Source organism: Arachis hypogaea, chromosome 16 (genome assembly GCF_003086295.3).
Source record: "Arachis hypogaea cultivar Tifrunner chromosome 16, arahy.Tifrunner.gnm2.J5K5, whole genome shotgun sequence".
Lineage (NCBI taxonomy): Eukaryota > Viridiplantae > Streptophyta > Magnoliopsida > Fabales > Fabaceae > Arachis > Arachis hypogaea.
The window spans coordinates 94,909,528-94,981,616 of record NC_092051.1 but is presented as its reverse complement, the minus strand read 5'-3'; the positions used below and the strand labels follow the sequence as shown (position 1 = coordinate 94,981,616).

The following is a 72,089-nucleotide window of genomic DNA, read 5'->3' as shown; positions in this document are numbered from 1 at the left end:
ATCATTCATAATTCTTGGATATGATATTTCAACATAACAACACATAGACACTGTTTATGATGGTCTCACAAAAGAGTACTCAAACTACATCACATTGTTACATACCAATCCTGAATTATTCGCCATTAGAGAGGCTAAAACTTTACTTTTTTCTCATCAATTGGCCTTGTACAAGCTCAATTGGCTTAGACAGATTCAACAACTTTAAGGTTTCAAGGAAGAGATTTTGGGGGTTGATGAGCGGATATTTTATACGTTTTTTGATGTTATTTTCTTTGTGTTTTCAATATGTTTTGTTAAGTTTTATCATGTTTTAGTAGTTTTTAATGTAAAATTCACTTTTTGGATGCTACTTTTAGCTTTTGTGCTTTTCTTATGATTTGAGGTGAATTTTGGGTGCATTTGGCATGTTTTGGCAAAGTCCGATTCAGAGGCAAGGAAAGCGTAGCAGATGTTGTCAGATTTTGACCTCCATGCATTTAAAACAGCATTTTTGGAGTTATAGAGATCCAAATGACGCGTTCGTAATGGCAACTTCCAGGGCTTTCCAGAAATATATAATGGTTTATAATTTTCTTCAGATTGGACTGCCCAAAATGGGCATTGAACACCCAAACTACACCCTTGTGGGTGTTCGACGCCCCAAGAGGACCAGGGCTGGCGTTCAACGTCTAAACCTGGCGTCCAATGCCACAAGGAGAGTAAGGAAGCAGCATATTTACTCCCTAGAGGGCATCCAACATCCACTCCTTCAAGTTAGAAGCCAAGCTCAACCCAAACACTCACCAAGTAGGCACAAAAATGGATTTTCGCACCTTTAGCTTAAGTTTCTTTCATTATTGTAATTTCTAATTATTATTAATTTATTTTTAAGTCTAGTAATTAGTATAAATAAGGGGAGATCACCATTGTTTAGGATCTTCTCTACCACATTCGAACTACACACTTTATTCTCTGTACAGTATGAGCAACTAAACCTCCTAGGTTAATATAATTACTTTTCTACTTCAATCTGTGTTTGATTCTATTCTATGATGCATTGTCGTTCTTCATCCTTATGGATCTTGATTCTACATGAGTTCCTTATGAGTTTTGACCCGGATAGTATTAAGCTACAGCTTGAGGATGCATTACGGGTTCCAACAAGTTATCTGGGCTAATTGGGGTATGTGACATAAAACCTCGTTAGTCAAGGGTAATTGAGGTTCCTATGGCTCTAAGGGCTAGAACCATAAGAGCATCTGTCTCTGATCTGGAAGATCCGACCTTGTCTGTGGAGTTTTGAGTAGGATTAGTAAAGAGATTGAATTGCGTACGCTTCACCCTCTCCCAGATTGATCTAGTCCGTTCAGATGTTTAGTTTGGACCTAAGGAGATTAATGACCACGACCAATGGCTTAATCACTTACAGCCTTGCCAGTGAAGGAATCATCCATCATTGAAGTAGTGAGTATGACGTGTTAATCCAGAAGAAGAAGCATCTCCGAAGGCTAATTACTGTCTCTATCTTAATTATTTATCGCTTTTATTATTGCTTGTTTATGCACCTACAACAACCAAAAACTATCTTTCTATTCGCCTGACTAAGATCTGCAGGATAACCATAGCTTGCTCAATTTGGCAATCCTCATGGGTTCGACCCTCACTTACCTGAGATATTACTTGGACGACCCGGTGTACTTGCCGGTTCAGTTGTGCGAGTCACAAATTTGTGCACTCTGGGTCGCAAAGGACCTCGCGATGGAAGATTTCAAAGAGGAGGAAGGAACTCTTGGCAAGCAAGTAATGGACTTACTTGTCACGTTTGTGGTCGAAATGACCATTCAACACTTCGGTGTTTCTACAGATTTGATCAGTCTTATAATGAAAATTCAAATTTTTCATCAAATTAAGCAAATCAAAGGCAACCGCTTCTTCCCCTACCTTCTTCATTCCATCAATGACAGTCTTTCCTCACAGCATCTGTACCAGAGTCAACTTAGTATTCTGATTTTGGTGCAAGTCATCATCTTACTCATGATCCTACAAATTTAATATCTGTTGTAAATTATACTGGTCCTAACCAATTGTTTATTGCAATTGGTTCAAAAACAATAGCTAAACATGGACGGGTTGCATTATATAACACTGATAATAATAAGACTTTTATACTTAAAAATATTCTGCACATTCCTGAAATTGCTAAAAATCTCATTAGTGTATCCAAATTTTATCTTCATAGAAATGTATTTTTTTTAATTTCACACATTTTATTGTCTTGTTAAATCTCAAGTCAACATGAAAATCCTTCTCAAGGGCCTAGTCAGACATGGTTTATATGGTTTTGATAAATTGAGTATTTCCAGTTCCTTGTAAAATAATGTTCTTATCCAATTGATGAATCCATATTTGATGATATATTTTGCTTTGATTTGAGTGGATTTCATTACATAAATTCACACTTAAGCACCAAAATAGCATGCTTTTGTGTTTTCTCTCTAGATTGTGCCTAAAAGTGAAAACATGCATTTTTGTGCTAAAATTAGTTATTTTAATCCCACTTTTATGCCATTCGATGCCATGACATGTTTGATGAATGATTTTAGGTCCTAAAGGCAAGTTTGGCAAGGCAAAAGTGGAAGAAAGCATGTACAAAGGAAGAAAGTATGAAGAAAACAAAGGAGAAGAACACATTGGAGTGTGCGTGTGCACAACCCCCTATGCGTATCAGTACGCACAGGAGCCATAAAACCATGTGTGCGTACGCACGACATCCTGTGCGTAAGCACAAGAGGAAAATCAGCATGTGTGCGTATGCACAAACCTGTGCGTGCACACACGTCCCAGCACGTGACTCACTTAATGGAAATCACTGGGGGCGATTTATGGGCCTCCAGAGCCCAGTTTTTGGACTTTCTGATGCTGATTCTTCCTATATTAAGCAAGGCCTCACTCCATTTGAAGGGGGAGAAATTAGGGTTAGATTTTAGTCATGTAGTTCAATTTCTAGAGAGAGAAGCTCCCCTTTTCTCTAGAGCCTAGGATTTTTAGTTTAATTTCCTTATAATTTCTATGTTTAATTCTTGTTTTAATCTAGTTTCTTCTACCTTTCTTTGTTTTATTCTCTTAATTTCCTTATGTTAACTTGTTACTTTCTCATTTTCCTTGCTCTTTATGTTTATGCACACTTTTGTTATTTTAATTTACATTTAATGAAATGTATGTTTTCATGTCATTTTATTGCTTTATTGAATTGCTATCTTTACTTTTCTAGCTTGGTAGTTGTAGCATTTATTATTTCTTGTCATTTTACCATGCTCTCTTTACATGCCCACCAAGTGTTTGACAAAATGCTTGGTTGGATTTTTGCTTAGTTTTTCTCACTCTTGGCTGGAAAATTGTGTGGTTTGGGTGAACTTGAGTGGTGGATGTCCATTCCACATTGTGTGAGGGTTGTTAATTAATTTGGTTTCCCTTGACTCTATGTGACCCCTTAGTGTTGACTTAGGACTTAGGGATTGAGATTAATTACGCCTAGTTGACTTATCCTTGATGCAGGATTGACTAATTGGGATTAATTCACACACAATTACCATGTTTGTGGTCCACAACTAGGATAGCAAGCCCTAATTACCCAATCCTTGCCAAGAGCCCTTTTTAGTATTTAATTTCCATTTTCATTGCTTTTACTTGCTTTGACTTTTGATTTCTTGCATGCTAAGTCACCTTCTTGTACTTTGACTTGCTATTTAAATCTCTTGCCAATTGCAATCTTCCAACCCCCATTTCTCTCATAGCCAATGACACGACATTTAATTGCTACTCCTAGGGAAGACGACCTGGGAGTTAAATACTCTCGGTTTATATTTGGTTTGAATTGTGATAACATTTGATTGATGATCAATTGTTGGGTTTGGACTATACTTGCAACGTCAATCCTATTTTTAGTGTGAAAATCCAAACCTATGCTCTTGGTCTTTATCAAATTTGGCGCCGTTGCCGAGGAGTTGCAATTGTGTATGTTTTTGGCTATTGTACATATTGTGAATAGTGTGAATAGCTTCATTTTGGTTGATTGTACATATGTTGCTTGCTTTTGGTTGATATAAATATGTTAATATGTGAATATGTGAATAGCTCGATTTGATTGATTTCTTATTTTTGCTAGTTTTAGGAGTTCGTTTTATTTGTTCTTATTGCCTTTGATTTTAATTTTCTTTTTATCCTATGAATTCTCACCCATTGCATTGTGAGTTTTGTTGCTATTGTGTATAGGAATTGGAAATTTTAGTTGCTTGTTACCTAGAAGGAATGGATGGAATTCACAACAAGATTGGGTACATGAGCTTGGGGATCTCAATTGCCTTGGAGGATACAAGCTTGGGTGGATTTTCAAGGAGGTTTGATGAGAGCTCTCCAAAAGTCCAACTTAAGGACATTAAACCAAAGTGCTTGGTGGGAGACACCCCACCATGGTAACATCTTTCTTACCCTTTCTCTTTGTTTATAGTCCTAGTTTATTGTATGTTTGCTTGTCTTGGTTAGCCTAGAATTAGTTTAATTTTGAGTAAGTTATGTTAATTTTGCATATGGATCATGATTTTGTGATGTTTTGAATATTTTGGGGTTGAAATGTTGATTGAGCTATGGCATAACACCTTAGAAATGAAAGAAAAATTTTTGCAAAACAGGGCATCCGTGCGTACGCACCCTGATGTGCGTGCGCACAAGACTGTGATTTTCACCTCCTGTGCGAGCGCACGGGCGTGTGCGTCCGCACACCCCTTGCAGCGTCCTCTGGTCGCAGCACCAGCACAGCCTGTGCGTAGGCGCTGTCCTATTTTTCTTGATCTGTGCGTGCGCACTGCTTTGTGCGAATGCACGCGTCTTCTTTTTCGCGCCATCTGTGCGGCCGCACAGATGTATGCGTCTGCACACCAAGTTGCTACCCCTCTGGTGGGAGCGTTGGCATGGCTTATGCGCGTGAACACAACCCCCTATCTTTCTCTCTGTGCGAGCGCACGGACCTGTCTGCGCACGCACACATGATCCATCTTTTATGAAAAAAAAAAACCTACTGTGCGTGTGCACAACCCTGTGCGCATGCACACGTCTTAATTCCTCTTCTACCAGGAGCGCTTGCATAGAGTGTGCGCTCGCACACCTTCTCCATTCCGCCTTGTGTGCGTACGCACACATACCTGTGCGTACGCATGCCTCTTTTTTCTCTCACTTTACTTCTTTTCTTCTTTTCTTTACACTTCTTCTCTTCTTTTCCCCTCCATCCCTCCCCTACCTTGCTTTTCCATGTTTCTCTACCTGTTTTACATAGTTTTCTTTGCATTTCATTTTTCATCTTAGTAATTAAATAAGTTACAAGCGTTTGCTTGTTGATTGATTGGGTTGCTTATTAATTGGATTTCATCAATGCACTTATACTTTGCCCTCCATTACTATCACCTAATTAGAATTGCACATTTACATTTTGTTGGATCTTAGGTGAAACTTTTATGAGTGCACATGAAATTTAGTGAATTGAATTATATTGCTTGTTCATCATGATTTTTAAATCAATATAATCACATCACAAGGTCCTTGTTTCTTGTTAATGTTTTGCATTTGTTTGAGTTGACTTGACTTGATTCTTAGCAAGACTTGTCACTTTTTGTAGCAAGCACCTTCCCATGTGATTATTTGATTATTCTTAAGGATGAATAGGTAGTTCTCTTCATCATTGCATTGGTTATTGTTGGTTGTTCTATTTTATATTAATCTTGCGCTTTCACATGCACAACTTCAATATCCAATAATTTCCACATTCAATTCACTCTTGTTGCAATTTCCTAAGCTTGCTTGTGTTTTAATTGATGCTCATCTCTTAGTTACATCTTAGGCCATTTAATTGAGGAACTCATTCTTACTTTTTGATTATGTGGATGCCACTTTAACCGGCCGTTGTGTGTATCCCACACCACTATGCAACTTCCTCAATTAGATGCTTAAATTGCTCTCTTCTTTACCTTCTTATGCTACTTGCCTATGAGTTCTAATTATACTTTATTCATTCTTTTCGAGGATGAGACATAAAGGCAAGAAGCCGGGAGAGGAGAAGGAAACTGAGGATGGAGATGCCAAGAATGCTTTGGACTTGGCGGTTTCCACACAACCCAAGCCCCCGCATCCATCAGATGAAGATGGAGCACCTTAGAGACATTCCCCCCGGATTGTATTTGTGCACGGAGGACCGTGCAACGCTTAAGTGTGGGGGAGGATTCGTCATTTCGGGGCGTAAACTTTCTTTTCCCAAACATTGTGCACTTTCTTTTGTTTCTTTTTACTATATTCTTGTAGATATTTGGAGTGTTTTTAACTATTGTATTGCAATTTCTTTTAGTATACATATCATAGTTTATTTCTAGTTATTGCATGTTACATTTTTGCATCCCTTTCTTAGTATATATTTTATAGATAGAAGTTATGATTGGATGATGTGAATAGTATAGCACCTAGTTCAATTTTTTTCTAATTGTTCATGTTAATTTTCTGCAATGTTGAAAATTAGGAATAGAACTAGGAAAATTTTTGAAAAATTACATTCATCACAACATACATACATACATATAGGAAATAACTTTGGTGAAAAACAACAAGAATTCTCAAGAATTTTGTTTTAAGGGCACTCTATTGAATTGAACGGAAAATTATTTTCAAGCTTGCTTGAATGATTTTTGTGGAACATAGAAGAGTAAAGAACAAATACCTTGTGAGTTTTTGGGCTTGAATGAGTGGTTACTCATTATAACCACAATTTTTGTTCATTGTGTGCTATATCTCTTCTATGATTTCTTGGTTTTGCTTGATTCTTTATTTCCAATGTTTGATGTCTTGAATGCATTTAGCATGATTGAGGCAATCTTTGAATTAAACTCACTCACCCATATAGCCTTACCCTTGCATCTACCCTTTGTTAACCCCTTTTGAGCCTTTTAATCCCCTCTGTTCTACTTATTAGCACATTACAACCTTAAGCGGAAAACCATGAATTTACCTTGGATTGTATCCTTGATTGGCTTAGGTTGAGGAGTGTGTTACATTTAAGTGTGGGGAAAATTTTAGGAAGCATTGGGTAGAGAAAATTTTTATTTTGGGTACTTAGTGAAAAATTTGGAAAAATGGGCACACATTCATGTATCAATTTGCTTTAACCATATGCATTTGTCATAAAAAAAAGTTAGAAAAAAGACAAAAAAAAAATGAATGAAATGAGAAAAAAATAAAATGGGACAAAAAGTTATCCCAAAGAAAAAGGAAAAAAATAAATAAGGAATGCATATGTGAATTTGAATGAAAGAGCATACATGAATATGTGGAAAAAGTGAGAATGGGAAGTTAGGTTGCATATATTAGTGATTTGATTGATAAAGGTTGAGTGTGATACTTAAACTAATCAAGGATTCAATTCAATTTAGTCCACTTGGCCATATCTATCCCAACTTGATCCTAACCCCACTACAACCTTAATAAGTTCTCATGATAATTGCATTCATGTATCAAATACTTGTGGATTGTTAGATGAAAAGCAATCCCTTGAAAGCATGATTAGAAGAGACTTGAGTGAATTGATCCTTAAACACCGAGTGATTAGAGTGTATACACACCTAGTGAGGGTTCAATTACTCAATTCTATGTTTTCGCATCTCTTATCATGCATTCTTGCAAGTTGCTTCATTTTGATGAGTGAATCAATTCTTTAGATTTTGTTTGCATTGAGCTACTTCTTTGATTAGCCCTAAATGTCTATACTTTTACTTAGAAATTTGATTGTTTATTTTCACCAAATCAATAGGACATTATATATAGATAGATATAGATAGTATATAGCATACTTGCATGCATATAGGTAGTTGAATTCAATAAGTTGTTTCCTTTTGATCATTCTCCTTGTTTGGTTTAGCATGAGGACATGCTATTGTTTAAGTGTGGGGGAATTGATGAATCTATATTTGACGATATATTTTGCTTTGATTTGAGTAGATTTCATTACATAAACTCACACTTAAGCACCAAAATAGCATGCTTTTGTGTTTTCTCTCTAAATTGTGCCTAAAAGTGAAAACATGCGTTTCTTGTGCTTAAATTAGTTATTTTAATTCCACTTTTATGTCATTCGATGCCATGATATGTTTGATGAGTAATTTTAGGTCCTAAAGGTAAGTTTGGCAAGGCAAAAGTGGAAGAAAGCATGTACAAAGAGAGAAAGTAAGAAGAAAACAAAGGAGAAGCACACATTGGAGTGTGCGTGTGCACAACTCCCTGTGCATACGTGTAACAGCCCAGACCACCCGCTAGCACGATATTGTCCGCTTTGGCACACAAGACCTCACGGTTTTGCCTTTGACGATAATGATGATAGCCAAAGCCCCCCACACTCACTCGTCAAAACGCGTCATGCTAGGGAGAGGTATCCACACTCTTATAAGGCATGCTTCGTTCCCCTCCCCAACCGATGTGGGCCTTACAATCCACCCCCTAAGGGAGTCTAGCGCCCTTGCTGGCACATCAATCTGGGCTCCGGCTCTGATACCATCTGTAACAGCCCAGACCATCCGCTAGCACGATATTGTCCGCTTTGGCACACAAGACCTCACGGTTTTGCCTTTGACGATAGGATGATAGCCAAAGCCCCTCACACTCACTCGTCAAATGCGTCATGCTAGGGAGAGGTATCCACACCCTTATAAGGCATGCTTCGTTTCCCTCCCCAACCGATGTGCGCCTTACAGTACGCACAGGAGCCATAAAACCATGTGTGCGTACGCACGACATCCTGTGCGTACGCACAAGAGAAAAATCAGCATGTGTGCGTACTCACACACCTGTGCATCCGCACATGTCCCAGCACGTGACTTACATAATGGAAATCGCTGGGGGCGATTTCTGGGCATCCAGAGCCCAGTTTTTGGACTTTCTGATGCTGATTCTTCCTATATTAAGCAAGGCCTCACTCCATTTAAAGGGGGGAGCAATTAAGGTTAGATTTTAGTCATGTAGTTCAATTTCTAGAGAGAGAAGCTCCCCCTTCTCTCTAAAGCCTAGGGTTTTTAGTTTAATTTCCTTGTAATTTCTATGTTTAATTCTTGTTAGGGGGGAGCAATTAAGGTTAGATTTTAGTCATGTAATTCAATTTCTAGAGAGAGAAGCTCCCCCTTATCTCTAAAGCCTAGGGTTTTTAGTTTAATTTCCTTGTAATTTTTATGTTTAATTCTTGTTTTAATCTAGTTTCTTCTACTTTTCTTTGTTTTATTCTCTTAATTTCCTTATGTTAACTTGTTAATTTCTCATTTTTCTTTCTCTTTATGTTTATGCACACTCTTGTTATTTTAATTTACATTTAATGAAATTTATATTTTCATGTCATTTTATTGCTTAATTGAATTGCTATCTTTACTTTTCTTGCTTGGTAGTTGTAGCATTTATTATTTCTTATCATTTTACCATGCGTTCTTTACATGCCCACCAAGTGTTTGACAAAATGCTTGGTTGGATTTTTGCTTAGTTTTTCTCACTTTTGGTTGGGAAATTGTGTGGTTTGGGTGAACTTGAGTGGTGGATGTCCATTCCACATTGTGTGAGGGTTGTTAATTAATTTGGTTTCTTTTGACTCTTTGTGACCCCTTAGGACTTAGGGATTGAGATTAATTATGCCTAGTTGACTTATCCTCGATGTAGGATTGACTAATTGGGATTAATTCACACACAATTACCATGTTTGTGGTCTACAAGTAGGATAACAAGCCCTAATTACCCAATCCTTGCCAGGAGCCCTTTTTAGTATTTAATTTCCATTTTCATTACTTTTACTTGCTTTGACTTTTAATTTCTTGCATGCTCAGTCACCTTCTTGCACTTTGATTTCTTACTATTTACATCTCTTGCCAATTGCAATCTTGCAACCCCCATTTCTCTCATAGTCAATGACATGACATTTAATTGCAACTCCTAGGGAAGACGACCCGGGAGTTAAATACTCTCAGTTTATATTTGGTTTGAATTATGATAACATTTAATTGATGATCAATTGTTGGATTCGGACTATACTTGCAACGTCAATCCTATTTTTAGTGTGAAAATCCAAACCTATGCACTTGGTCTTTATCACCAATCGACCTAGCATATTGTATACTGAATCTTGTCAAAGACTTAGCTATCCATCTACAAAAATTATACACACTGTCTCAAAAGATTTTAATATTGATATTGATATTAATAATACCAATGATACTTTTTTTTGTGTGTGAACACTGTTGTATCGCAAAAATGCATACTCTTTCCTTTTCTCTATCTCAAACTGAATATCAGTTCCCCTTACTATTAGTCTTTGTTGACATTTGGGGCCTTGCTCCAACTACTTTCATGTCTCGATTTAGGTATTATATCAGCTTTGTAGATTTGTATACAAGATATACTTGTTTGTATTTACTATACTTTAAAGCAGAAGTTTTCACTATTTTTCAAAAATATAAATTGCTCATGGAGAAATAGACTGGATATTCTCTTAAAGTTTTCCAAACAGATAATGGAAATAGTTCCTTTCAACTAATTTTAAAACCTTCTTGCAAGATAATAGGATTGTACATAGGCTTTCATATCCATATATGCATAAACAATAAGGTGGTGTTGAACGTAAATATATACATATTGCTTAAATGATACTTTCATTGCTTGCAACTGCTAAATTACCCCTTTCATACTGGGAGGATGCTTTTCTTACATTAGCCTGTCTCACTAATAGATTTCCTACAAAGATTAATTTTAAATCACCATATGAATGGTTAAATAAATCAAAACCAAATTATACTATGCTCAAGGTGTTTGGTTGTGCTTGTTATCGTAATACTAGACCTCTTAATGCTCATAAAATGGATTATACATATCAACAATGTAAAACCCAAGATATTAGTAAATAATTAGCAAATAAATTAGTTATTAATCAGAAAAATTAGAAAATAGAACTTTATAGTTTAATGTGGTAGAATTAATTAAAATATGAATTTAGACTCTAATTTTAAAGAATTTGGCCCAAGATTAAGCCGAACGGGCCGAACCGGGCAAATCGGACCTGTATTGGGCCCAAGACCCAACCCAAACACTTAATATAAATGAGCTTCAGCTCATCTTCTTCTTTCTTCATTGGAAGAACGCTAAAGACACTCAAGGAAGGGGAGAGAAATAGAAACAAACCCTAACCTCCATTCAAATCCTTGTAACTTTCAATCCGGAGCTCCGATTGACGAGCCGTTTACGGCTACGCGTTCGTATCGGAGTCTTCTTCAATTCTATCTAAATAAAGTGATATGTACCTTGACGATTAGATTCTTGCTAATTTAGAATTTTATAAAAAATATAATCACGTTGTAAGTATAGTTTCTAAACTAACAAGAATCCTTTCGTACAAAAGTTTTTGTTGCCACAAGTAACAAAACCCAAAAAAAAAATAACCGAAGTATTTAAATCTCGGGTCGTCTTCTCAAGAAATTGCAGGGAGGTATGATTTATTATTAGTTATGTAAAACAGTATATTTTTTGGTTTTTGAAATAGGGAACAAGTAATTTAAATGACAAGAAAATTAAATTAATAATTAATAAAATCTCTTGGCAAGGTATGAGAAATTGAAGTCCTATCCTAGTTATCCTTATCAATTGTGATGAGAATTGGGCCCACTTTGTTAACCTCTAACTATGAAGGTAAGTTAAGTGGATGAATCAATTTAATTCCTCAGGTCCTAGTCAATTCCTACGAAAAGACTAGAGTTATTGAAATTCAAATCAATCAGCAAAGAATTCCAATTTTCAATCAACAAGGAGTTTGATAACTCAAGTGTCTCCAATTTATCAATTCATCAACTAAAACCAAGAACATAAAAAGCTAAATAAAAATCATAAATCTGAAATACCTCAAATTGCATTAATAAAAGAAATCAAATCTAACATGAAAATTCATAAATTAAATTGGGAAAATAAATAAAAGAAACATTGAACCTGAAATTGAGAAATAACCATAAACTGAGAGGAATCCTAATTCTAAAAATCTAAATTGTAAGACCCGGAGCTTTTGAAAAAGTCTTATTATGATCAAGTCTCAAAATCATATGGTTATTTATAGCCTTAATTTCAAAAATTATTTTATTAAAGATAATTAAGGCAAGTTTTGATTTATTGGATTTGAGATAAGCTATGATTATTATCCAATTTTATAATTATTGGATTATTTTCTATATTTGAATTATAAAGTTGATAGTTATAAAATAATAAGTATTTTATATGATTTGGGTTGGATAAGTAATATTTTAAATATTAATACTGTTATTTTGGAAAATGAAGAAATTAAGTATATTATTTCTTATTATTTGATTTGGGCATTTTATTGAAAATAATTGTAGAGTTGATGAACAAATAGTATTGTATATATTATTATTATTGGATTAGAATTTATTTCTAATCACTATATTATCCCTATTTTTAAGTGAAATTACTAAAATGCCCCTAACCCTAATTTTTGAAAATGAAACCCTAACCCTGAAACCCTAACCCAAAGACCCGGTTCTCTCTTCGCCACACCCAGCAGCAGCCACACACCTTTTTCCCTTTTCTCCAATTCGGTGCACAACAGCAGCAATGTTTCCCCTCCCTGAACCAGCAGCAGAAGCTGCTGCCCCTCAAACCTAAACGTACACAGCTTCCCTTCTTGAACAAAGGAAAAGAACGAAGCAGAGAGGGAAAGGGGCTTGGCGTCGCCGGCTGGGTACTGCCGCCGTGGCCGACGGACTGCCGCACACGAGGAGCGTCGTTCGTCCCTGCCCAGTCGCAGTTCTTCCATCTGGCACTCAGTCTCGTCGCCTGAGGAGAATCGCGAAGGTGAGAGAGGACTCGCGCCGCCTCCGCCACTGTTGATCCATCGAAGCTGGCGCGAGAGAAGAGGAGAAAAGGCGCTGTCTTACGCTGTCGCCGCCTCATCTGGGCGCCGTTGCTGCAAGCTCACGTTGCCGCGTCGCCATGTCATCATCACACCATGGATCTTCTCTGTTCGCGACCTGAGCTAAGGGAGAAGAGATGAACGCGACAGGGATGGGTGAGTGAGCCACGCCGTCGACAGTCCTGCTTGTTCTGTCGCCGGGAAACTCGTCGCAATTGGGGTCTCACCGCCGCCGTTCCTGCTGTGGCTGGTGTCGCGCCGGAGAACCATCATCGCGGGTTGGGGCTAACCCTTTTTGCTGCCGTTTCATCATTGCTGCGGCTGAGTTGCGGCCGTTGGATCTAATCGGAGAGGTAGGCGGTAACGGTGGTGGATGTTGGTGCTGGTTAGCGCCGTCACTGCAGCTGGCTGTCCGAGCTGCTCCGCCGTCTCTGCCGCCGGAGAATGTAGCTCAGTCGCCGGAGGACTCTGTCGGTAAGGGTTTTAATTTGTTGTTTCGGTCATTTTGGATCTTGATAAGGTTTTGATGTTGCGTGGTTTCTATAGTTGGTCCACCAAAGCTTCTGGCCGCCGCCGGAGCTGTTGCCGGGGCCGGTTCAAAATCGCAGCTGCTTCGTGTTGAAGTTCCGGTAAGAAATTATGTTTCAAAAGCCCTACGTTAGTGTCCCGTACGTGTATTAAAGCCTTTACGGTATTAATGTTCCTAGAGTTAGCAACTGAGGTTGCTTGTTGTAATTTAGAGCTGTTTATGCTGCTGCGAAAATGTGTGGGGCTGTGCTTTGAAGCTGCCTTTGATTTTGAGTTGAGGTGAAAAGAACTTATGAGGCGCTTGGATTATGGAATTGCGTTTCGAGGTAGGGGCGCTTTCCGAAAACTACAATTTATTATTGGAATTATTACATACGGATACTGATGTGAGATATGGTGTAATTAGTGATTGTATCTGCCTTATGTATTATTTGATTGACTCGAACGACTATGGATGTTGGCTTGGCTGAATTGTTGTGTGGCTTGTGAAATGTAATGTTTGAAGTTGATTCTTTAAATATTTGAAATGAGTTTAATCCGTTGAGGATTGGTTTGAATTGAGTCAATTATTTTGATGATGTGAAAGATAGAATGCTCTTGAAATCCAGCCTGGGTTGCTTTAATTGCTCTGATTTTGATAAATGATTTATTGCTGAACCGATTCTTTAAAGCTTTATAAATGAGTTAAATCGGTTGATATTGAGTTGATTTTGAAATGGTTTCCTTGAGGTATGCCATTGAGGCGACTGTTGGATTTAGTTTGATTTGAATTGATTCCTGATTTTGTGTTGTTGAAAAGGAATGAGGAACGGTTTAGTTGGGACCCGAACCGGGTGGCAAAAGTCCAAGTTTTAGGGGAGGTGCTGCCGAAATTTCTATAGAATCCGAGTCCTTATTTGAAATGTTAATTGGGGAATTTTGAGTTTAATGCATTTCCTATCTATTTTGAGGATTGTGAAATTATGGCTTCCTTATTACCTTTACTTAGAGCAATTAAAAAAGCAATGAAGTTATGCTTTGAAAGAATTATTGAAAAGAGAATCATGATTTATCCTTATTTTCCAAGAAGAACAGTATGTCTTTGGGTACAAGTCATTTGAAAGAGAATTTTGCTTTGAGGCTGTTTTAAAAGGTAAAACGGGTTTATGTTTTTCTCTATTAAACACAAAGATTGTCCCTTGGGAGAGTTTTCGTGATTTTAAAAGGAATTGGATTTCGATTGATGAGCCTCATTATTTTGACGTTTTAAATAAGATTCAAAGTATCTTTTGAACTCTGGTTTAACACAACAAAAATGATTCTCTTATCAGTTTGAAACGCTTCAGATTTAATTATGGAATTGAAGCCGGTTTTGTTTAAGTAAAGGAAATGATTTTGAAAGAAGTAAAGGTTACGTGACTCGGTTTGGCTTAGATCCTATTTTATTACTCAAGTCGGAAAGCCAATGTTTTAATGATTTTAAATGAATTTGGCGAAATAAGTTATGTTATTCTCCCCTAAAGACTTGGGACTCTGCCGAGAAACTTTTGTTATAAAATCCCATTGTTGGATGGGTGATTTTGAATATCTCAAAGAGGCTTTTAACTTGCCATGATTATGGAAGTTTTGGAAAGAGGATGCCGAGAGTGGCATTGTTTTGAAAGGAGAATTTACCTTGAGTAAAAGTGGCTTATGAGCCTGAGATGATTTGAGAAATGAGATCTTTAAAGCCAAGGCTGAAAAGAGTTGAAACTTGATTTCAAAGTGAAATGAGTTGAGAAAATGATTTATGGCTTAAATGCCGATTTCATGAATTTGATGATTTTGAATGTGGAAGTGCTGTTTTATTGAGAGCCGGAATGGCTGTGTATGTTTATACATATTGATTGGTTCTGGATTGAACCGTGAGCCGGAATGGCTGTGTATGATATGAATATTGGCTGGTTCTAGAATGAACCGTGAGCCGGATGGCTGAGATGGATGTTGATCCATGGATGAGATTGATTGCATGTTTATGCTGAATCATTGATAAATGTGAATGTTGCACTTCCACTATCTGAGATACGAGTTCCCTGGGTAGTAGCAGTGGCTAGCCACCACGTGCTCCAGGTTGAGACTTGATACTCTGTTGACCCTATGTTGTAAGTGTGGCCGGGCACTGTGAAAGCCCCGGATGAGCTCGCCCCCGTAAATATTCACCAGTGAGGGTGATGGATATGGATCATGATTATGATCAAGTTTATGATGAGTATAACTCGAGTTGGGGATGCGCGACAGAGGGACAGTCCAATGGTTAGCTACCAGGACTTGTCGGGTTGGCTCTATAACCGACAGATGATATCATCAGCCACTAGGGACAGGCATGCATCATATGCATTTATGTGACATTGTTTGGGTGTGCATATTATACTTGGTTTGCCTATGTGATTAATTGCTAATTGTTCTACTTGTAATAACTGTTTGTTTGTGTTTGCATCTTCCTATTTGTGTTTGCTACTGGGACTCTGTTGGACTGTGGTGATTGGTTGATGGTTGGATTGTTTGGGCCTAGGGCCGTGGTTGGAATGAGATGAACCGATGGTTGATTTTGGTTTTGTGTTTCTGGTTTGGAATAAAATATGAAAGGCTATTTTGGTTCAGCATAGATAAACCGTTTTGAAAGGCTTTTGACTTTTTGAGAATTGAATGGTTCCTCTTTCAGAAAAGATTTCCGACTTTACTCCTATTGTAAACCGTTGTTTTTGAAAAGAGGTATAAGACGGTTATGAATCACTGGTGCGGTTATCTTCATGTATCCTATTACAGTAATTCCCAAAAACCCTCTACTGAGAACCCTTTCGAGGATGATGTTCTCACCCCCTACATTTTTCCCCTTTCAGGATATGGGCGCAGAAGTTACGAAGAGCTTATTTAATTGTTGTTGAAATGCTCTGTATTGCTTTAGATTATTATTCTTTGTACCCTCGCCTTTATCTTGATATAATCTGTAAGAGGGATAGGGATTGTATTGGATTATGCTTATAATATTATCTATGTATATAAGTGTATATATGTATGTACCCTTTATGAGTTTTTGTAAGTTGTATGGTATTTATGGATATACGTTATTGAACGAAAGAATTTTTTTGGGAGCGGTATTGCGGTTAAAGTTTTAAACAGGCTCATATTTTAGTATTAAATAATGTAAAAGTCGTCGTAATGTCCGAGCTATCAAAGGCGCGCAGCCGGAAGCGTGAGCTTTGGTAGTTAGGGTGTTACATTATGGTATCAGAGCAGTCCTTCCTGTAGAGCCTGAGGAATGGACCGACTATGCTTCAGTTGCATACTCTGAGTGTTTGTCATGCATTAGGTCTTGTCGAAAGACGAGAATTAGAGCTTTATGCACATGACAGTCTATTGATTAACGCCGTTAGTCTTGCGTTGCATAATTCCTGATATTAAGTTTGGCCGGCTTAATATTAGAGAATTATGTATATGAGAGCACTAATGGGTTATCATAGATGATATACGAGTTTTGAGTAAAGCGAATCGCGGGTTTTGGGAACGCTAGAAACTATTTCTCGAGGCTATTCAGTGGTGTGTCTTGAATTCTGTTCGAGTCGACCTGTTCTTTCGTATCCTAGCTTGAAGTTCTTGGTTGTTAATCCTTTTGAAAAGTAGTTTGATTTTTCAACTTTATTCCTCTATTCATATGCATTCTTGTTTAATCTTAATTGCATATGCTTGTTTGGAATCCTTGTTGCATCTATCTTCCTCTGTTTGAGTTCTTCTTGATTCAAGTATTCTTTGATATAGCTTTGAACTTGTCCTAATGCGCTGTGCATTTTAACTCCGGGATTCTGAGTCCCTTATTAGAGAGATTGTTGATTCAGTTTTTCTCTTATTTGACAGTGAGCACAGCCAATTTTGAGATTTTTATGAAAATTGCTGTTAAAAAGATATATACTTTTCTATAGGTGCAACTTCGAAGATTTCTTATACAGTTTAACAACTATCTATTTCTAATACCTCGTCTGTACTTTTACTTGTTTACGGAACTGCATTTACTTTAAAATTACAATTTGACTTTCTAGTAATTTTACTATAGTTCCAATGCACATTTTCATTTGATTATGTATTTGGATATTTTTCAAAATTTTGGGAAGAAAGAATTTTTCATTTTTATCCCGATTGAGTTTCGTTTGATAAGCTTTACTTAACTTATTTTGAATTGAGTTTGGTTTAGCATACTACATAGTTTATGCCATTGTTGTTCTTTTGAAAATGTTGGACTCATAGCTTTCTTCTTATGAACGGACTGGTTCCTTCTTAAGCTTTTCACCTCTATGAATGTCATATGTGAATCTGTTTCTAACTGATCTTTTACATCTTGTGAACATTACTGTTGACCTTGGTTTGTCCCCTCTTGTGAATCTCATCCTTATGTGGGTCAGTTGATTCGTTTCAAGTTAGTGCATTGTTTATTCTCCCATTATCTCTACAAGAGTTCTTAGTCAAAGATTTATCATTGAAAAATTACAAATGATTGAGTTGTCTTTTTCTATGACTTCTGTATTCTTTTGGATCAATTGAAAGCTTATTTGATGCCCCATGCCTAGTGTATCTTGTTTGAACTATTTAAGATCCTTTCTTGCAAGGCTTGACTCCTTTTTAGTACATCTTAAACTTCTTGAATGTTCTCCTGAGATGGTGATTTTAAGAACACTTTTGGAGTCTTGTTTTGAACCTTTTAAAGAAGTTTCGAATTCTCTTTGACGAAATATTAAACGGAATTTATTTTCTGTTGTTTGATTGAGATTAAAACCATTGTCCAATTTTTACGAAATCAATTTAAAGTTGGCATGCGCCATTTTAAATGAAGTTTTGGAAAGCTTCCTTGTTTAGTGGAAACCGGTTTGTTTGAAACACACCATTTATTTCCTTACCAGATTGTGTGCAAATTTTTACCTTGGAGTTTCTTTTCTAAAAGGAGTTTAATTTTCTCTTTCATCCTTGCTACAAATGTTATACACGCTTGTTTGAATATGAACTTTGAGAATTTTTGAACAAGCCTTTGATTTCTCTCCCGAGTTTTATAAACTGCTTTTGGTTAAGTTGCGCATCTAATTATCTTTCTAAAATATTTGAAGAAATATTTTAGCCTTTAGCCAAACCCGTGTACACCTTGTTTTTAGAACTCGACAAAATCTATTTCAACATGAACTTGCATTAAAGCAAAGCCACGATTATGCTTTTATTACTCTCTTGAAGGATGTTGTTAATTAACCTTTCTTTTAGATTGCGAAGTGGTTTTTATGCAAGTTTCGGTTCCTTTATGAACAATGTATTTGGAAGTACTTTTAATCGTGCTCTTGAGTTTTGTGAGCTTTGTCTTGGGTTTGAAATATTCTTTTCTGTAAACCTCATGCTTCCTCGACTCAGCTTGAGTTTGTTTCAAACTGATGCGTTGGTTTTCTTCTTATTGATCCTATTGAACTTCTTTGATCTAAGGGTTATCTTTGAAGTTGTCAATTGAATTATGTCTAGCAAACTTTATTGCTTGAACATCCTTGTTTATCTGGGATTGGATATATTCTTTCAAATCTATGACTATTGTCTTTGACATCCGTCTCTCCTTTCTAAGATCTCATATTCTTCTGAGTAGACTCGAGAATTGTTTTGGTATCACGTGCGACTTGTAGACGTAGTAACGCGATACGTTAGTTCTTTAAGATGTGATGTGTATACGGAAGTTGAAGCGGTAGGTGTGCAACGTATGAGTTGTGGGCATTTTGTTCCTTGCGAACGGGTTTGTGATTGTCAGGCTTGTGATCAAATTTGGGGTTTGTAAGGTGCTTGATGGAATTGGAAAGTTGAAACCTTGAGGTTGATATAAGATTAGTGTGCGGATATTGAGCACATCGTTTTAACTCCATCCTGTTTGATAGCCTTTGATGCCTTGCCCCACTATCACATGATTGACCCATGTTAGCTTTTAATTGAGCCGATCTTGTAACTTTTGCTTTGCAATCACACTCCTACCTTTACATCCTTATGCTTATGACAATCAAAGTATTTGAAAATCGTATATATGATTATATTTTGAGATATTTTTGCTTCTTCCTTAAATGTGCTCAAGGGTGAACTGTTATGGAACTTCTTTCGTTTTGTATCAATTTTCGAGGGCGAAAATTTTTATAAGGTGGGTAGGATGTAAGACCCGGAGCTTTTGAAAAAGTCTTATTATGATCAAGTCTCAAAATCATATGGTTATTTATAGCCTTAATTTCAGAAATTATTTTATTAAAGATAATTAAGGCAAGTTTTGATTTATTGGATTTGAGATAAGCTATGATTATTATCCAATTTTATAATTATTGGATTATTTTCTATATTTGAATTATAAAGTTGATAGTTATAAAATAATAAGTATTTTATATGATTTGGGTTGGATAAGTAATATTTTAAATATTAATACTGTTATTTTGGAAAATGAAGAAATTAAGTATATTATTTCTTATTATTTGATTTGGGCATTTTATTGAAAATAATTGTAGAGTTGATGAACAAATAGTATTGTATATATTATTATTATTGGATTAGAATTTATTTCTAATCACTATATTATCCCTATTTTTAAGTGAAATTACTAAAATGCCCCTAACCCTAATTTTTGAAAATGAAACCCTAACCCTGAAACCCTAACCCAAAGACCCGGTTCTCTCTTCACCACACCCAGCAGCAGCCACACACCTTTTTCCCTTTTCTCCAATTCGGTGCACAACAGCAGCAATGTTTCCCCTCCCTGAACCAGCAGCAGAAGCTGCTGCCCCTCAAACCTAAACGTACACAGCTTCCCTTCTTGAACAAAGGAAAAGAACAAAGCAGAGAGGGAAAGGGGCTTGGCGTCGCCGGCTGGGTACTGCCGCCGTGGCCGACGGACTGCCGCACACGAGGAGCGTCGTTCGTCCCTGCCCAGTCGCAGTTCTTCCATCTGGCACTCAGTCTCGTCGCCTGAGGAGAATCGCGAAGGTGAGAGAGGACTCGCGCCGCCTCCGCCACTGTTGATCCATCGAAGCTGGCGCGAGAGAAGAGGAGAAAAGGCGCTGTCTTACGCTGTCGCCGCCTCATCTGGGCGCCGTTGCTGCAAGCTCACGTTGCCGCGTCGCCATGTCATCATCACACCATGGATCTTCTCTGTTCGCGACCTGAGCTAAGGGAGAAGAGATGAACGCGACAGGGATGGGTGAGTGAGCCACGCCGTCGACAGTCCTGCTTGTTCTGTCGCCGGGAAACTCGTCGCAGTTGGGGTCTCACCGCCGCCGTTCCTGCTGTGGCTAGTGTCGCGCCGGAGAACCATCATCGCGGGTTGGGGCTAACCCTTTTTGCTGCCGTTTCATCATTGCTGCGGCTGAGTTGCGGCCGTTGGATCTAATCGGAGAGGTAGGCGGTAACGGTGGTGGATGTTGGTGCTGGTTAGCGCCGTCACTGCAGCTGGCTGTCCGAGCTGCTCCGCCGTCTCTGCCGCCGGAGAATGTAGCTCAGTCGCTGGAGGACTCTGTCGGTAAGGGTTTTAATTTGTTGTTTCGGTCATTTTGGATCTTGATAAGGTTTTGATGTTGCGTGGTTTCTATAGTTGGTCCACCAAAGCTTCTGGCCGCCGCCGGAGCTGTTGCCGGGGCCGGTTCAAAATCGCAGCTGCTTCGTGTTGAAGTTCCGGTAAGAAATTATGTTTCAAAAGCCCTACGTTAGTGTCCCGTACGTGTATTAAAGCCTTTACGGTATTAATGTTCCTAGAGTTAGTAACTGAGGTTGCTTGTTGTAATTTAGAGCTGTTTATGCTGCTGCGAAAATGTGTGGGGCTGTGCTTTGAAGCTGCCTTTGATTTTGAGTTGAGGTGAAAAGAACTTATGAGGCGCTTGGATTATGGAATTGCGTTTCGAGGTAGGGGCGCTTTCCGAAAACTACAATTTATTATTGGAATTATTACATACGGATACTGATGTGAGATATGGTGTAATTAGTGATTGTATCTGCCTTATGTATTATTTGATTGACTCGAACGACTATGGATGTTGGCTTGGCTGAATTGTTGTGTGGCTTGTGAAATGTAATGTTTGAAGTTGATTCTTTAAATATTTGAAATGAGTTTAATCCGTTGAGGATTGGTTTGAATTGAGTCAATTATTTTGATGATGTGAAAGATAGAATGCTCTTGAAATCCAGCCTGGGTTGCTTTAATTGCTCTGATTTTGATAAATGATTTATTGCTGAACCGATTCTTTAAAGCTTTATAAATGAGTTAAATCGGTTGATATTGAGTTGATTTTGAAATGGTTTCCTTGAGGTATGCCATTGAGGCGACTGTTGGATTTAGTTTGATTTGAATTGATTCCTGATTTTGTGTTGTTGAAAAGGAATGAGGAACGGTTTAGTTGGGACCCGAACCGGGTGGCAAAAGTTCAAGTTTTAGGGGAGGTGCTGCCGAAATTTCTATAGAATCCGAGTCCTTATTTGAAATGTTAATTGGGGAATTTTGAGTTTAATACATTTCCTATCTATTTTGAGGATTGTGAAATTATGGCTTCCTTATTACCTTTACTTAGAGCAATTAAGAAAGCAATGAAGTTATGCTTTGAAAGAATTATTGAAAAGAGAATCATGATTTATCCTTATTTTCCAAGAAGAACAGTATGTCTTTGGGTACAAGTCATTTGAAAGAGAATTTTCTTTGAGGCTGTTTTAAAAGGTAAAACGGGTTTATGTTTTTCTCTATTAAACACAAAGATTGTCCCTTGGGAGAGTTTTCGTGATTTTAAAAGGAATTGGATTTCGATTGATGAGCCTCATTATTTTGACGTTTTAAATAAGATTCAAAGTATCTTTTGAACTCTGGTTTAACACAACAAAAATGATTCTCTTATCAGTTTGAAACGCTTCAGATTTAATTATGGAATTGAAGCCGGTTTTGTTTAAGTAAAGGAAATGATTTTGAAAGAAGTAAAGGTTACGTGACTCGGTTTGGCTTAGATCCTATTTTATTACTCAAGTCGGAAAGCCAATGTTTTAATGATTTTAAATGAATTTGGCGAAATAAGTTATGTTATTCTCCCCTAAAGACTTGGGACTCTGCCGAGAAACTTTTGTTATAAAATCCCATTGTTGGATGGGTGATTTTGAATATCTCAAAGAGGCTTTTAACTTGCCATGATTATGGAAGTTTTGGAAAGAGGATGCCGAGAGTGGCATTGTTTTGAAAGGAGAATTTACCTTGAGTAAAAGTGGCTTATGAGCCTGAGATGATTTGAGAAATGAGATCTTTAAAGCCAAGGCTGAAAAGAGTTGAAACTTGATTTCAAAGTGAAATGAGTTGAGAAAATGATTTATGGCTTAAATGCCGATTTCATGAATTTGATGATTTTGAATGTGGAAGTGCTGTTTTATTGAGAGCCGGAATGGCTGTGTATGTTTATACATATTGATTGGTTCTGGATTGAACCGTGAGCCGGAATGGCTGTGTATGATATGAATATTGGCTGGTTCTAGAATGAACCGTGAGCCGGATGGCTGAGATGGATGTTGATCCATGGATGAGATTGATTGCATGTTTATGCTGAATCATTGATAAATGTGAATGTTGCACTTCCACTATCTGAGATACGAGTTCCCTGGGTAGTAGCAGTGGCTAGCCACCACGTGCTCCAGGTTGAGACTTGATACTCTGTTGACCCTATGTCGTAAGTGTGGCCGGGCACTGTGAAAGCCCCGGATGAGCTCGCCCCCGTAAATATTCACCAGTGAGGGTGATGGATATGGATCATGATTATGATCAAGTTTATGATGAGTATAACTCGAGTTGGGGATGCGCGACAGAGGGACAGTCCAATGGTTAGCTACCAGGACTTGTCGGGTTGGCTCTATAACCGACAGATGATATCATCAGCCACTAGGGACAGGCATGCATCATATGCATTTATGTGACATTGTTTGGGTGTGCATATTATACTTGGTTTGCCTATGTGATTAATTGCTAATTGTTCTACTTGTAATAACTGTTTGTTTGTGTTTGCATCTTCCTATTTGTGTTTGCTACTGGGACTCTGTTGGACTGTGGTGATTGGTTGATGGTTGGATTGTTTGGGCCTAGGGCCGTGGTTGGAATGAGATGAACCGATGGTTGATTTTGGTTTTGTGTTTCTGGTTTGGAATAAAATATGAAAGGCTATTTTGGTTCAGCATAGATAAACCGTTTTGAAAGGCTTTTGACTTTTTGAGAATTGAATGGTTCCTCTTTCAGAAAAGATTTCCGACTTTACTCCTATTGTAAACCGTTGTTTTTGAAAAGAGGTATAAGACGGTTATGAATCACTGGTGCGGTTATCTTCATGTATCCTATTACAGTAATTCCCAAAAACCCTCTACTGAGAACCCTTTCGAGGATGATGTTCTCACCCCCTACATTTTTCCCCTTTCAGGATATGGGCGCAGAAGTTACGAAGAGCTTATTTAATTGTTGTTGAAATGCTCTGTATTGCTTTAGATTATTATTCTTTGTACCCTCGCCTTTATCTTGATATAATCTGTAAGAGGGATAGGGATTGTATTGGATTATGCTTATAATATTATCTATGTATATAAGTGTATATATGTATGTACCCTTTATGAGTTTTTGTAAGTTGTATGGTATTTATGGATATACGTTATTGAACGAAAGAATTTTTTTGGGAGCGGTATTGCGGTTAAAGTTTTAAACAGGCTCATATTTTAGTATTAAATAATGTAAAAGTCGTCGTAATGTCCGAGCTATCAAAGGCGCGCAGCCGGAAGCGTGAGCTTTGGTAGTTAGGGTGTTACATTATGGTATCAGAGCAGTCCTTCCTGTAGAGCCTGAGGAATGGACCGACTATGCTTCAGTTGCATACTCTGAGTGTTTGTCATGCATTAGGTCTTGTCGAAAGATGAGAATTAGAGCTTTATGCACATGACAGTCTATTGATTAACGCCGTTAGTCTTGCGTTGCATAATTCCTGATATTAAGTTTGGCCGGCTTAATATTAGAGAATTATGTATTGAGAGCACTAATGGGTTATCATAGATGATATACGAGTTTTGAGTAAAGCGAATCGCGGGTTTTGGGAACGCTAGAAACTATTTCTCGAGGCTATTCAGTGGTGTGTCTTGAATTCTGTTCGAGTCGACTTGTTCTTTCGTATCCTAGCTTGAAGTTCTTGGTTGTTAATCCTTTTGAAAAGTAGTTTGATTTTTCAACTTTATTCCTCTATTCATATGCATTCTTGTTTAATCTTAATTGCATATGCTTGTTTGGAATCCTTGTTGCATCTATCTTCCTCTGTTTGAGTTCTTCTTGATTCAAGTATTCTTTGATATAGCTTTGAACTTGTCCTAATGCGCTGTGCATTTTAACTCCGGGATTCTGAGTCCCTTATTAGAGAGATTGTTGATTCAGTTTTTCTCTTATTTGACAGTGAGCACAGCCAATTTTGAGATTTTTATGAAAATTGCTGTTAAAAAGATATATACTTTTCTATAGGTGCAACTTCGAAGATTTCTTATACAGTTTAACAACTATCTATTTCTAATACCTCGTCTGTACTTTTACTTGTTTACGGAACTGCATTTACTTTAAAATTACAATTTGACTTTCTAGTAATTTTACTATAGTTCCAATGCACATTTTCATTTGATTATGTATTTGGATATTTTTCAAAATTTTGGGAAGAAAGAATTTTTCATTTTTATCCCGATTGAGTTTCGTTTGATAAGCTTTACTTAACTTATTTTGAATTGAGTTTGGTTTAGCATACTACATAGTTTATGCCATTGTTGTTCTTTTGAAAATGTTGGACTCATAGCTTTCTTCTTATGAACGGACTGGTTCCTTCTTAAGCTTTTCACCTCTATGAATGTCATATGTGAATCTGTTTCTAACTGATCTTTTACATCTTGTGAACATTACTGTTGACCTTGGTTTGTCCCCTCTTGTGAATCTCATCCTTATGTGGGTCAGTTGATTCGTTTCAAGTTAGTGCATTTTTATTCTCCCATTATCTCTACAAGAGTTCTTAGTCAAAGATTTATCATTGAAAAATTACAAATGATTGAGTTGTCTTTTTCTATGACTTCTGTATTCTTTTGGATCAATTGAAAGCTTATTTGATGCCCCATGCCTAGTGTATCTTGTTTGAACTATTTAAGATCCTTTCTTGCAAGGCTTGACTCCTTTTTAGTACATCTTAAACTTCTTGAATGTTCTCCTGAGATGGTGATTTTAAGAACACTTTTGGAGTCTTGTTTTGAACCTTTTAAAGAAGTTTCGAATTCTCTTTGACGAAATATTAAACGGAATTTATTTTCTGTTGTTTGATTGAGATTAAAACCATTGTCCAATTTTTACGAAATCAATTTAAAGTTGGCATGCGCCATTTTAAATGAAGTTTTGGAAAGCTTCCTTGTTTAGTGGAAACCGGTTTGTTTGAAACACACCATTTATTTCCTTACCAGATTGTGTGCAAATTTTTACCTTGGAGTTTCTTTTCTAAAAGGATTTTAATTTTCTCTTTCATCCTTGCTACAAATGTTATACACGCTTGTTTGAATATGAACTTTGAGAATTTTTGAACAAGCCTTTGATTTCTCTCCCGAGTTTTATAAACTGCTTTTGGTTAAGTTGCGCATCTAATTATCTTTCTAAAATATTTGAAGAAATATTTTAGCCTTTAGCCAAACCCGTGTACACCTTGTTTTTAGAACACGACAAAATCTATTTCAACATGAACTTGCATTAAAGCAAAGCCACGATTATGCTTTTATTACTCTCTTGAAGGATGTTGTTAATTAACCTTTCTTTTAGATTGCGAAGTGGTTTTTATGCAAGTTTCGGTTCCTTTATGAACAATGTATTTGGAAGTACTTTTAATCGTGCTCTTGAGTTTTGTGAGCTTTGTCTTGGGTTTGAAATATTCTTTTCTGTAAACCTCATGCTTCCTCGACTCAGCTTGAGTTTGTTTCAAACTGATGCGTTGGTTTTCTTCTTATTGATCCTATTGAACTTCTTTGATCTAAGGGTTATCTTTGAAGTTGTCAATTGAATTATGTCTAGCAAACTTTATTGCTTGAACATCCTTGTTTATCTGGGATTGGATATATTCTTTCAAATCTATGACTATTGTCTTTGACATCCGTCTCTCCTTTCTAAGATCTCATATTCTTCTGAGTAGACTCGAGAATTGTTTTGGTATCACGTGCGACTTGTAGACGTAGTAACGCGATACGTTAGTTCTTTAAGATGTGATGTGTATACGGAAGTTGAAGCGGTAGGTGTGCAACGTATGAGTTGTGGGCATTTTGTTCCTTGCGAACGGGTTTGTGATTGTCAGGCTTGTGATCAAATTTGGGGTTTGTAAGGTGCTTGATGGAATTGGAAAGTTGAAACCTTGAGGTTGATATAAGATTAGTGTGCGGATATTGAGCACATCGTTTTAACTCCATCCTGTTTGATAGCCTTTGATGCCTTGCCCCACTATCACATGATTGACCCATGTTAGCTTTTGCATTGAGCCGATCTTGTAACTTTTGCTTTGCAATCACACTCCTACCTTTACATCCTTATGCTTATGACAATCAAAGTATTTGAAAATCGTATATATGATTATATTTTGAGATATTTTTGCTTCTTCCTTAAATGTGCTCAAGGGTGAACTGTTATGGAACTTCTTTCGTTTTGTATCAATTTTCGAGGGCGAAAATTTTTATAAGGTGGGTAGGATGTAAGACCCGGAGCTTTTGAAAAAGTCTTATTATGATCAAGTCTCAAAATCATATGGTTATTTATAGCCTTAATTTCAGAAATTATTTTATTAAAGATAATTAAGGCAAGTTTTGATTTATTGGATTTGAGATAAGCTATGATTATTATCCAATTTTATAATTATTGGATTATTTTCTATATTTGAATTATAAAGTTGATAGTTATAAAATAATAAGTATTTTATATGATTTGGGTTGGATAAGTAATATTTTAAATATTAATACTGTTATTTTGGAAAATGAAGAAATTAAGTATATTATTTCTTATTATTTGATTTGGGCATTTTATTGAAAATAATTGTAGAGTTGATGAACAAATAGTATTGTATATATTATTATTATTGGATTAGAATTTATTTCTAATCACTATATTATCCCTATTTTTAAGTGAAATTACTAAAATGCCCCTAACCCTAATTTTTGAAAATGAAACCCTAACCCTGAAACCCTAACCCAAAGACCCGGTTCTCTCTTCGCCACACCCAGCAGCAGCCACACACCTTTTTCCCTTTTCTCCAATTCGGTGCACAACAGCAGCAATGTTTCCCCTCCCTGAACCAGCAGCAGAAGCTGCTGCCCCTCAAACCTAAACGTACACAGCTTCCCTTCTTGAACAAAGGAAAAGAACAAAGCAGAGAGGGAAAGGGGCTTGGCGTCGCCGGCTGGGTACTGCCGCCGTGGCCGACGGACTGCCGCACACGAGGAGCGTCGTTCGTCCCTGCCCAGTCGCAGTTCTTCCATTTGGCACTCAGTCTCGTCGCCTGAGGAGAATCGCGAAGGTGAGAGAGGACTCGCGCCGCCTCCGCCACTGTTGATCCATCGAAGCTGGCGTGAGAGAAGAGGAGAAAAGGCGCTGTCTTACGCTGTCGCCGCCTCATCTGGGCGCCGTTGCTGCAAGCTCACGTTGCCGCGTCGCCATGTCATCATCACACCATGGATCTTCTCTGTTCGCGACCTGAGCTAAGGGAGAAGAGATGAACGCGACAGGGATGGGTGAGTGAGCCACGCCGTCGACAGTCCTGCTTGTTCTGTCGCCGGGAAACTCGTCGCAGTTGGGGTCTCACCGCCGCCGTTCCTGCTGTGGCTGGTGTCGCGCCGGAGAACCATCATCGCGGGTTGGGGCTAACCCTTTTTGCTGCCGTTTCATCATTGCTGCGGCTGAGTTGCGGCCGTTGGATCTAATCGGAGAGGTAGGCGGTAACGGTGGTGGATGTTGGTGCTGGTTAGCGCCGTCACTGCAGCTGGCTGTCCGAGCTGCTCCGCCGTCTCTGCCGCCGGAGAATGTAGCTCAGTCGCCGGAGGACTCTGTCGGTAAGGGTTTTAATTTGTTGTTTCGGTCATTTTGGATCTTGATAAGGTTTTGATGTTGCGTGGTTTCTATAGTTGGTCCACCAAAGCTTCTGGCCGCCGCCGGAGCTGTTGCCGGGGCCGGTTCAAAATCGCAGCTGCTTCGTGTTGAAGTTCCGGTAAGAAATTATGTTTCAAAAGCCCTACGTTAGTGTCCCGTACGTGTATTAAAGCCTTTACGGTATTAATGTTCCTAGAGTTAGTAACTGAGGTTGCTTGTTGTAATTTAGAGCTGTTTATGCTGCTGCGAAAATGTGTGGGGCTGTGCTTTGAAGCTGCCTTTGATTTTGAGTTGAGGTGAAAAGAACTTATGAGGCGCTTGGATTATGGAATTGCGTTTCGAGGTAGGGGCGCTTTCCGAAAACTACAATTTATTATTGGAATTATTACATACGGATACTGATGTGAGATATGGTGTAATTAGTGATTGTATCTGCCTTATGTATTATTTGATTGACTCGAACGACTATGGATGTTGGCTTGGCTGAATTGTTGTGTGGCTTGTGAAATGTAATGTTTGAAGTTGATTCTTTAAATATTTGAAATGAGTTTAATCCGTTGAGGATTGGTTTGAATTGAGTCAATTATTTTGATGATGTGAAAGATAGAATGCTCTTGAAATCCAGCCTGGGTTGCTTTAATTGCTCTGATTTTGATAAATGATTTATTGCTGAACCGATTCTTTAAAGCTTTATAAATGAGTTAAATCGGTTGATATTGAGTTGATTTTGAAATGGTTTCCTTGAGGTATGCCATTGAGGCGACTGTTGGATTTAGTTTGATTTGAATTGATTCCTGATTTTGTGTTGTTGAAAAGGAATGAGGAACGGTTTAGTTGGGACCCGAACCGGGTGGCAAAAGTCCAAGTTTTAGGGGAGGTGCTGCCGAAATTTCTATAGAATCCGAGTCCTTATTTGAAATGTTAATTGGGGAATTTTGAGTTTAATGCATTTCCTATCTATTTTGAGGATTGTGAAATTATGGCTTCCTTATTACCTTTACTTAGAGCAATTAAGAAAGCAATGAAGTTATGCTTTGAAAGAATTATTGAAAAGAGAATCATGATTTATCCTTATTTTCCAAGAAGAACAGTATGTCTTTGGGTACAAGTCATTTGAAAGAGAATTTTGCTTTGAGGCTGTTTTAAAAGGTAAAACGGGTTTATGTTTTTCTCTATTAAACACAAAGATTGTCCCTTGGGAGAGTTTTCGTGATTTTAAAAGGAATTGGATTTCGATTGATGAGCCTCATTATTTTGACGTTTTAAATAAGATTCAAAGTATCTTTTGAACTCTGGTTTAACACAACAAAAATGATTCTCTTATCAGTTTGAAACGCTTCAGATTTAATTATGGAATTGAAGCCGGTTTTGTTTAAGTAAAGGAAATGATTTTGAAAGAAGTAAAGGTTACGTGACTCGGTTTGGCTTAGATCCTATTTTATTACTCAAGTCGGAAAGCCAATGTTTTAATGATTTTAAATGAATTTGGCGAAATAAGTAATGTTATTCTCCCCTAAAGACTTGGGACTCTGCCGAGAAACTTTTGTTATAAAATCCCATTGTTGGATGGGTGATTTTGAATATCTCAAAGAGGCTTTTAACTTGCCATGATTATGGAAGTTTTGGAAAGAGGATGCCGAGAGTGGCATTGTTTTGAAAGGAGAATTTACCTTGAGTAAAAGTGGCTTATGAGCCTGAGATGATTTGAGAAATGAGATCTTTAAAGCCAAGGCTGAAAAGAGTTGAAACTTGATTTCAAAGTGAAATGAGTTGAGAAAATGATTTATGGCTTAAATGCCGATTTCATGAATTTGATGATTTTGAATGTGGAAGTGCTGTTTTATTGAGAGCCGGAATGGCTGTGTATGTTTATACATATTGATTGGTTCTGGATTGAACCGTGAGCCGGAATGGCTGTGTATGATATGAATATTGGCTGGTTCTAGAATGAACCGTGAGCCGGATGGCTGAGATGGATGTTGATCCATGGATGAGATTGATTGCATGTTTATGCTGAATCATTGATAAATGTGAATGTTGCACTTCCACTATCTGAGATACGAGTTCCCTGGGTAGTAGCAGTGGCTAGCCACCACGTGCTCCAGGTTGAGACTTGATACTCTGTTGACCCTATGTCGTAAGTGTGGCCGGGCACTGTGAAAGCCCCGGATGAGCTCGCCCCCGTAAATATTCACCAGTGAGGGTGATGGATATGGATCATGATTATGATCAAGTTTATGATGAGTATAACTCGAGTTGGGGATGCGCGACAGAGGGACAGTCCAATGGTTAGCTACCAGGACTTGTCGGGTTGGCTCTATAACCGACAGATGATATCATCAGCCACTAGGGACAGGCATGCATCATATGCATTTATGTGACATTGTTTGGGTGTGCATATTATACTTGGTTTGCCTATGTGATTAATTGCTAATTGTTCTACTTGTAATAACTGTTTGTTTGTGTTTGCATCTTCCTATTTGTGTTTGCTACTGGGACTCTGTTGGACTGTGGTGATTGGTTGATGGTTGGATTGTTTGGGCCTAGGGCCGTGGTTGGAATGAGATGAACCGATGGTTGATTTTGGTTTTGTGTTTCTGGTTTGGAATAAAATATGAAAGGCTATTTTGGTTCAGCATAGATAAACCGTTTTGAAAGGCTTTTGAGTTTTTGAGAATTGAATGGTTCCTCTTTCAGAAAAGATTTCCGACTTTACTCCTATTGTAAACCGTTGTTTTTGAAAAGAGGTATAAGACGGTTATGAATCACTGGTGCGGTTATCTTCATGTATCCTATTACAGTAATTCCCAAAAACCCTCTACTGAGAACCCTTTCGAGGATGATGTTCTCACCCCCTACATTTTTCCCCTTTCAGGATATGGGCGCAGAAGTTACGAAGAGCTTATTTAATTGTTGTTGAAATGCTCTGTATTGCTTTAGATTATTATTCTTTGTACCCTCGCCTTTATCTTGATATAATCTGTAAGAGGGATAGGGATTGTATTGGATTATGCTTATAATATTATCTATGTATATAAGTGTATATATGTATGTACCCTTTATGAGTTTTTGTAAGTTGTATGGTATTTATGGATATACGTTATTGAACGAAAGAATTTTTTTGGGAGCGGTATTGCGGTTAAAGTTTTAAACAGGCTCATATTTTAGTATTAAATAATGTAAAAGTCGTCGTAATGTCCGAGCTATCAAAGGCGCGCAGCCGGAAGCGTGAGCTTTGGTAGTTAGGGTGTTACATAAATCCTAAATCCTAAGAGAGAGGAGAGAGCCTCTCTCTCTCTAAAACTACATCTAAAGCCTAATAATTGTGAATGTGTATGTCCTAGTTATTTGGATACATTTCCTCACTTTATAGCCTCTAATCTATATTTTCTGGGCCGAAAACTGGGTCAGAAATGGCCCAGAAATAACTGGGGGTGAAATCTGCCACGCTGATTTTTGTCACTACAATGCGTCCGCGTGGAGCACACGTTCGCGTCACCTAGCTTTACGACCACTATGGCGAATTATATATCAAATCGAAGCTCCAGACGTTAGCTTTCCAACGCAACTGAAACCGCATTATTTGGACCTCTGTAGCTCAAGTTATGATCGATTTTGTGCGAGAGGGTCAGGCTGATAGCTTTGCAGTTCCTTCAATTTCTTGTATTCCTTCCACTTTTGCATGCTTCCTTTCCATCCTCTGAGTCATTCCTGCCCTGTAATCTCTGAAAACACTTAACACACATATCAAGGCATTTAATGGTAATAAGAGAGGATTAATATTTGGTAATTTAAAGCCAAAGAAGCATGTTTTCAATCATAGCACAAATTCAGGAAGGAAATTGTAAAACTATGCGTTTTGTATGGATAAGTGTATGAAAGATTGATAAAATCCACTCAATTGAGCATAAGATATACCATAAAATAGTGGTTTATCAACCTCCCCACACTTAAACATTAGCATGTCCTCATGCTAAGCTCAAGAGAAGCTATAAGAGAGTGAAGGGGAATGGTAGAATGCATGAAATGCAACTTATCTATGTGAATACAACTACATACAAAAATGTTTCTACCTACTTGGTTAAAAGTAAACAAGTTCTCCAAGACAAACATAAATCAGATTTTACTAATTCAAATTATACAATAAAAGACAAGTAAACTTGTAAGAAGACAGCTCATGAAAGCAGGGAACCTAGAATCAAGCATTGAACCCTCACTGATGGTGTATATCACTCTAACTCTCAAGTGTCTAGGGTTAATCTCTCTACTCTTCTCTAGTCATGCTTTCTAAACTTTATTCTTCATCTAACCAATCAACAAATATTTAGTATACCAATGCAAACATCATGAGGTCTTTTCAAGGTTGTAATGGGGCCAAGGTAAGGGTGAGGATATATGTATGGCCAAGTGAGCTGAAATATGAATCTTTAATTAACCTAAGCTTTCACCTAACATACACACATACTCTATATAGCTCTAAAATCATGCTTGGCTACCCAAAATTCCCATTTTTTTCATCTCATACTCATGCATCAACCTTTCTTTTAATTTTTATCACATATGCATTGATCTTTTCCTTAACTTAACTTAGCATTGGGGTAATTTTGTCCTCTTATTTATTTATTTATTTATTTATTTATTTATTTTTTTTAATTTTTTTCTTTTTTTTCTCTATTTTTTAAATAGAAAAATAAACAAAACTTATCAATGCACATGGATTTTTAATTTTTCTGGTCTCACATGACTAGGTACCCAAATTTCCAATATTTTATCAAAGTAGAAACATAACACATTCCCTTATTAACCCATGTTTCCAAAGTTTCCCCACACTTAATTATTACACAATCCCTATCTTAAGCTAACCAATGATTCAATTGGGATATTTAATTATTTTTCTGCTTAAGGCTAGTGATGTAGTTATAGAATAGAATAAATGGGAATAAAAAGGCTCAAGGTGGTTAACAAGGGTGATGTAAAAGGTAGGCTTATTTGGGATAAGTGAGCTAAACAAGTAATGGCCTCAATCATATGCAAGCATGTAAATACACTAAATATTGGACATATAGGATGAAACAAAATAAAGATTACAATCATAGAGAAGCAAACACACAAGAATAAAATATTTATGGTTAAATAATGTAACCATGTAATTAGGCTCAAAATCTCACAGGTTGTGTGTTCTTAACTTTTTAAACTATGTTCCAAATACAACTTCAAACAAGTTTTAACAGAAAAAATTTTTCAATTTAAATTAGTGAAATACTATAAAAATTTCTTGAAAAAGAAAATATTACTTCAACCAAGTAGTAACTAAATGCATAAAATCAAGAAAACATGTAATCAAATATGCAGATGTAACAATGAACTAATAAAGAAAATAAGACATCGGTGTTGAGAAGAAAATAACTAACCTATGGAGATCGGTATCGACCTCCCCACACTTAAAGATTGCACCGTCCTCAGTGCATACAAAGAAGTACAAGTGGATGGGTGGCTCCGCAGCTAGTGCTCTTTTTGTTCCTTTCTTTGCCGGTGGTTTGGGAGTAGCTTTCTCTTTACCCTTCTTGGTAGCCATCCTAAAGAGGGAAAAGGAAGGTAACATGTAAAATCAAGGGTTAAAGCAAGGAGGAGGACAGTATAAGTGATAATTAATGCCAAGGTAAAGAAGGATGTCGTGAACACATGGTCGCGACTACATGTGATCAGTTCATCAATAGAAATATAGCAAGGGCATATTATGGTAAGTAGATGCAAGATGTTGATTAGCATGCTGGCAAGGGCATGAGTAGCACAGATCAAGCATCAATAAAAATGTATTATCGCTCGTAACAAACTAATCACGTTTGTATTGACAATTAATTTCAATGAATAAAAAGAGTTGCAAGGGTTTTATGAAAAACAGGTAGTGGAGTAGAAGAATAGGGTAATTAAAAATGCACAATGCCATACGGGCATTTTCACAAACACTTGGTATGCATGTAAAATATGTTAGGGAAAATATTAAATCTAAACATGTATGCAACCTAAAAATTAATATTAATTGTCAAAGCACTCTTGATGATATCCAAAAGCTCAAGTATAATAATATATGTCCCAAATAAATCTCCAACACCAATATAAAATAATGCATGGAGAAAAAAAAAAGAACAAAACCATAAATAACTAAGTACGAAAGAGAAAAAGTGTTGATGAAAGAAAAGTAATTAGATGCAATAAGGAGAATGAAGAAAGAAAGGAGAAGGGAGTGTAAAATCGGGACGTGACGCGCGCGCGCAAGGCACGCGTGCACGTGAGATCTGTTTTCACCAGGCGACGCGTATGCGTCGCCCACGCGTACGCGTGGGTGGTCTGAAAGCGAAATGACGCGCACGCGTCAGGGACGCGTACGTGTGGGGTGATTTTGTGCCTCTAGCACAGTACTAGCCCCACTCCATCATAACTCTCTGCCATACACCTCTTTACGTCGATTTTTAGGGTCACGCGTTCGCGTGTGTGACGCGGACGCGTGGGAAGCCTATTTCACAAATGACGCAGCCGCGTCATTGACGCGGTCGCGTGGGCATGGTTATGCCTAAGGCGCGCCTCCAGCCACGCTCTCGCGTGACTTTCTGCTTCTTTTCTTCCTGTTTCAAAAGCACCTATGACGCGGACGCGTCAGCGACGCTTACGCATCGCGTGCATTCCTTTTTTTAATGCAGTATGTAATATGCAGAATGTAGAATGCAAATGCTGATATGGAGGTTATGAATAATTCCAGGTTCAATAGAATAAAACAAAACTTTAAAACAAACAAAACGAAATAAAATTAAAATTGGAAAGGAACGATCATACCATGGTGGGTTCTCTCCCACCTAGCACTTTTAGTTAAAGTCCTTAAGTTGGACATTTGGTGAGCTCCTTGTCATGGCAGCTTGTGCTTGAACTCATCCTGAAACTTCCACCAATGCTTGGACTTCCAATAAGCTCTATCAATACCAAGTAAATTTCTCAAGCTTTGATGGAGTTTGTCACAAGTTTTGAGCTCCCAAATTTGATCCTCATATATGCCTAGATCCCAAATCTTGTTTCTGCACCCGTCTTCAAGTTGATTATCATGGTTCCATCTGGGTGGGAAGCACTCTGAATTCTCTACGGAGTACCAAAATCTTCTTTTAGATCTAACCAAATTATCACTAGTTTAGCCCTTACATCTTTCTCTTGATGTATCAACCTTGGTAAGCCTTGATTTGCAACTCTAACCACTAAACATTCTTCTCTTATGCTTAATGCCACAAAGGTTCCTAAGTTGGCCATCCGTTTCAAGAATACCGTACTCAAGTGGGATAGAAAGACGAACAGAGATAAGTTTTACCCACTCAAGTGAAGGAGTAGACGACAACCTAGGTGGAGAAGTCTCCAACGTTCTTGACAAAGTGTACTCAACTCCTGTCCATCCTTTTCGAAGGGCTTCTATTTCCACATCATTTGTAGACTCAATCAGAGAAGAGTCTTCATACTCAAGGAGTTCGTTTGTGGATGTAGATTTATCACTAGGAGGACTTGATGCATGATTCTCATCACCAAGGGAACTTACTTCTTGTTCTATCCCATCCAAGTCTTCATAAGGAATATGCCATGGAAGTTGTGCACTGGCCTTCTTGACATCAATTTCAATCTTATTGGAGGGGTACTCTACAATTCTAGATTTCCATGGAGGTTCAGCATCTTCTAAATCTTCAACCACTTCTTCCTCTGCAACTGTTATGGCTTCCTCCACTTGTTCCAATACAAAGCCATGTTCCTCATTGTCTACCGGAGTTTCTAGTGTCTCCTTCATGCTACGCTCTTCTTTTGATTCTCCACATGTAGCCATGGGAGTACTTTGAGTGATCAGATATTGGGAAGCTAATTTATTTACTACCTCGGTGAAGGCAGTCGCAAATTCTAGTACTCCCCGTTTCATCTCTCTTTGCCCTTGAAGAAGAACACCAATAGTATCATGCATTGAAGGTTGAGGTGGATGTGAGGGCTCATTATTTGGGAGGAAAGGTTCATGATAAGAGGGTGGTTCATCACTCTCCATCTTTTCCACTTGTTGCACAGCACACTTCAATTCATTGCTCTCAAATTGAGATTCCTTAGCCATGAAAGCTTCGGGTGCTATTTGGTTTATCGCTCGGTCCAATTGATGCAGGGTTGCTTGAAATTGATCCATTGTTTCCTTGAGACGATCCCTTGACTCTTGTTCTGCTCGGATATCATAAGTAGGATCATAAGGCTCTTGGATTGATGGATATGGATGTGGTGTATATGGAGGTGGTGGTCTTTGGGGGTAATTGGGTTGGAATTGGGGTGGATCTATGTATGGCTCATATGGCTCATAGGGTGGTTGATATGGTGGATAAAGGTTAGAATTATGTGATGATGTTTGGTAGTAGGGGGCTTGTGAGTGTGGAGGTCCAGAGTTGTGTTGAGGAGGCGGTTCATAATCATATGGTAGGCCTTGTTGGTAACTACAAGGGGGTCTACCATATCCATCATCTTGGTACACTCCCTGGAATGGCTCTTGACTATAGTAATTTGGTAGAGGTTGGTTGTCACGAAAGGGTCCACCATAACTATTGTCTCGGCATGCATTGTGGAATGGTCTTTGTCTGTGATACTGTGGAAGGTGTTGTTGCCAAAAGGGTTGATCAGATCCTCGTGGCTCCTTCCATCTCTGATTTTTTTGACCTTGATGCATGTTCCTATTATAATTTCCATTCCTTGCAACAACATTGGGACCAAACTCAAAGCGATGGGGGTGAGAACTCATAGCAACTAATAAAAATTAAAAACAAAAATAAAATCAAATAAACAAGCAAAATAAAATATTTAAAATTTTTAAAAGATTTAAATTTTGAAAAGGTTTGATTTTTAAAATTTTAAATTTAAATTTTGAATTTTGAATTTTGAATTTTGGAATTTAATTGAAATTTGAAATTTGAATTTGAAATAAGATAAGATAAGATTTTGAAAAAGATATAATTTTTGAAAAAGATTTGAATTTTGAAATTTTAAACTAAGATAAGATAAGATAAAAAATTTTAAAATAAAAATCTGAAATTTTTTTTTCTGAAAAAATCAATTTAAAAGTAAATATTTACAATAACCAATAATAAGGCACACGTTTGCAATTCCCCGGCAACGGCGCCATTTTGACAATTAGATTCTTGCTAATTTAGAATTTTATAAAAAATATAATCACATTGTAAGTATATTTTCTAAACTAACAAGAATCCTTTCATACAAAAGTTTTGGTTGTCACAAGTAACAAAACCCAATAAAAATAATAACCAAAGTATTTAAACCTTGGATCGTCTTCTCAAGGAATTGTAGGGAGGTATGATTTATTATTGGTTATGTAAAATAGTATATTTTTGGGTTTCTAAAATAGGGAACAAGTAATTTAAATGACAAGAAAAATAAATTAATAATTAATAAAATCTCTTGGCAAGGTATGAGAAATTGAAGTCCTATCCAAGTTATCCTTATCAATTGTGATGAGAATTGGGCCCACTTTGTTAACCTCTAACTATGAAGGTAAGTTAAGTGGATGAATCAATTTGATTCCTCAGGTCCTAGTCAATTCCTACGAAAAGACTAGAGTTATTGAAATTCAAATCAATCAGCAAAGAATTCCAATTTTCAATCAACAAGGAGTTTGATAACTCAAGTGTCTCCAATTTATCAATTCATCAATTAAAACTAAGAACATAAAAAGCTAAATAAAAATCATAAATCTGAAATACCTCAAATTGCATTAATAAAAGAAATCAAATCTAACATGGAAATTCATAAATTAAATTGGAAAAATAAATAAAAGGAACATTGAACCTGAAATTGAGAAATAACCATAAACTGAGAGGAATCCTAATTCTAAAAATCTAAATCCTAAATCCTAAGAGAGAGGAGATAGCCTCTCTCTCTCTAAAACTACATCTAAATCCTAATAATTGTGAATGTGTATGTCTTAGTTGTTTGGATACATTTCCTCACTTTATAGCCTCTAATCTGTGTTTTCTGGGTCGAAAACTGGGCCAGAACAGCCCAGAAATTGTTGGGGTGAAATCTGCCACGCTGATTTTTGTCACTACGATGCGTCTGCATGGAGCACGCGTTCGCGTTGCCTAGCTGTACGACCACTATGGCGAATTATATATCAAATCGAAGCCTCGGATGTTAGTTTTCCAACGCAACTGGAACCGTATCATTTGGACCTCTGTAGCTCAAGTTATGATCGATTTGGTGCGAGAGGGTCAGGCTGACAGCTTTGCAGTTCCTTCAATTTCTTGTATTCCTTCCACTTTTGCATGCTTCCTTTCCATCCTCTGAGTCATTCCTACCCTATAATCTCTGAAAATACTTAACACACATATTAAGGCATCTAATGGTAATAAGAGAGGATTAATATTTGGTAATTTAAAGTCAAAGAAGCATGTTTTCAATCATAGCACAAATTCAGGAAGGAAATTGTAAAACTATGCATTTTGTATGGATAAGTGTATGAAAGATTGATAAAATCCACTCAATTGAGCATAAGATAAACCATAAAATAGTGGTTTATCATACCTCTATAATTCGTGTCCAGTTCTCTGTGCCCCCTTTCTCCACGAAATTAGTTTGAGTTTTGAGTGATTTTTGTAGTTTAGGTGCAATCTAACATTGGATAATTATTGGATTATACTCCAATCATCAATGGGTAAGGTAAGAAAACTCTAAAACCTTGTGGTTTGTCCAATTTTGTATATCCTAGTGCTAATTTAGTGAATTATATGAATTAGATTGAAATTATGTTAAATTGGAGTTTGAATTGGTGTATTAGAGCTCTTGAAACAAACCCTTGTTGGCTGGAATCATTGGAGTTAATTGGGAATCTTAAAGCTTAAATTTTGGTGTTTTTGAGCTTAGGGAGGAACCAGCCAAGGTATTGTTTAAGTTTCTCGTATTTAATATATAATGTTTTGTGAAAACTTAGACTAGATGACCATAGGATAGGAATGAATACATGAGTATGTTAATTGTTTAGCATCTTTGATAAGATTTATTGATATGGATTTAGAATTTATTGGTGTTTATTGATTATGATGGAATTAGAAATGATGAATGATGGTTTGATGATGAGTGTTAAGTTGGCAATAATGAATATGTATATATGATGGAATGTTTATGGTTGTTGGTATAATTGTGAAGTCTATGTATGATAGTTTTGTGAAAAATAAGGAATGGTGGGTGATGGAAGGGTATGATATTATGTTAATGTGATTGGTATGTTGTGGTGTTGAATTGTGCTGAATTATATATATATGAAATGTTGAGGTTTGAGTTGATTGTTAATGAAAATAGAGGTTGAGGAATTTTTGTGTAAAATTGATTTTTGGCTGAACTTTGGCGAGCCATAACTTGGCTTCCAGACTCCCAAATTATTTCAAATTTATTTCATATGAAAATTAGGACCGTGAAGTTTACATCGTTTAGAGAACGGATGAAAAATGTTTTAAAACGAGAGAGTTATGTGGGTCAGAAGTTCAGTATGTAAAATGAAAATTTTGTAGACTTAGCCAACTCTAATCAAACTACAGTGTATGCGTACGCATACCCCTCTTCATTCGCGAAGGGTCGTTTTTCTCCAGTGTACATACATACGCAGACAAGGCTATGCGTACGTGAGATGGGCTAAACTGCACTCCTACACGTACACGTGGCCCCTATTTCAGCAAAAATAAGTTTTGTATTTAAAACCCAATTTTGAACCTCTAAACCTCTGTTTTTACTCCTTTAGCCCTTAGACCTTAGTGGTATGCTTAGTAATGAGATGAAGTAAGGAATGAGAAGTAACTTAGAGATGAAGAAAGATTTTTAAAAGGTAATATGTGGTTGGAGAAGATGGTATTTGATTTGTTAAGGATGATGAAAGTGGTATATGAGGCAATTAAGAGAGTAAAGTAATATTGAGAATGATGTATGAGACAATTGATGATGTTAATTAATTAAGAATGATGAGATGGGTTATGAATTATTTGAGAATGAAAATGATATTTATGAGATATAATTGGTTGTTATTAAGACATTCGTTGACCCCCTGTACATAAGATGTGACCGAGCACTTTAACTCCCCGGGTTCTCCCATGGGCATGCATATATGAATATTATTGAGTTTGGGATGTTGCCTCCCCCATGTCAGCTTGGGATTCTTCCCAGGAATATTATTGAGTTTGGGGTGTTGTCTCCCCCATGTTAGCTTGGGTTTTGTCCCGTGGTTTATTTTTGAGTTTGGGGATGCGTGTACAAAGCGACTGTCCACGGTTAGCTACTTGGACATGTCGGGCTAGCTATGTAACCAACAGTTGATATCAACAGCCATAGGACAGGCATACATCATATGCATATTGTTTGCATTGCTTATTTGTGCATTAATTGGGATTGCCTAAATGATTTTAATATGCTAATTGTTATACTTGCTATCTGTATTACTTGTATTCTATCCGTGTCTGCCATTGTCTGTTTGTTTGTCTATGTAAATTCTCTGGAGTTAGAGGAACGGAGGAAAGGCAGAGAAGTTAGGGATTTTGTTTGACTTAAGACTTAGTTAAGTTAGGAATCCCTAGAAAACCACCTCGACTTATGGTTTCTACTTTAGTTCTTTAAGTTTTATAATCTGAGTGTTGGCATTCTAGGATTGCCTCTGGCATTTCCAGGACCTTATATCTTATGTGCGTGGCATCTTTACCATGATGAGAACCCCCGGTTCTTATCCCATACAATATTGTTATTTTTCATATGCAGGTCGAGAGGCCCCTCGCTAGGCGTCTGGAGTTCTGCAGCAAAGTGGATCTTTGGAACTTTATTTTGTGTACTGTTTATATATGATCATATGTATAGAACTCTCCTAATGACTTGTTTTACTTTTGTATCACTTAGAGATGTTTGGAGAGGTAGGATTTCATGTTTATATTTTGGGTTGTGGGATTATATATATGTATGTAAATATTCTCCGGCCAGCCTTAGCTTCGCAGGCTAAGTTGGAAGTTTGTTATTTTGTACTTTTGACCCTCTGTTCTTACTTTCTATATATATATATATATATATATATATATATATATATATATATATATATATATATATATATATAATGGGGGGGACGTATATATATATATGTATATAAGGGAAGGGGGAGCGTATGTGTGTGGAATGGTAAGAAGGGATTCATTCTCCACGCTGAACTTGGTGTACACCAAGTTCGGCTATACCAAGTTCGGCGTGAACCCAAGAATTTTTTTTAACCCCCTCCCCCATGCTAAACTTGGAGAATCCCAAGTTCAGCGTGGACCTGGCAGTGACAATTTGTTTCTTGTCTCGCACATCCCACGCTGAACTTAAGATATTTCAGGTTCAGCGTGGAGTCTTGCTTATTTGCTCTCTTTTATGTCGTTTTGCACGCTAAACTTGGGATTTTTCAAGTTCAGCATGGACTTGGCAGAGGCAATCATCACTTTCGCACGCACACTCCACGTTGAACTTGGAAATTCCCAAGTTCAGCGTGGACTTGGCAGAATCAACCTTCTCTAAAGTAGGCAAAAATTTTTCTAGGTGTCCAGTCCCTGTTCTAAAAATTTATGCATGATCAAAACACACGTAAAACAAAGAAAAAACAGTAAAAACTAAATAAAAATCAAATAGATAATAAAACTAATGCAACAGAAAAATAACTAAGGATACGAAATTATCAGGTTGCCTCCTGATAAACGCGTCTTTACCATCACAAGCTTGACGGTCAGCTCCTCTAAGGAGGAGGATCATAGGGGCTCAGCTCTTCATCCCTCACTGTGAACTTCTTTTTTGTGCTCCCATTGATCAACTCTATATGCTCAAGAGACAGGATCATGTTCACTATATGAGGCAGGATTGGACATGCAGTGAATACCACCTTCATTCCTGGGGAGAAGTCTTCAGTGGGAATCTTTTTGTTTCTCCATCCCTTTGGTACTTTCTTCTTTTTGGAAACCTCCGCCTTGGTGGATGATGCATTCCCGACACCAAACTTAGGTTTGATGTCAGGAAGAATTTTATTGGTTGTCACCAAAGGAGGTTTGAGCTGTAATTTCTATTGTGTATCATCAGAGGGTTCTTGAAGGTTTGGATCAATAAGCTCAGTCTGCATGCACCTCTCTTCTTCACCTACTGAATGTATATATTTGAAGACATCAAAGACCAGTTGCTCATTATGCACTCTAAGTACTAATTTACCTTCTTCCATATCAAATAGAGCTCTCCCAGTGGCTAGCAATGGTCTTCCTAGGATTATAGAGGCATTCTCATCTTCTCCCGTGTCAAGAATCACAAAATCTACTGGAAGGAAGAACTTACCCACTTTGACCAAGACATTCTCCACTAATCCATATGCAGGATTTATAGATTTGTCTGCCATCTGTAATGCTATCCTTGTGGGTTGTGCCTCTTGGATTTGCAGCTTCTTCATCACAGACAAGGGCATTAAATTGATGCTTGCTCGCAAATCATATAATGCTTTCTCAAAGGTTGTACTCCCAATAGTGCATAGAATTTGAAAGCTCCCTGGATCCGGCATCTTCCTTGGCAAGTTATTCTGAATGATGGCACTACATTCCTTAGTTAGGACCACTGTCTCATCTCCCTTTAAAGGCTTCTTCTTTGACAACAACTCCTTCATGAATTTGACATAGAGAGGCATTTGCTCTAAAACCTCAGCAAAAGGAATATTGATTTACAACTTTCTAAATACTTCCAAGAACTTTAAAAACTACTTGTCCTTGGTCTCCTATTGAAGTCTTTGAGGATATGACATTTTAGACTTGTACTCAGGAGCCTTTGGCAATGTAGGATAAGTGTCAAGAGAGTTTGGAAATGGGTTGTCCACACGCTTTGGAGGGACGTGCTCTACTTCTTCCTTCTTTTTCTTTGGAGCTTCTTTTTCAACTGGCTCCACATTAACTTGTGCTTCCGTACTTGCCACTTGTCCACTTATCAAGGTGATAGCCTTGCATTCCTCTCTTGAATTTGAAATTGTGTTACCAGGAAGGCTATTAGTGGTCCTCTGATCAATTTCATTAATTTTTGTGGCTAATTGACCCATCTAAATCTCCAAGTTCTTGATTGATGCTCTACTTTCCTGTCTAAAACTTGCCAATATTGCTTCCAAATCAGTGTTCTTCTGGGGCTGAGAAGTTGCTTGCTGAGATGACTGAAACTGGTGGTCATTAAAATTATTCTGTTAGAAATCGTCCTGAGATTTATTGTTAAAATTTTGAGATCTCTGAGGTTGGTCTCTCCACCCAAAATTTGGGTGATTTCTCCACCTCTGATTGTAGGTCTTAGAGTATGGATCATTATTGGGGTTTCTAGGAGCATTTTCCATGAAATTGACCTGTTCAGTAGAAGATTGAGCATAATTATAATTCTCATTTGGCATAAAATTACCTATCATGTCATAAGGAACCTCTTGAGGTGCATTCTGAGTGTTCATAGCTGAAACTTGCATTCCACTCAACCGTTGAGTAATCAGATTTATCTGCTGAAACAAAAGCTTGTTCTTAGCAAGAAGAGCATCAACAGCTTCCACTTCTAAAATGCCTCTCTTCTGAGAGGTCTCAGAGTTTACAGGGTTCCTGTTGGAGGAATATAAGTATTGGTTGTTAGCAACCAACTCAATAAGCTCAGTAGTCTCCTCTGGTGTCTTCTTCATGTGCAAAGAACTACCTACAGAATTATCTAAGCACATCTTGGACATTTCACATAAGCCCTCATAAAAGATATCCAGTTGAGTCCATCTAGAGAATATGTCTGGAGGGCATTGCCTAGTCAGTAGCTTGAATCTCTCCCAAGCTTCATAAAGGGTCTCACTATCCTTTTGTCTGAAAGTCTGAACCTCCACCCTTAACTTAGTCAACTTTTGAGGTGAGAAAAATTTAGTCAAAAATCCAGTGACAACCTTGTTCCAAGTATCCAAACTCTCCTTGGATTGAGAATCTAACCACATCTTTGCTCTATCCTTCACAGCAAATGGAAAGAGCATGAGTTTGTATACCTCAGAATTCACTCCATTGGTCTTCACTATATCAAAAATTTGCAGAAAATCAGAGATAAATTGATTTGGGTCTTCCTGAGGGAGCCTATGATATTGGCAATTCTGTTGCACAAAAGTAACCGGTTATGGCTTCAGTTCAAAGTTGTTTGTAGCTATAGGAGGCACCACAATACTTTTGCCATAAAGATCTACATTAGGAGCAGTGTAAGAGCCAACCACTCTTCTAGGTTGCTCATTCCCAACTGGATTTGCCACATTGGCATTAACAGCATTATTATGATCCATAGTGAACTTTACAGTCTTGTAAAGTCTTGCTTGTTGCAAACGCCGCCTCAAAGTCCTTTCAGGTTCAGGATCAAAGTTTAACAGAGGTTTCTTGTCTCTGTTTCTGCTCATAAACAAATAGAAAATAAGGAAAAGTGGAAATCTCTACGTCAGAGTGCAGGAATTCCCAGTGAGATAACCTGTGGAAAAGAAATAAAATAAAACAACTAAATAATTAAAGCAGTAGAATTTTGAAAATTATAAGCAAAAATGGGAATGAAAATTTCGAAATTTATATAAAAAAATAAACAGAAAAAGAGAAATAACTAGGTGACATCAAACTTAATTTCAGGAATTAAGGAAAAATAAATATATGATGCAATTTTTTTTTAATTAAAGAAAAAATAAAATACACTAATAAAATATTGAAATAAAAAATAATGGAAAGAAAAAAAGAAAAAAATGAAAATAAAAGAACTAATGAAAGTTTGAAAAAAAAAAGAACTAAAGTTAAAGAAAAAAATGACCGATGACCGGGGGGGATTACTAACGCAAAAAAGGAAAAAGAATTAAAGGAACATAAAGAAACAGAAAATAAAAATTAATAATGCTAAAAGAAACTAATTAAAGGTTAAAGTAAAAAAATTATAGAAATAAATTAAGCAAAATTAAAGCAAAAACGCATAATCTATGCAATCAAACAACTGGTAGTTGTCAATCACAGTCAATCCCCGGCAACGACGCCAAAAACTTGGTGCGGAATTTATAACCCACAAACTAACCAGCAAGTGGACCAGGTCATACCTAGTAGTACCTCAAGTAAATGAGGGTCGATCCCACGAGGATTGATGGATCAAGCAACAATGATTAAATGATTGGCTTAGTCAGACAAATAGAAAATGGTGTTTGAAGGTTCAAAAGCAATAACAATAAATTCAGAATATCAAAAAGCAAGCAGTAAACAAGTAGTGAATAATATATGGAGAAACAGTTAAGGCTTCAGAGTTATCTATTTTCCAGATTGACTTTTCTTACTAACTATTTTAATCATGCAAGATTTAATTCATGGCAAACTATATGTGACTAAACCCTAATTCCTTAGACCTTTTTAGTATCCTCTAAAATTTATCGACCGCCAATTCCTTGGTCACTTAATTCCAATTAGAGGGTGAAGTTCAATTCTAGTTATATGCCACATAAATCCTGATTACCCAAATATAAGAGTATTATATGTCACGTATCCCGTTAAGTCCAGATAATTAGAAATTTAGGAGAATATGTTTTCAAGCTGTTGTTCAATTAAAGAGCTTTTCCAAGTTATACAAGAACGCAATTAGAACAAGGGTCATACTTCCGTTCCACCCAAATTCATAAGATAAAGAACGAAAATAATTCTTGAATCATAAATCAGTACATGAATTAAGATAGAAAAATAATATTATCAATCCATACAATAGACAAAGCTCCTAACCTTAACAGTGGAGGTTTAGTTGCTCATGGTGCGGAGAGAAAACTAGGATTCTTAAAACTGTAAAGGGCAGAATGAGGTTGAGAGAAGAGAAGAGCCCGAAGGCTGATTCTTTTCCCTTTTATATCTAATCTTAATTAATGTAAAATATATTTTCTAAAATTAAAATAATATCTTTTCCTAATTATAAATAAAATAAAATTAAATCAAAATTTATTAAACTTTATGCACAGCCTTGTATGAGTGCATGGGACCATTGGATTCGTTTAGGTCCACGCTGAACTTGGGAATTCTCAAGTTCAGCGTGGGTGAGAGCAGGATGCGTCATTTAGAGCTTTGAATCCACGCTGAACTTGGAAATTCTCAAGTTCAGCGTGGATTAATGCGCATATTCCCCTTTTGATTCTTCAAACTAGCGCTGAACTTGAATAACTTCAAGTTCAGCGTGGATTGCTCACACAAAGTGGAAAAAAAGGGTATACTATTATATATCATTGGAAAGCTCTAGAAGTGAACTTTCCAATGCCACTGAAATAGTGTCAATTGGACTTTTTTAGCTCAAGATATTTATGTTTGAGTGCAAGGAGGTTGGGGTTGACAGCATCATTCGCTTTCTTCATTTTCTGCTACAAAACTCCGTAAAATCCATCTGAATTCTACCTAAAATAAGCAGAAATTGCAAACAATTCAAAGTAGCATTCATAGTGCCTAAAAGTAATTGAATCTTTATTAAACTTAGTAATTCAAATGCAAATTCACTAGGAAAAGATAGAAAAGATGCTCACGCATCAGACATAAAGAACGAAGCTTTGGAAAATTGGTGGCGATGCGCACGCGTGGCTGACGCACACGCGTGGCTAAAGCGCACGGGTGGCCGTGTGTAGCTGAGACTGGCGTGCATAAGCTGATGCAATCGCGTGGTGATGCGAAATCCCACCGATGCGTACGCATGCTCGACGCGTACGTGGGGCTCGTAGAATTCATATGACGCGCACGCGTGGCCGACGCGCACGCGTGACGCCCAGCACGTGACCTCATTAATGAAATCATGGCTGATGATTTTTGCAGGGTTATAGGCCAAATCTGAGCTCAATTCTGCATGGAAAAGACCCAAGGAACCAAGGGGGAAAGGGAGGAATCAATCATTCACACCATACACATAATTTTAGCTAGTTTTTTGTTCTTGTTTTATAGGGAGAGAAATGATGACAAGTCATCTTAGGCTAGTTTCACAAGCCTGTTTCAGTAGTTTTTACTTAGTTTTCATGCATTACTTAGGCAATAAGTAAGTGTTTGGATGAAAAATTCATGCTTATCTTGATTTAATCAAACATTGATAATTTTATGCATTTTCATGAATTTTCTGCAAGATTTAGTTGATATTTTAAAAGATGCAAAATCTTGTGATTATGCCAAGGCTTTGATGAGTTTGTTTGGTTGATGATAGGTAAAAAGAAGCATAGGAAGAGCAAGGAAGAAAAGAAGGAGAGGCCAACGTTGGAGCCAACGTTGTCCCATCAACATTGAAGGCAACATCCTGGAAGAAAAAAGCATGGGTGCCAACGTTGGAGGGAACGTTGGTGAACGTTACCTCCAACACCTTTGAAAAAGTTCATTTCTGGAGCTGAAAGAATTTTGGGCGACGCGTACGCATGAAAATGAAAAATTTCTTAATCCACGCGCAAGTGTGAGTCACGCGAACGCGTGAAACGGCAAAATTTACCATTCACGCGTACGCGTGACATAGCTAACGTTGGAGGGAACGTTGTTGATCAAACGCTGCCTCCAACGTCCACAATGAGAAGCCCAGAATTTAGAATTGAGGAAAAATAGCAATGCACGCGTAAGCGTGGTGTACGCGTAAGCGTGGTGTACGCATACGCGTGGTGTACGCATACGTGTCGAAAGGCAAAAACACAGCTTTCACGCGTACGCATGGAATACGCGCACGCGTGGATAGGAGAACGTTGGCACTCCAACGTTAAGTCAAATGTTGATGACAGCAACCAAAACTCAAATTTTTAAAGGGACGTTTGACTCAATGTTTGTCCAAAAACGTTGACTCCAACTTTAATACCAGCAAGGCACAATTGGCACACTCTTCTCCTTAATTACATTAGGCACCAATCCAATCAATCCCTGCTTCAATCAAGACTAAGGCTCAAATCTAAATACACTGAAGACTCAATTGAAGATTAGAAGAAGCCTATAAATAGAAGAATGCTTGAAGATGAAAAGGGGGTGCTGGCGTTGGAGTACATTAGGAGTAGTAGTAGTAGTAATAGGATTAGGAGTAAGAGTAGAATAGGGAGCTCTTATAAACACTTTTACCTTTCTGCACTTTTACATTTCAGTATTGAATTCAATTTAGCTTATGCAATCTAAATTTCTACAATTTTCTTCTGCAACTTTCCTTTCTGCTAATTTTATATTGCTGTTTCTATTGATGCTCGAGTTACTTTCCTACAATTTACATTCTCTGTAATTATTCTTAGAGCTATGATCCATTGAACCCCAACTCATTAGGGAGAGAAGCTCTGTTGTGATTCATATAAATTGAATTGAATTCTTCTTCCTCTCAATTCATCTGGATAGCTAAGACACAACTTCTATTTCGATTGAGATCCATTCACTCCGGAAGGGGGTTTGAATCTGTGAATTTCCATGTGAGCCTTGGAAGGGGAATCATAGAAATTAGAATTGAAGCTCTGTTTCTCACAACTCTCTTAATCAACACTATTCGGGAGGAATTGAGATCTTGAGAGTCTGTGTGGCTCATGGATGAGAGAAAATGTTTAACCTCTTTTAATGACAATTGGATCAAGGAATTGGCGAGATTGATTGTGATTAGAGAGATTGGATTGCCAAGGAATCGGGATCCAATCAATTTCAATCCGCCATAGATCTATTCATATGATTGAGAAAGAAGTTGAGATCTATTTGATTCATTGTGGATTATGATATCTCCAATCCCTGATGAATTTTCCTTTCTGTCACTTGTTCTTGCTTTGATTTACTGCTTCATTTAATTTCTCAGCATCCAATTCCCTTTACATTTGTTGCAATTTACGTTTCTTGATCTTTAAGTTTCTGCCAATTTACTCTCTACACTTTATGTCTTCTGCAATTTACATTCTGTTAGTTTGATTTCACTCAATTCACCACTGTTAGCTTGACTAAACTAATCACCTCACTAAAGTTGCTTGATCCATCAATCCCTGTGGGATCGACTTCACTCTTGTGAGTTATTACTACTTGATGTGACCCGGTACACTTGCCGGTTAGTTTGTGCGAAATCAATTTTCTCCCATCAAGTTTTTGGCGCCGTTGCCGGGGATTGATTTAGATCAACAATGATTAAGTAGGTGATAAGTCTAGATTAAGCATTTTCTTTGTTTTTGTCATTTATGTTCTTTTTATTTTTCTATTTTCTGCTGATACTAAGGTGTTTGAGTTATTGCCTCACTAAGAAATTCTAATATGTGACATAAGGAGTTTCAATTTTCATTGGTGATTGTGTTTTACAAAATTCAAATGGAGTTTCCCTCATCTTTTGATCAATCATATCATATGGGATATTACCTACCACCTCAAAATGATCCAAGTCATTATCCTAATCGTGGCTGAAAATATCACCAAGGAATGAGAGATTATGAGCAATCCAACTAGTGGGGATATGCTAATCAAGACAATTCCATGGGATACTACCCAACACCATAAAATGATTCATGTCATTATGCTAATGGTGGATGGGAGTATCAACAAGGAATGATAGAGTATGAACACCTCCCAGAGCCACAAAATGACTCATATTGCTATGATAACTATTCATGCTGTGCTGGGAGGGTCAAAACCCAAGAGATCTTAATGATCCATATTTTGCTCATCAAGAGACATCATCATTTGATCGTGGTGACAATACATTCATGCAAGATTGCTCTCCAATGACACAAAATGATCCACACTGCGATGAATTCAACAATGATTCAAGTTGTGGTTGGGAGGACCAAAATTAGAGAGCATTTGACATTTCATACTCCACTTATCAAGAGCCATCATCACTTGAGCATACCTTCAATGCATTTATGCAAAATTGTCCAACCTCACCTCCCAGTTCCTCATTTGAAAATTCTTAATCATTTGACTATGCCTCAACACAAAGTTTCCTCCAAAATCAATATAACTCATTTCTCCAACCACAGAATTCATTTCACCACACAGAAAATTTATTTCAATATTCACAAAATTCATTCCATACCCCTTAAAACAACTTCACCACAACACATCCATGTCCACAAAATTACTCTCAACCTTCATCTCTTGAGCTAGCAGAAGATCTCCTTCAAAAGTCCAGAGAATTATTGGAAAGACAAGAACAATCCTGAAAAAGGCAAGAAATCCTCTTCAAGAAGATGGATGGGCACTTAGAGCAAATAAGGAGAAACTTAGAACTATCAAACATTGAGGATGAAGACAAATTTGTGGGTGAGAAAGTAGAAGAACAAGAAAAAGAAGCCCCTGTGTCAATTGAAAATTCAATTAAGAATGAGGTTGTGGAGGTATTTGAACCTGAGATTCCATATCCACAAAAGATAATTAGGGTGATAGAGGACCAAGAAGACTCACTCCCAAAGGACTCAATAGAAAAAGATACAGAAGAAAGGGAGGAATCCAATCAGGGAAATCCACACTCAAGTGAAACAAAGAATTGCATAGAGGAAGGGTTCATTGAACCATCAATTCAAAAGGTTTTTGATAAAGATAATGCTCCAATAATCACACAACAACCATATCTTGAAATCCAAGAAGTGAAGACAACTAACAAGAACACCGAAGAGAGGATTGTGACCAAGCTGCAATTGATCATATCAAGGAAAAGGAAGAGGTCAACCACAAGCAATCCAACCCCTGAACCACCAGCAAGCAAGCTCAATCAAGCCATTAACAAAAGGTAGCTTGCTGGGAAGAGACCAAGAAAGGGGACACTGACTGGCTCCTCTTTACCATTGAGGTCATTCCTCTTGATGAACTAGAAGAAGAAGAAGAAAGTCATTAGCTACATGTTAGTAGTTTTCCTTTCTTAGTTATTTCAATAAAGGAGTTGAGTAGGTTTCTCTGTATTGTAAAGAGCTAAGTTTGGTGTTACACACCAAAGTAATTAAGGGATGAATGTTGGATGCTAAGTTTGGTGTTTGATGAGCGGATATTTTATACGCTTTATGGGGATAATTTCATATAGTTTTGAGTATGTTTTAGTTAGTTTTTAGTCTATTTCTATTAGCTTTTAGGAAAAATTCATATTTCTGGACTTTACTATGAGTTGTGTGTTTGTCTGTAATTTCAGGTATTTTTCTGGCTGAAATTGAAGGAGCTGAGCAAAAATCTGATTCAGGCTGAAAAAGGACTGCTGATGCTGTTGGATTCTGACCTCCCTGCACTCAAAGTGGATTTTCTGGAGCTAAAGAACTCTAAATGGCGTGCTTCCAATTGCGTTGTAAAGTAGACATCCAGGGCTTTCCAGCAATATATAATAGTCCATACTTTGCACAAGAATAGACGACGTAAACTGGCGTTCAATGCCAGTTCTCTGCCCAATTCTGGCGTCCAGCGCCAGAAAAGGATCAAAAGCTGGAGTTGAACGCCCAAACTGGCATAAAAACTGGCGTTCAACTCCACAAATGGCCTCTGCACGTGAATTGCTTAAGTCTCAGCCCCAGCACACACCAAGTGGGCCCCAGCACACACCAAGTGAGCCCCAGAAGTGGATCTCTGCATCATTCATCATAGTTTATCCAATTTTTGTAAACCTAGGCTACTAGTTTAGTATTTAAACAACTTTTAGAGACTTATTTTGTATCTCATGACATTTTTAGATCTAAACTTTGTATTCTCTGACGGCATGAGTCTCTAAACCCCATTGTTGGGGGTGAGGAGCTCTGCTGTGTCTCAATGAATTAATGCAAGTATTCCTGTTTTCCATTCAAACACGCTTGTTCCTATCTAAGATGTTCATTCGCGCTTAACTGTGATGAAGGTGATGATCTGTGACATTCATCACCTTCCTCAAACCATGAACATGTGCCTGACAATCACCTCCGTTCTATATCCGATTGAATGAGTATCTCTTAGATTCCTTAATCAGAATCTCCGTGGTATAAGCTAGAACTGATGGCGGCATTCATGAGAATCTGGAAAGTCTAAACCTTGTCTGTGGTATTCCGAGTAGGATTCAGGGATTGAATGACTGTGACGAGCTTCAAACTCCTGAAGGCTGGGCGTTAGTGACAGACGCAAAAGGATAGTAAATCCTATTCCAACCGGATCGAGAACCAACCGGTGATTAGCCGTGCTGTGACAGAGCGCGTGAGCGTAGTTTTCACTGGAAGGATGGAAGGTAGCCATTGACAACGGTGATCCACCAACACACAGCTTGCCAGAGGAGGACGTGCGTGCGTGAATCAGAAGACAGAGGAAAGCAGAGATTCAGAAGACAAAGCATCTCCAAAACTCCAACATATTCTCCATTACTGCACAAAAAGTAACTTTTAATTTATGCTCTACTGGTTATTCACAATTCAACTGATAAACATAATTGACTTCCTGACTAAGATTTACAAGATAACCATAGATTGCTTCAAACCAACAATCTCCGTGGGATTCGACCCTTACTCACGTAAGGTATTACTTGGACGACCCAGTGCACTTGCTGGTCATGTGTGCGAAATTGTAAGAGAATAACAATTTTGTGCATCAAGTTTTTGGCGCCGTTGCCGGGGAATTGTTCGTGTTTGAACAACTGACGAATCATTTTGTTGCTTAGATTAGGAAAAAAAAAAATAAAATCTTTCTTTTTGGTTTAGAGTCTTTTATTATTTATCCCTTGTTAAAACACTTTAAATTTATAGCTCAGTTAATTAGAACGTGGTGTTTATGTTCATGGTAATTGGCTATCATATTTTTTAAAACCCTTTTCAAAAATAATTTTTCTATTAAATCCTGTGCCAAACTTTAAGTTTGGTGTTTTCTTGTTGATTTCCCTTTGGTTTTCGAAAATTTTGGTTTGGTTTTCTAAAAATTTTAAGTTTGGTGTTCTTTCTTCATGTTCTTGTGTTCTTGTGAGTCTTCAAAGTGTTCTTGAGTTTTCCTTGTGTCTTGATCTTAAAATTTTTAAGTTTGGTGTTCCTTGGTGTTTTCCCTCCAAAATTTTAAAAAACAAGGAGCATTAGATCTAAAAATTTTAAATCTTGTACTATCTTATTGTTTTTCTCTCTCCTCACTAAATTCAAAAATATCTTTTCAAAATATCTTTTCTAACTTCCTAACTTCTTATCTTTTCAAAATTTGTTTCAACTAACTAACTAACTTTTTGTTTGTTTCTTAACTTTTTCAAAACTACCTAACTAACTCTCTCTCTCTCTCTAATTTTCGAAAATATCTTCCCTCTTTTTCCAAAATTTCGTTTTTATTTAACTAATTATTTTTATTTTTTATAAAAAAAAAATTAATTTCAAAATTCAAATTCTTTTTAGTTATTTTATTTTATTTAAGTATTTACTTCTTATAAAATAAAATAAATAAAAAGATAAATCAGTCCAAGTTATATCCATATATCCATCATGGACATAAGTGGAAATGAACAGTCCAGGAGGACTCTGGGGTCATATTCTAACCCCTCTACTGCTTCATATGGGAGTAGCATATGCATACCTTCCATTAGAGTTAGTAGCTTTGAGTTGAATCATCAGCTCATTATCATGGTGCAGCAAAGTTGCCAGTATTCCGGTCTTCCACAGGAAGAACCTACAGAGTTTCTGGCACAATTTTTACAAATTGCTGACACAGTACATGATAAGGAAATAGATCAGGATGTCTACAGACTATTACTGTTTCCATTTGCTGTAAAAGATCAAGCTAAGAGGTGGTTAAATAACCAACCTAAGGCCAGCATAAGAACATGGAAACAGCTGACAGAAAAATTTCTGAATCAGTATTTTCCTCCAAAAAGGATGACACAGCTAAGGCTGGACATCCAAGGCTTTAAACAAGGAGATAATGAATCTCTTTATGATGCCTAGGAGAGATACAGAGAGATGCTACGAAAATGCCCCTCTGAAATGTTTTCAGAGTGGGTTCAGTTAGACATCTTCTACTATGGGCTTGCAGAAGGAGCTCAAATGTTTCTAGATTACTCAGCTGGTGGATCTATCCATATGAGAAAGACAATTGAAGAGGCTCAAGAGCTCATTGATACAGTTGCCAGGAATCAGCATCTGTATCTAAGCAGCAACCCTTCCATGAATGAAGAGGTTAAAACAGTAACTGCTGAATTCAGTACTGTAAAACAAGCTGCTGAATTCAATCAGCAATTGGATTTTCTAACAAAGCAGCTAGCTGAATTCAAAGACAGGTTACAGGAGACAAGGATAGCTAATATACATATGGACGAACAGTTTAAGCAAACAAAGCAGCAGCTATCAAGGCAAATAGCAGAAGAATGCCAAGCAGTTCAATTATGAAGTGGGAAAACACTAAATACCCCACCTCAAGGCATCAAAAATTCAAGAAATGAGCGACCCACCAAAGATTCACCTGAGGACAGTAAGAGCCAAGGGAAAAATAATTCTGGCACTAAAACGCCAGAAAATGGGTGGAAGGCTGGCGCTGAACGCCCAGACCATGCCCAAAACTGGCGTTCAGCGCCAGAAGCAAGGCAAGATTGGCGTTCAACGCCAGAAATGGGCAGGAATCTGGCGTTGAACGCCCAACATGGGCACATTTCTGGCGTTCAGGCGCCAGGAACAGACAGTGAGCTGGCGTCTAACGTCACTCCAGCTTCTGACTCTAGCACTCAATTGCCAGTGAGGGATCAGACACACACAAGTGCTGATAGCAACCCCTCTAAAAAGGCTTCTTTAACCACTAAGGTTGAGGAATATAAAGCCAAGATACCTTATCCTCAAAAACTCCGGAAAGAGGAGCAGGATAAGCAATTTGCTCGCTTTGTAGATTATCTAAGGACTCTTGAAATAAAGATTCCATTTGCAGAGGCACTTGAGCAAATACCTTCTTATGCCAAGTTCATGAAAGAGATCTTGAGTCATAAAAAGGAGTGGAGAGAAACAGAAAGAGTTCTCCTCGCTGAAGAATGCAGTGCAGTCATTCTGAAAAGCTTTCCTGAAAAGCTTAAAGACCCTGGGAGTTTTCTGATACCATGCATATTAGAAGGTGATTGCACCAAGACAGCTTTATGCGATCTTGGGGCAAGTATCAACCTGATACCTGCATCCACTATCAGGAAGCTTGGCTTAACTGAAGAAGTTAAACCAACCCGGATATGTCTCCAACTTGCTGATGGTTCCACTAAATACCCATCAGGCGTGATTGAGGACATGATTGTTAGAGTTGGGCCATTCGCCTTTCCTACTGACTTTGTTGTGCTGGAAATGGAGGAGCACAAGAGTGCTACACTCATTCTAGGAAGGCCCTTCCTAGCAACTGGACGATCTCTCATTGATGTCCAACAGGGGGAAATAACCCTGAGAGTCAATGATGATGAGTTCAAGTTGAACGCTGTCAAAGCCATGCAGCATCCAGACACATCAACAGACTGCATGAAAGTTGATCTCATTGACTCTTTAGTAGAAGAGATCAACATGGCTGAGAGTCTCGAATCAGAGTTAGAAGACATCTTTAAAGATGTTCAGCCTGATTTGGAGGATTCAGGGGACATGAAAGAGCCTCTGAACTTTCTTCTGAAAGAGGAAAAACCCCCTAAAACCGAGCTCAAGCCACTACCACCATCCTTGAAATATGCATTTCTGGGAGAAGGTGACACTTTTCTAGTGATCATAAGCTCTGCTTTAAATTCACAGGAAGAGGAAGCACTTATTCAAGTGCTAAGGACACACAAGACAGCTCTTGGGTGGTCCATAGGTGACCTTAAGGGCATAAGCCCAGCTAGATGCATGCACAAAATCCTATTGGAGGATAATGCCAAACCAGTGGTTCAACCACAGAGGCGGCTAAATCCAGCCATGAAGGAAGTGGTGCAGAAAGAGGTCACCAAATTACTAGAGGCTGGGATTATTTATCCCATTTCTGATAGCCCCTGGGTGAGCCCTGTTCAAGTCGTCCCAAAAAAGGGAGGCATGACAGTGATTCATAATGAAAAAAATGAACTGATTCCTACAAGAACAGTTACAGGGTGGCGCATGTGTATTGACTACAGAAGGCTCAATACAGCCACCAGAAAGGATCATTTTCCTTTACCATTCATAGACCAGATGCTAGAAAGACTAGCAGGTCATGATTATTACTGCTTTTTGGATGGCTACTCAGGCTATAACCAGATTGCAGTAGATCCCCAGGATCAAGAGAAAACAGCATTCACATGTCCATCCGGAGTGTTTGCTTATAGAAGGATGCCATTTGGGCTATGTAATGCGCCTGCAACCTTCCAGAGATGCATGCTCTCTATTTTCTCTGACATGGTGGAAAATTTTCTGGAAGTCTTCATGGATGACTTCTCAGTATATGGAGACTCATTCAGCTCCTGTCTTGATCACCTGAAACTTGTTCTGAAAAGATGCCAAGAAACCAACCTAGTTTTAAACTGGGAAAAGTGTCACTTCATGGTGACTGAAGGAATTGTTCTTGGGCATAAAATCTCAAACAAGGGAATAGAGGTGGATCAAGCAAAAATAGGGGTAATTGAAAAATTACCACCACCTACCAATGTTAAGGCAATCAGAAGCTTTCTGGGGCATGCAGGATTCTATAGGAGGTTTATAAAGGATTTTTCAAAAATCGCAAAACCTCTAAGCAATCTGCTAGCTGCTGACACGCCATTTGTGTTTGACACAGCATGCCTGCAGGCGTTTGAAATGCTGAAAGCTAAGCTGGTCACAGCACCAGTCATTTCTGCACCAGACTGGACATTGCCATTTGAGTTAATGTGTGATGCCAGTGATCATGCCATTGGTGCAGTATTGGGACAGAGGCATGACAAGCTTCTGCATATCATTTATTATGCCAGTCGCGTTCTAAATGATGCCCAGAAAAATTACACAACCACAGAAAAAGAACTACTTGCAGTGGTTTACGCCATTGACAAGTTCAGATCATACTTAGTAGGATCAAAAGTGATTGTGTATACTGACCATGCTGCTCTTAAATATCTACTCACAAAGCAGGATTCAAAACCCAGGCTCATCAGATGGGTATTGCTCCTGCAAGAGTTTGATATAGAAATAAGAGACAGAAAAGGGACAGAGAACCAAGTGGCTGATCATCTGTCCTGGATAGAGCCAGTGGAAGGGACGTCCCTCCCCTTTCTTGAGATCTCTGAGACGTTCCCTGATGAGCATCTATTTGCCATTCAGGAAGCACCATGGTTTGCCGATATTGCAAACTATAAAGATGCACGGTTCATACCCAAGGAGTACAATAGAATACAAAAGAAGAAATTAGTCACTGATGCAAAGTACTACTTGTGGGATGAACCCTATCTCTTTAAGAGATGTGCAGACGGAATTATCCGTAGGTGTGTCCCCAGAGAGGAAGCACAGAGAATCCTATGGCATTGCCACGGATCTCAATATGGAGGCCATTTCAGAGGTGAGCGAACAGCCACCAAGGTCCTCCAATGTGGCTTCTATTGGCCCACACTCTATAAAGATTCCCGAGAGTTTGTACGTAGTTGTGACAGTTGCCAAAGAGCTGGTAATCTGCCTCATGGTTATGCCATGCCTCAACAAGGAATCTTGGAAATTGAGTTGTTTGACGTATGGGGAATTGACTTCATGGGACCTTTTCCACCATCATATTCAAACACTTATATTCTGGTGGCAGTTGACTATGTATCAAAATGGGTTGAGGCTATTGCCACACCCACCAATGATACTAAAACAGTGCTGAAGTTCCTCCAGAAACATATCTTTAGCAGGTTTGGTGTCCCTAGAGTGTTAATCAGGAGTTCTATGCTAATATGTGGCAGACTGACAAGCAAAGACTATCTGGAACAGCCTGCTACGAATTTCGGACCATGGTCAGGGGAAAGATTGTTCATACCACCCCTGACAAGATCAGAGAGATATTAAAGCTACCTCAGCTAAAGGATGATCCAGACTCCTTCAACAGGAGGATGATGAGAGTAGACATTGGCCTGGATAAGATCCTAGAGGACATATGTATCCCTGGAGCCAGGTGGACCACCAACACAAAGGGCGTCCCAAATCAACTCAAGAGAGAGGATCTCAAACCAGTTGCCAGAGGATGGCTGGACTTCATTGGGCATTCTCTGTTGCCCACTAGCAACCGTTCTGAAGTCACAGTTAAAAGAGCAGTGATGATTCATTGCATCATGATGGGAAAGGAAGTGGAGGTTCATCAGCTGATTTCAACTGAGCTCTATAAGATTGCTAACAAAAATTCAAAAGAGGCCAGGTTGGCTTATCCAAGCGTGATTTCTCTGCTCTGCAAGGACGCTGGAGTCAAGATGGGAATAACTGAATATATCCTAATTGAAAAGTCAATCACCAAAGCATCAATGGATAGACAACAAGCACAGGAGGATCTTATCAAGAAGAGAGCACAGGAATTCCTCCCAGAGATTCCTCAAGCAGAATATTGGGAATATCTTGAGACATCTGTCACCAAGATACAGGAAGCTATGGAGCAAATAATAAAACAATAGAAGGAACACAGTCAAATGCTGACCCATATGTTTAAAGAACAAGAGGAGCAGGGGCGTGACTTAAGGGAACTGAAGCGCCAAAAGTCTTCTGTAATACCAAGCCTCCCAAGGATCAGAGGAACCCCCATACCCCCAGAATAAAGGTTGTTAATTTTCAATTTCTGCCTTAACTCTGTGACAGTGTCCTTATAAAAAGTTTACCTTAGAAGTCATATAATAGTAATTAGTATCTATTTGATTTTATCTCCAATTAAGCTATAGTTTATTTTTTTCATCATCATTAAACATGAATAAAATAGTAGATCTTTTGAATAAGAAGCAATAAAATTTCGAGTTTAATAAAAGAAATTCTAATTGGTTAAATGTGGTGGCAATGCTTTCTGTCTTCTGAATGAATGCTTGAACAGTGCATATGTCTTTTGAATTTGTTGTTTAAGACTGTTAAATATGTTGGCTCTTCAAAGAATGATGAACATGAGACATGTTATTGATAATCTGAAAATCATAAAAATGATTCTTGAAGCAAGAAAAAGCAGCAAAGAACAGAGCATTCAAAAAAAAAAAAAAAAAGCAAGCAGAAAAAGCCAAAAGCTCTTAAAACCAAAAGGCAAGGGCAAATAAAAAGGATACCAAGGCTTTGAGCATCAGTGGATAGGAGGGCCTAAAGGATTAAAATCCCGGTCTAAGCGGCTAAACCAAGCTGTCCCTAACCATGTGCTTGTGGCGTGCAGGTGTCAAGTGAAAACTTGAGACTGAGCGGTTAAAGTCAAGGTCCAAAGCAAAAAGAAAGAGTGTGCTTAAGAACTCTGGACACCTCTAATTGGGGACTTTAGCAAAGCTGAGTCACAATCTGGAAAGGTTCACCCAGTTATGTGTCTGTGGCATTTATGTATTCGGTAGTAATACTGGAAAACAAAGTGCTTAGGGCCACGGCCAAGACTCATAAAGAAGTTGTGTTCAAGAATCATCACACTGAACTAAGAGAATCAATAACACTATCTGAATTCTGAGTTCCTATAGATGCCAATCACTCTGAGCTTCAATGGATAAAGTGAGATGCCAAAACTGTTCAGAAGCAAAAAGCTACTAGTCCCGCTCATCTAATTAGAATCTGAGCTTCAATCAAAAACTCTGAGATATTATTGCTTCTCAACCTATTAGTATTCTATTTTATTTGTCTAGTTGCTTGAGGACAAGCAACAGTTTAAGTTTGGTGTTGTGATGAGCAGATATTTTATACGCTTTTTGGGGATAATTTCATATAGTTTTGAGTATGTTTTAGTTAGTTTTTAGTCTATTTCTATTAGCTTTTAGGAAAAATTCATATTTCTGGACTTTACTATGAGTTGTGTGTTTGTCTGTAATTTCAGGTATTTTTCTGGCTGAAATTGAAGGAGCTGAGCAAAAATCTGATTCAGGCTGAAAAAGGACTGCTGATGTTGTTGGATTCTGACCTCCCTGCACTCAAAGTAGATTTTCTGGAGCTACAGAACTCGAAATGGCGTGCTTCCAATTGCGTTGGAAAGTAGACATCCAGGGCTTTCCAGCAATATATAATAGTCCATACTTTGCACAAGAATAGACGACGTAAACTGGCGTTCAACGCCAGTCCTCTGCCTAATTCTGGCGTCCAGCGCCAGAAAAGGATCAAAAGCTGGAGTTGAACGCCCAAACTGGCATAAAAACTGGTGTTCAACTCCACAAATGGCCTCTGCACGTGAATTGCTTAAGTCTCAGCCCCAGCACACACCAAGTGGGCCCCAGCACACACCAAGTGGGCCCCAGAAGTGGATCTCTGCATCATCCATCATAGTTTATCCAATTTTTGTAAACCTAGGCTACTAGTTTAGTATTTAAACAACTTTTAAAGACTTATTTTGTATCTCATGACATTTTTAGATCTAAACTTTGTATTCTCTGACGGCATGAGTCTCTAAACCCCATTGTTGGGGGTGAGGAGCTCTCCTGTGTCTCAATGAATTAATGCAAGTATTCCTGTTTTCCATTCAAACACGCTTGTTCCTATCTAAGATGTTCATTCGCGCTTAACTGTGATGAAGGTGATGATCTGTGACATTCATCACCTTCCTCAAACCATGAACGTGTGCCTGATAATCACCTCCGTTCTTTATCCGATTGAATGAGTATCTCTTAGATTCCTTAATCAGAATCTCCGTGGTATAAGTTAGAACTGATGGCGGCATTCATGAGAATCCGGAAAGTCTAAACCTTGTCTGTGGTATTCCGAGTAGGATTCAGGGATTGAATGACTGTGATGAGCTTCAAACTCCTGAAGGCTGGGCGTTAGTGACAGACGCAAAAGGATAGTAAATCCTATTCCAACCGGATCGAGAACCAACCGGTGATTAGCCGTGCTGTGACAGAGCGCGTGAGCGTAGTTTTCACTGGAAGGATGGAAGGTAGCCATTGACAACGGTGATCCACCAACACACAGCTTGCCAGAGGAGGACGTGCGTGCGTGAATCAGAAGACAGAGGAAAGCAGAGATTCAGAAGACAAAGCATCTCCAAAACTCCAACATATTCTCCATTACTGCACAACAAGTAACTTTTAATTTATGCTCTACTGGTTATTCACAATTCAACTGATAAACATAATTGACTTCCTGACTAAGATTTACAAGATAACCATAGATTGCTTCAAACCAACAATCTCCGTGGGATTCGACCCTTACCCACGTAAGGTATTACTTGGACGACCCAGTGCACTTGCTGGTCATGTGTGCGAAATTGTAAGAGAATAACAATTTTGTGCATCAGTGTTCCACCAAAAATTTCATTAAAAACACATTGCACCCTCATCATGACTAGTTCTCAGCTCCAAACAATCAGAGAAACTACTTGACTATTGTTTAGTTTCTAGTTCAGAGTTTATTTTCTAGTTTTCTAGTTCATAGTTTACTTTCTTAATAAAAAGTACTTGATATTTCATGCATGTATTTATTCTGCTGTATATAGAAGTAGGCAAGGAACTAAGTTTGGTGTTCCCACGCTAACTTAGGTTCAGAGAATCACAAGCATACATGCATGCTAACTGTTTCTCAAGTGCTTGGGAAACAAGCAACTTTCAATATCTCTTGTAGGAAGTCATTCAATCTCTTAGAGGGAAAGATACATCATCATGTGGATGGACAAAGGAAGGACATGGAACCCAATAATGATGATGACACAGAGGAAACAAATGGACTCCAAGAGGTTGTATTGTTCTCTGACTGACTTTAGCTTAAATATGCTAATTGAAAGTGCAAATGTCCCCTGTTGATTAGTGTCCTATTAGATTTATTTACTGTCTGTTTGTTTTCATGCTGTTGTGGCTTGCTAGTCTAAGTGCTTAATTCACTTTCATCTTACTTGAATTATATGCTTTATTCCTCATGCTTGAATAAAAGAAAAATTACTGTGAAACAGAGAAAGAGTAAAAGTTTGGTTTAATATGAGACAGAATAAGGTTATGTGGTGGTATGTGCTAGTTCATTAGTTGATTTATGATAAGGTTAGAGGTTGGCATGATTTTGTGATGTGAACTTGAGTTACATTTCATGAGACTTGACAAAAGAAAGAGGTTCATAATAAAAAAAATACAAGAGAAAGAAACAAAAAGAAATAAACAAGGCTGGGCACCAATGGCTTGAGATTTGGATATATGCCTGTGATGTTCTTATACAAAGATAAGCTTGGATAACTAGGTTCTAAGGGGTGCTTCATCACCCGGCAACTTGGGTTAACTAACCTGGGATTGCCAACCGAAAGTCCACCATCAAGAGCTACTTTGAGACAAAGCATTTAGTGACCCAAAGAGGTGCTGGGTATCAATTTCTAAAGAACAAAACAAGCTAAATGCCTGTGGTGTGTGTGTGCTAAGGAGAGGCTTGAGCAAGTAAGCCCATAGGGGTGTTTCAACACCTAGCATCTTAAACCAACTGGGGTGGGAATGCTTGGTATAGAATTTCTTAATAAAATCCCATTGCAAGTATAGCTCTATCCAACAACAATCTTCGAGTCAAATTTAGAAAGGGATTTGGTTGTCACAAGGAATGGGCAAACATGTGCTTCAACATTGGTTAGAAGTCCGGGGTTGTAAGTCATGAGAAAGAAATTAAACTAGGAATCTTAACAAGCAAGTAATCTTGGAATGCAAGAAACTAATTCAAACAATTAGAGCGAAATGTAAATAATTCCAAACTCATAAAATAACATCCAATGTAATTCTATTCTAAACTAAAAAAGCAACTATAACTAAGACAAAGCAATCAAGATTTTTGGGTTTTCAAATATGAATGATAAAGGTAACTCTTGGCTAAGCATGGGAATTGAGATCGTCATCCTTGTCTCCATATCAAACATTGACAATTATGAGGTACTAACCCACTAAGTCTACTTCTCAAAAGCCTTAAGTACGTATTGTCTATTTCCAGGCTTGAAGTACGTTAAATAGGTTTGATCACATCAACCCATAAGTCCCAACCTATCTACTAATTAGATTAGTAGTGGGTTAGTGTCAATGAGTATCAAATTGATCACCCAGGGTTCTCAAATCACCAATTCAATGAGACCCAATGACTCAAGGTCACTCAATTCCCTTAGCTTATGCCAAGAGTAAAGAAAACTACTCCATAATCAAAGGAAACATTTCATCAAACACATGGTAAGCATCAACAAAAGACATATTCAAATTGCAATTAAATTGGAACTAATAAGTACCCACTAACAATTATCAACATACAATCACTCAAACAACACAATTAATCATGGAAATCATCAATGCAGCAATAACAAATCAAGATCCACAAGATTCATGAAATAGGTATAAAATGATAAACAACAAGGAAACATAAAACTAACACAAGATCTAAACAAAATTATACTAGAGAATTCAAATTAAACAATTAAAACTAGTAATTAACAAGATCCAATTCAAAATTCAACAAGGGAAGATCAAATTAAAGCTAGATCTAGATAGGAACAAGGAATTCTCTCTCTAGAAGAACAAAGAACCAAAAACTAGCTAAAAATTGTGTCTAAGTGTAAAATGATTGATCCCCCCTTTCCCCCTAGCATCCTTGGGTCTTTTTCATGTAGAAACAGCTTGAATTTGGGCTTGATGAGCCTCAGAAATCACCAGGCACAATTTCCTTTAATGAGGTCACGTGCATCTTTCCGCGCGTGCGCGCCGATTGCTTTTGTGATCCACGCGTGCGCGTGAAGTGCGCGCGCGCGTCGGTGGGATTTCTCTTATCCGCGCGGATGCGTCCATCCTTGCGCGCCCATGCTGGAATTCCCAAAATCCAAATCTTCATGTTCCTTCCTCTTGTGCATACTTTGTTTCTTTCTTCTAGGCCCTTCTTGCCCTATAAATCCTGAAATCACTTAACAAATACATCACGGCATCGAATGGCAATAAAAGAGGATCAAAATATGGCAATTCTAAGGCAAAATAAGCATGTTTTTCATCATGAAGCAATATTAGGAAGAGAACACAAAACCATGCAATTCTAGTGAATAAGTGTGAGAAATATTGACAAAAACCCCCAAATTCTACACAATTTGGGGTTTATTAAATATCCCCACACTTAAACCAAGCATGTCCTCATGCTTAAAATAAAAAGACCAAAGATCATGGTGAGAAAGGGTTTATGAAATGCAAACTACCTAAGTGAATGCACGCAACTAAAGTAAAATCGTCTATCTACTTGGTCAAGGGTAAATCTATCCTCCAAGAACACATATGAGCATACAGGGTGAAAATGATATGTAGTTCATAAATCCTACCAAATTGAACATCAACATGAAATGCATATAACTTGCTAGATGAACACTTGTGAAAGCCGGGAACAAGGAGTTGAGCATCGAACCCTCACCAGAAGTGTATCCGCTCTATTCGCTCGAGTGTATAGGGTTCGTCACTCAATCCTCTCCTAATCATGCTTTCCAAGATTTGTCTTTCATCTAACAATCAACAATTACTTAATTCATGCTTACAAGTATCATGAGGTCTTATTCATGGGTTGTAATGGGGCTAGGGTGAAGGTAAGGATGTATATGGTCAAGTGAGCTTAAAATTTGAGTCCTTGATTAACCTAAGATCCCACTAGATACATAGAACAACCTATACAACTATAATATAATACTTAACTACCCATGGGTTTCACTTTTTACATACTCATGCATTCTTTCCAATTCACATCCCATATGTATTGTTATTATTACTTTGTCTTGGGGCATTTTTGTCCCCTTCAATTGCTTTCCCTTTTTCTATTTTTGTTTTTTCTATATATATATATATATATTTTTTTTTTCTATTTCTTTCTCTTACATTCTCATATATACACATAAAATTTTTTTCTTTTTGGTCCCCTTTTTCTTCGGGTTTCATGTACAAAAGTTCCAATGCATATGGCTCAATCATTCAATACATGAGCATGTTTTCACTTCCCAAAATTTCCAATTACAATTACAAATACAAATACACACCTTTATATCTACCCAAGTTCCCAAGTACACCCTCCCGTTTGAATGACACACACCCTAACTTACCTAAGCTAATCAAGGATCCAAATCTAGAGACATCTATTGTTTTTCACTTAGGGTTGTTGATGTGCTCTATTTAGAACAAAAAGGGTTTATCATTGGTTCAAAATTGGTTAGCAAGGGTAGATAAAAGGGTTAAGGCCATTTGGAAAAAGTGACTATTGAAATGATGGCCTCAATCATGTAAATGCATTCATACACAAAATAATGGACATATAGAATCAGACAAAGCAAGGATTACAATCATAGAGAGAGAATAATGCACACAAGAATGGGAAATAGTAGTTAGAAGATGTAACCACACAATAGGCTCAAAACTTACATGCTTGTGTTCTTAGCTCAATTATAGTTTCTTGGGGAAGAAGTCATTATTTTAACCAAGTAACTCTATATGAACTAACTATCATGCAAGGAGTATTTACAAGCAAGACTAACTACACATGCAATGTACTAACTACTAAGTAAAAGATAAATCCATGGGTGTTGAAAGGAAGAGATTGTTACCCATGGAGATCGGTCGAACAACCTCCCCACACTTAGAATTTAGCACGGTCCTCTGTGCTACCAACATTGCGCAAAGGACGGTCGGGACCGGAACCTTCACTATCCCCTCCATCAGAGCTCCCATCACTTGGGTTTGAGGTGGATGTAAATATTTTGGATTCCTCCATGTTAGGGATAACACAACGCAGAAGCTTCTTGATGTACGTGTATTGGTATTGGTTGCACGGCTTATATCTATCAATCTTCCGGTGTAGATCTTCTATCCTTTGATATGTGGATCTTTGCCGTGGTTGTGACGATGATGTGGAAGGAATAGTAGATGGAAGGGCTATGTCAAGACTTGGGTTGTTCATGGGGATATGTAAGTATTTTCCGCTCGGGACCACATCGCCCTTCGCTGGAATTATAGCTTTCGTATCCATGTCTTCCCAAGGAACACCCGCAGCAGCAACTAAATCGGATACCAATGCTGGAAATGGCAAATTGCCCCGGGCGTGGACTTGTCCCATCGCTTGCTTGACAATAAGTGTGGTACACGAAATTGTGATCTCAGGCAACGGCGCCAGAAACTCTGTATGCACGTCTTAATAAATTGTTTTTCATTCACAACTTCGATACAACTAACCAGCAAGTGCACTGGGTCGTCCAAGTAATAAACCTTACGTGAGTAAAGGCCGATCCCACGGAGATTGTTGGTATGAAGCAAGCTATGGTCACCTTGTAAATCTCAGTCAGGCGGATATAAAATAGTTATGGAGTTTTCGAACATAAATAATAAATAGATAGAAAAAAAGGATAGAAACACTTATGTATATCATTGGTGAGAATTTCAGATAAGTGTATAGAGATGCTTTCGTTCCTCCGAACCTCTGCTTTCCTGCTGTCTTCATCCAATCAGTCTTACTCCTTTCCATGGCTGGCTTTATGTAAGGACATCACCGTTGTCAATGGCTACTTTTAATCCTCTCTGGAAAATGGTCAGATGCGCTGTCACTGCATGGCTAATCGTCTGGAGGCATCACCCTTGTCAATGGCTGCATCTTATCCTCTTGTGAAAATGGTCCAAATGCTCTGTCACAGCACGGCTAATCATCTGAGGTTCTCGATCATACTGGAATAGGATTCACCCTCCTTTTGCGTCTGTCACTACGCCCAGCACTCGCGAGTTTGAAGTTCGTCACAGTCATTCAATCCCAGAGTCCTACTCGGAATACCACAGACAAGGTTTAGACTTTCCGGACTCTCATGAATGCCGCCATCAATCTAGCTTATACCACGAAGATTCTGATTAAGAGATCCAAGAGATACTCATTCAATCTAAGCTGGAACGGAAGTGGTAGTCAGGCACGCGTTCATGGGGAATGATGATGATTGTCACGTTCATCACATTCAGGTTGAAGTGCGAATGAATATCTTAGAAGCGGAACAAGTTGAATTGAATAGAAAAACAGTAGTACTTTGCATTAATCTTTGAGGAACAGCAGAGCTCCACACCTTAATCTATGGAGTGCAGAAACTCTACCGTATGAAAATACATAAGTGATAATGGTTCAGGCATGGCCGAATGGCCAGCTCCCATGAAAGTCTAAGATAGCATAAAACTGATCAAAGATGTCTAATACAATAGTAAAAAGTCCTATTTATACTAAACTAGTTACTAGGGTTTACAGAAGTAAGTAATTGATGCATAAATCCACTTCCGGGGCCCACTTGGTGTGTGCTTGGGCTGAGCTTGAATGTTACACATGTAGAGGTCAATCTTGGAGTTGAACGCCAGTTTGTAACATATTTCTGGCGTTCAACTCTGGCTTGTGACGTGTTTCTGGCGTTTAACTCCAGACAGCAGCGTAGAACTGGCGTTCAACGCCCTTTTACGTCATCTAAACTCGGCCAAAGTATAGACTATTATATATTGCTGGAAAGCCCTAGATGTCTACTTTCCAACGCAATTGGAAGCGTGCCATGCTGAGTTCTGTAGCTCCAGAAAATCCACTTTGAGTGCAGGGAGGTCAGAATCCAACAGCATCAGCAGTCCTTCTTCAACCTCTGAATCTGATTTTTGCTCAAGTCCCTCAATTTCAGCCAGAAAATACCTGAAATCACAGAAAAATACACAAACTCATAGTAAAGTCCAGAAATGTGAATTTAACATAAAAACTAATGAAAACATCCCTAAAAGTAACTAGATTCTACTAAAAACATACTAAAAATAATGCCAAAAAGCGTATAAATTATCCGCTCATCACAACACCAAACTTAAATTGTTGCTTGTTCCCAAGCAACCAAAAATCAAATAGGATAAAAAGAAGAGAATATACTATAAATTCCAAACTATCAATGAAACATAGCTCCAATCAGATGAGCGGGACTTGTAGCTTTTTGCCTCTTGAATAGTTTTGGCATCTCACTTTATCCATTGAGGTTTAGAATGATTGGCATCTATAGGAACTCAGAGTTCAGATAGTGTTATTGATTCTCCTAGTTCAGTATGATGACTCTTGAACACAGCTATTTTATGAGTCTTGGCCGTGGCCCTAAGCACTTTGTTTTCCAGTATTACCACCGGATACATAAATGCCACAGACACATAATTGGGTGAACCTTTTCAGATTGTGACTCAGCTTTGATAAAGTCCCCAATTAGAGGTGTCCAGGGTTCTTAAGCACACTCTTCTTTTGCTTTGGACCTTGACTTTAACCGCTCAGTCTCAAGTTTTCACTTGACACCTTCACGCCATAAGCACATGGTTAGGGACAGCTTGGTTTAGCCACTTAGGCTAGGATTTTATTCCTTTAGGCCCTCCTATCCACTGATGCTCAAAGCCTTGGGATCCTTTTTATTTACCCTTGCCTTTTGGTTTTAAGGGTTATTGGCTTTTTGCTCTTGCCTCTTGGTTTTAAGAGCTTTTGGCTTTTTCTGCTTGCTTTTTCTTTTTTTATTTTTTTTCGCCTATATTTTTTTCTGCAAGCTTTGTTCTTTGCTGCTTTTTCTTGCTTCAAGAGTCATTTTTATGATTTTTCAGATTATCAAATAACATGTCTCCTTATCATCATTCTTTCAAGAGCCAACATATTTAACATTCTTAAACAACAACTTCAAAAGACATATGCACTGTTCAAGCATTCATTCAGAAAACAAGAAGCATTGTCACCACATCAATATAATTAAACTAAGTTCAAGGATAAATTCGAAACTCATGTACTTCTTGTTCTTTTGAATTGAAAACAGTTTTCATTTAAGAGAGGTGATGGATTCATAGGACATTCATAACTTTAAGACAAAGTTACTAAATACTAATGATCATGTAATGAAGACACGAACATGGATAAGCACTTAACATAGAGAAAACGAAAAACAGAGAATGTAAGAACAAGGAATGAGTCCACCTTAGTGATGGTGGCGTTTCCTTCTTGAGGAACCAATGATGTCCTTGAGCTCTTCTATGTCTCTTCCTTGTCTTTGTTGCTCCTCCCTCATTGCTTTTTGATCTTCACTAATTTCATGAAGGATGATGGAGTGTTCTTGATGTTCCACCCTTAATTGTCCCATGTTGGAACTTAATTCTCCTAGGGAGGTGTTGATTTGCTCCCAATAGTTTTGTGGAGGAAAATGCATTTGAGGCATCTCCAGGATCTCATGGTGATGAGCTTGAAAGGGACCTCGGAGATCACCTTCTTCTTGGCCACAACATCATAGAAGTGGTCTTGATGAGCTTTGGAGATGAATCTTTCCATCTCCCATGACTCGAAGGTGGAAGCTTTTGTCTTCCCTTTCCCTTTTCTAGAGGATTCTCCGGTCTTGGGTGCCATCAATGGTAATGGAAAAACAAAAAGCTTATGCTTTTACCACACCAAACATAGAATATTGCTCGCCCTCGACCAAGAGAAGAAAGAATAGATGAAGAAGAAGAAGAAAATATGGAGGAGAGGGGGGAGGGGTGTATTCGGCCATAAGGGTGGGTTTTGGGTGGGGAATTGATTTTGAATTTTGAAGGTAGGTGGGGTTTATGAGGTAGGTTTATGGGGAAGAGTGGATGGATGTGAGTGGTGAAGTGGTTATAGGGAAGAGAGATTGAGGTGATTGGTGAAGAGTTTTGGGGAAGAGTGTTTATGGGTTTGTGTGAAAGAGGGGTGAGAAGAAGTGAGTGGAGGTAGGTGGGGATCCTGTGGGGTCCACAGATCCTGAGGTGTTCAAGAATTTACAACCTTGCACCAAATTAGGCATGCAAAATGCCCTTACACACAACTCTGGGCGTTCAGCGCCAGATTGGTGCTTGTTCTGGGCGTTGAACGCCCATTTGTTGCCCATTTCTGGCGTTGAACGCCAGAACCATGCTTGTTCTGGGCGTTCAGCGCCAGCTCTTCTCCAGGGTGTAATTCTGGCATTCAAACGCCCAGATGCTGCCCATTTTGGGCGTTCAGCGCCAGAACCATGCTCTGTTCTGGCGTTGAACGCCAGCCAGATGCTTCTTATTGGCGTTTAAATGCCAGTAAGGTCTTCCTCCAGGGTGTGATTTTTCTTCTGCTGTTTTTGATTCTGTTTTCAATTTTTATATTTATTTTGTGACTCCACATGATCATGAACCTAATAAAACATGAAAGAACAAGAAAAATAAAATTAGATAAATAAAAATTGGGTTGCCTCCCAACAAGCGCTTCTTTAATGTCAATAGCTTGATAGTGGGCTCTCATGGAGCCTCACAGATGTTCAGAGCATTGTTGAGACTTCCCAACACCAAACTTAGAGTTTGACTGTGGGGGCTCTGGTTGACTCTGTTTTGAGAGAAGCTTGCTGTGCCTCTTTTCAATGTTTACAGAAGGGTAACCTTGAGTTGTAAACACAAGGGAGTCCTCATTCAATTGAAGGACTAATTCACCTCTGTCAACATCAATCACAGCTCTTGCTGTGGCTAGGAAAGGTCTTCCAAGGATGATGGATTCATCCTCATCCTTCCTAGTATCAAGGATTATGAAATCAGCAGGGATGTAAAGGCCTTCAACCTTTACTAACAAGTCCTCTACTTGTCCATAAGCCTGTTTTCTTGAATTGTCTGCCATCTCTAATGAGATTTTAGTAGCTTGCACCCCAAAGATTCCCAGTTTCTCTATTACAGAGAGGGGCATGAGGTTTATCCCTGAACCAGGGTCACACAGAGCCTTTTCAAAGATCATGTTGCCTATGGTACAAGGTATTACGAACTTTCCAGGATCCTGTTTCTTCTGAGGCAATGTCAGTTGATCCAGATCACTTAGTTCATTGGTGAACAAGGGATGTTCATCTTCCTAAGTCTCAATACCAAATAATTTGGCATTCAGCTTCATGATTGCACCAAGGTACTTGGTAACTTGCTCTTCAGTAACATCCTCATTCTCTTCAGAAGATGAATGCTCGTCAGAGCTCATGAAGGGCATAAGGAGGTTCAATGGAATCTCTATGGTCTCTAGATGAGTCTCAGATTCCTTTGGTTCCTCAAACGGAAACTCCTTATTGATCACTAGACGTCCCAGGAGGTCTTCCTCACTGGGATTTACGTCCTCCCCTTCCTCTCCAAGTTCGGCCATGTTGACTACGTCAATGGCCTTGCACTCTCCTTTTGGATTTTCTTCTGTATTGCTTGGGAGAGTACTAGGAGGGATTTCAGTGATCCTTTTACTCAGCTGGCCCACTTGTACCTCCAAATTTCTAATGGAAGACCTTGTTTCATTCATGAAACTTACAGTGGCCTTAGATAGATCAGAGACTAAGTTTGCTAAATTAGAGGTATTTTGTTCAGAGTTCTCTGTCTGTTGCTGAGTGGATGATGGAAAAGGTTTACTATTGTTAAACCTATTTCTTCCACCATTATTAAAGCCTTGTTGAGGCTTTTGTTGATCCTTCCATGAGAGATTTGGGTGATTTCTCCATGAGGGGTTATAGG

General features: G+C 38.1%; 1 non-coding gene across 1 annotated transcript; it reads left to right on the top strand.

The window, feature by feature from the left end:
* Nucleotides 1-44,446: 44,446 nt before the first annotated feature.
* LOC112761142 (small nucleolar RNA R71) lies at nucleotides 44,447-44,550 on the top strand. Its single transcript, XR_003181551.1, has one exon. It is a non-coding gene; the product is annotated as a small nucleolar RNA R71 (small nucleolar RNA).
* Nucleotides 44,551-72,089: the final 27,539 nt, after the last annotated feature.